This window comes from Rhinatrema bivittatum, chromosome 10 (genome assembly GCF_901001135.1).
Source record: "Rhinatrema bivittatum chromosome 10, aRhiBiv1.1, whole genome shotgun sequence".
In the NCBI taxonomy this organism is placed as follows: domain Eukaryota; kingdom Metazoa; phylum Chordata; class Amphibia; order Gymnophiona; family Rhinatrematidae; genus Rhinatrema; species Rhinatrema bivittatum.
Genome location: NC_042624.1, coordinates 74,745,674 through 74,806,651, shown reverse-complemented (window position 1 = coordinate 74,806,651; position 60,978 = coordinate 74,745,674). Strand labels below are relative to the sequence as shown.

At 46.1% G+C, this 60,978-nt stretch overlaps 2 long non-coding RNA genes across 2 annotated transcripts; both read right to left on the bottom strand.

Moving 5' to 3' along the window:
- Positions 1–2,814: 2,814 nt before the first annotated feature.
- On the bottom strand, positions 2,815–15,298 carry LOC115100477. Its single transcript, XR_003859092.1, has 3 exons — positions 15,169–15,298; positions 5,584–5,692; positions 2,815–2,982 (listed from the first exon to the last, which is right to left on the bottom strand). It is a non-coding gene; the product is annotated as an uncharacterized LOC115100477 (long non-coding RNA).
- A 25,493-nt stretch (positions 15,299–40,791) lies between these two features.
- Positions 40,792–59,898, bottom strand: LOC115099703. Its single transcript, XR_003858861.1, has 3 exons — positions 59,781–59,898; positions 43,465–43,577; positions 40,792–40,881 (listed from the first exon to the last, which is right to left on the bottom strand). It is a non-coding gene; the product is annotated as an uncharacterized LOC115099703 (long non-coding RNA).
- Between the last annotated feature and the right edge of the window lie 1,080 nt (positions 59,899–60,978).

Sequence of the window (60,978 nt, the reverse complement as noted above, 5' to 3'; positions counted from 1 at the left end):
TCCGATTCCCTCCCCCCCCCAGCCGAAATCGATCATTAAGACGATCGATCACATGATTCACATCTCTAGTTAACATGATTAATAGACATTTATGGACTTCTCAAACAGGAGCTTATCCAAACCTTTTTTAAACCCAGCTACACTAACTGCCTTAACCACATCCTTTGGCAATGAATTCCAGAGCTTAAATGTCAATTGAGTGAAAAATAATTTTCTCTGACTTGTTTTAAATGCACTACATGCTAACGTCATGGAATGCCCTTTGGTCCTTGTATTCTCTAAATGAGTAAATAACTGATTCAAATTTACGTGTCCAAATTCTTTCATGATTTTATAGACCTCTTTCATGTCCACCCTCAGCCCTCTCTTCTCCAGGTTAAACAGCACTAACATCTTTAGCCTTTCCTCTTAGAGGAGCTGTTCCATTCCCTTTATCACTTTGGTTGCCTTCTCTGTACTTTCTCCAGTGCATCAGTCTCTTTTTTGAGATGCGGCAACTAAAACTGAATACAGTACTCGAGGTGCAGTCTCACCATGGAGTAATATAGAGGCATTATGATATTTGCTGTTTTATTCACCATTCCCTTCCTAATAATTCCTAATATTATGATTGGGTTTTTATGACTACTGCAGCACGCATTGAGCTGACAATTTTAATGTATTCACCAGTATGATTCCCAGAACATTTTCCTGAGTGGTAACTCCTAATATGGAACCTAACATCATGTAACTACAGCCTGGGCTTTTTTCCCTTTACGTACCATCATGCACTTGTCCACATTTTATATCATCTGCCATATGGACAGTCTTGCAAGATCCTCCTGCAATTTATCAGTATCCACATGTGTTTTAACTATTACAAATAATTTTGTGCCAATATACCTTGAACAATCATTGATTAGTGGAATTTAAGATAATTTAAATGGATAAATAAATTCCCAGAAGAAACTGCTACCAATGGCACAACTGATGCCAGTATTTTCACAGGGAAGGAAGGAAGTGGGATCACCAATTACTGTTTTTGCACAGGTCACCATTTAACCTAGAATCAGAATTTTGTAAACTTTTAATTTTCCAGAAACAGCACTGCTCTATAAAGGGAAAATCTTCTGAGCAATCGCCTTGTTAGCCTCTAAGGTGCCACCCGCCTCCTGTCATTGTTATTCTGTACAGTGAAAATCTCCGGAGGGATCGTCCAGTTCGCCTCTAAGTGCCACCCTCCTTCTGTCATTCTACTTTGAAAATTATTCTATTCTGTACAGGGTCATTTTTACCTGATACAGAACTGCTCACACTATGTTGGGGGAAAGTTAAGTGTGCAGTTCCTTCAGGTGCATCCTCTCGAGTCGAGTTGCACATGGTTTTCATGCATCTTCCCTTGCATCACTGCCCACGCACATTAGCAGCTTTGACTGTGCACAGGGAGCTTTCCAGGGGTAATTATCAAAAGGAAATACCTATTTATTTTTATGTTGAAAGTTGGTGCTAAATTCACAGGTTAAAAGAACCCAAGACCTCTGCATGGTCTTAAAATTGCCTCCATGGTTATCAAGTATGTGGGAGTTTTAGCGAGCAAACTTTATTTATTTTATTTAAGTGTTTTTATATACCGTTGTTTGGAACTGGCCTTCACAACGATTTAGAAGAGAAACAGTACATAGAACAGCTAACAGGTGCACCGAAAGAACATGAATAAGATGCAATTTGAGAACGAACGTAAATAAGATACACTTTGTGATCAAAAACAGTGGCATACAAATTAGGAGCATTGTGGGGTTACAAAATTTAGAAGAAGTAATAGGGAACTATAGAATATTTAGGGAGGTATTAAGAACTGTAAACATATAGCAGGAAATTGAACTATCATTGGTATACTATACATAATGGTGGATTGACTTATTTAACAGGATCGTGATTAAGTGTGTGGAGTGTGGTATCTGCTTGTTTAGCTTATCCGATGCCGTCTTTGTAGGTTTGTTGGAACAACCAGGTTTTGAGGAGTTTTTTGAACACTTTGATGTTACTCTGAAGCCTTAGATTTTCAGGGAGCTTATTCCAGAGGGTTGGCCCAGCTATTGAGAATGCTCTTTCGCATATGGTAGTACGTTTAGCGGTGCAACTGTGGGAATTTCTAATATTGCCTTATTTGCAGATCTTGTGCTACGCCGTGATATTTGTATGTGTATATCATCGTTTATCCATTTGACTTCATTCCCGTGTATGGTTTTATGGAGTATGGATAGTGTTTTGAATTCTATCCATTTATCTATGGGGAGCCAGTGAAGTGATTTTAAGACAGGTGTGATGTGATCTCTTTTCTTTTCACTGGTTAGAACTCTAGCTGCTGCATTCTGTAGGATTTGGAATATGCTAATATTCAAAGGAAGCAATGTGAGTGGTGTTTGGTTGAACATTAGTGTAAGGTAAAGGCGTTTACAGCGTCTGGGCACTTTGTGCAAGCTATGCTGTGCGGGCAGCTGAGAAGGGCAGAAGAGTGTGTGCTATGGAAGGCTGCACTTACATTTATCCACACTGAGGGCAAGTTTCAGAAAGGCCAATTTCCCTGCATGAATCACAAAACCTGTCCCCCACACCTGAGCCCCTTTTGCCTCATCAGACAAGAGACGCACTCTCAAGGTTTCTGTGTCAAAGTGCTCAGCGCTATGGATTGAGTCATGAGACTGTCTCTGTATATTTTATTTTACTGACATATTATGAGTTGTGAGGATCTTCTGCATCATTATACAGTAAATAATACAAACTCACCTGGAATTTCAAAGCTTTTATTTTATTAGTGGAATTGGATAAGTTGTTTACATGATGCCATTAGCCTACATTTATTTTCCCCTGAATAAAGCAATACAAGAGCCAGCAAGGCCAAGAAAATATCCTGGAGGATGGCAGAATTCATGCGTGAGAAGAACTGGAAGATGAGCTCTTGTGTTAAACCGGAAGATAAAGCAAATTCAGCCTCGGTGATTCCTTAAAAAGAAAAAAAATTCAAAATGGTGAATTCATTCATATTCTCAATTTAGAAAACTACAACACAAAGAGGTTGATATTCAATGCTAGATAGCCAAATAAATAGGACTTATCTGGCTATCTAGCAACCGCTGAATATCTAGTTAGCCACATAAGTTGTGGGCGGTCCATAGGAGGATCAGGGTGGCGGTACTTAGTCAGATACGTTATCTGTCTTGGTAGCGCTTTCTACAGGGATATTCAGCAGCGTAGCCAGGCTACTGAATATCCCATCTAAGGCCAGGATTCAACATGTGAAATGATGAACCCTGTGCTAAGGCCATGCGGAATGATGAACCCTGTGCTACAGGGGGGCAAGAGGGCGAAGCAGGGGGCGCTCGGGCGTTAGCCAGCAGCCAGCCATAACACGGCAGTGTGGTTTCGCCTGCTGCGGTGCAGCCATCCTGCAGACTAACTCAGGCATAACACCACCATAAAAGGTGGTTCCATTTCCCACGCTACTTAAATGACAGCCTAGCAGAATATTTTACATTGGTCACATATGAGGAACACAAACAGACCCTTACCAAAAAAAGCCAGAATAAATAGACCATAAAATATAAATAGTAATGTGCAGACAAAAAACAATCTAGAGCAAGCAAGACCTCTGTAAGCAATAACGGAAAAATAGAAACATTACCGTACCTCATAAAACATCAAACAATAAAATCAAGAAATATAAACATCATTTGTAATAGTAAAACCATACTACTAAAAAGAATAATTCAAATCAGCTGACATTTATATCCAATAAGTAAAAATTAATATAATTTTTTTAAATTCCCCTAACACTAGTACATATTTCAAAACAGCAAACCCATCAAATAACACCTAATAATTTAAACCAAGTATAAAATGACCCATTGCTCTCCATATCCAGGAGCTTTTGATTTCCAGTCATTATGAGATTTTCAAGGATTAGTTAGTTAGAGAGCGGTGGGAAGGAGAGGGGGCTGTGGTACAGGACAAACTTTCTTCTCTCCTCACATACACACACATACACATGTTAAGTCTCTCTCCTGTTTGCTATCTCATATACACACAAACACAAGCATATACACACACACACTCACATACTTACTTGTTCACACACATACATGTTTTCTCTTTTTCACACACATACACTCTGTCTTACAAACATATACATGCTTTCCACACATTCACACACATACTCTCTCACTTACATGCACATGCACATATACACACACATGCTTTTTCTAACATCTTCCTTTTCTCTCTCTCTCTATCTCTCTCCCTCTCTCACACACACACATACACACACATGCTTTCTCACATATACACATACTTTCTCACTCTCTCACACACACACATGCACACATACTCTCTTTCACACTCACACACATGCGCACATGTACATATCCCCACTCTCTCACAAACACTTACTTTCACACACACACACAAACACACATACACACTCTCTCTCATACATGCTATCTATCTCTCTTACATACACACAGGCTCTGTCTCTCATACACTCTCTTATACACTCTCACATGCATGTTCTTTTACATAAATTCACACACAGACATGTTTTCTCTCTCTCTCACTCATCCATATGCACTCTCACACACACTTATGCTCTCTCTTGCACACACTTACACACACACAATATTTCCCCACACATACACTTTCACATCTTTACTCTCTTTCATACACTGTCTCACCTGCACAAACACACTCTTTGTGTGTTTGACTATGTGTGAGTAGGTGTGAATGTCTCTCCTACATCTCAGACAGATCTCAGACAGTCACACACACACACACACACACACAGACTCTCTCTCTCTCCTCACCCTCGAAATATGCAGGCAGCAGCAACCTCCTCCTCAGGCCTTCAGGCAATGCAGACAATTCCTTTTTCTCCTTTTTATAGGGCAAACAGTGCCTTTAAGCCTAGAAAATCTGGCTACTGCTCCTGCTCTTCTCTTCACCTCTGGGCCAGAACACTGCTCTTGTTCTTCACTTTGATGGCTGAAAGTGCCCAACCACTACTTCAGCTCCTCCCTTGGAGCAAAGCTGATGTTGTTCTTCAAGGCCTCAAAAGCTTACTATTTTTTTTTCCAGTTCTGTGGGGCCCTGGATTCCTGCTCCTTCTGGTGTGAGCAGGTCTTCTTCTTCTTCTGCCTTCATGGGCCCATGACACGCTTCGTTTTCTGGGCCCCCAAGGGTGGGAAGAAGGAGACCCATGATCCTGCCACCAGGAAGACTCTGCTCCATAATGTTGCTTCCACATCTAAGCAGAGCTAGTGAAAATACCAGGTGGCTGCCTCCTGTAGCACCCTAGTCTGCCTAGTGCTTTCACCAGCCCTGTTTGATGGCAAATGTCGAAGCACATGTATGTGCAGAAGTATCCATTTAGAAAACTTCTAAACACCCTACGTGTGCATAAACTTCTGTGAGCAAAGCCCATGTAACTGAAATGGTATGGTCATATGATAAGGAATGGGATTTAGAAAGAATCAGACATTGTCTACCCATCCCAAGTTTTAAATTATTTTACTCTCAAGAATAACTATACAGACATATCCTACTCTCACTTACATAAAAAAGGGGAATCTTCTATGCCTGCCGGTTCTATCTTCTCCATCAAGCCCCTGCACAATGTCTCCATGCTCATCTGCCTGCATCAGCTCTTCACAGGCAACAGCAGCTGAAAATGAAAGAAGACTCCATTAATTCACCAGACAAACAAATCCAAATAGTTCAAATATTATTTCAGGAGTTATTATTATGACTCAAACATGTTTTGGCTATTTATTATTTTGTCCATTCCATGCTTATGGCCCCAAATTTTTATTCCCTGTACGTACCAGGATCAGTCCAGACGGTGGGTTATGTCCCCCGTCCAGCAGATGGAGTCAGAACAGAGCTCGAGGGCTCCGCCTCCTATACCAGCTCACCCTCTGCTGGAGCTCAGTATCTTTCTGACTCCAGCAGATGTGAGTTGGAGAACCAGTGCTTTCCCAGTCTGACAGGTTTTTGAGTCTCTTTCTACTTTTCTTTGAGTCCTACCTGTTTTTTCTTTGCTAGCTAACAATTTGGATCAAGTTATTTAAAAAAAAAAAAAGTTTTTATTCTTGTCAGTGGTTTTGAGGAGGCGTGCTTCTCTGTTCTGCCTCCTCCTGCAGTGTCACTTTCCTACGTTTCGGGGTAAGTGTATTTTTTTCTGTGTGGTTTTCTTTCTTGCAGCGTTTCTCTTTACTTGTCGGCGCTTGCCGGTGCACTCGGCTCTCTCACGCGGTCCTTGACGGTCCTGCGGCCCGGCGAACGCTATCTCGGGCCTGGGCGCGCCGGTAGCGGTTCTTCCCGCCGGCGCCTAAGGATCTGTCAAGCGGGTTGTGTCGGCCTTTCGGCCCCCCCGCGGTGCGCTCCATTTTTGGCCCCCCCCCCCCCCCCCGAGGCGTTTTTCTCATAGCGGCTTCTTCATGCCGCGCTTTTCCCGCTGCGAGACCTGCGGTGAGGCAGGGTCTCGTTTTTCGAAGGAGGGAGTTTGCCCGCGCTGCCTTCCTGAAGGGGAAGGTGGTTCGCGTGGCTCGAGTTCGCGCCCAGCGCCCTCCTCACCTCAGCCAGGGATGTGTGGGCCAGCCACGTCCTCGCCAATGGCGGGAACGGCGGCCATGTTGGAGCGGGATTTTCCTTCAGAACACGCTCCGGAGGAAACAGACGCAGTTCGGGGCGCCCCCCGCCTGCACCGAAGCCCCGAGGAAGCTCTACCGGCCCGACCACCGCAAGGGGCCCCTCCGGCTGCGACTTCAGCCAGCCTGCCGTTCTTTTCCCCGGACTTCATTTTAAAAATGCATACGGCTTACCTGCAGGGCCTGACAGAGCCGGGGGGAGCCCCCTCGGGGCCTCCTGCGCCCAAAGTGCCCAAGCTCTCGTTTCCTGCCTCCGGGCCCCTGACCTCGGCTGGGTCAGCCACAAGCTCCTCGGCTTTGCCATCCCAGCCTCGAGTGGTGGGAGCGGCTCCCCCTTTGGGTCCTGACCCTTCGGACCCTCCGGATCCGGCGCAATTGGAGGGACAAACGGAGGGCGACGACCCGCGAGCCTTACGATTCTTCCATAAGGAGGAACTAGAAGACCTGCTTCACCAGACCCTGCAAGAGCTAGATCTGGATCCTCCAACGGAACCCCCGGCGCCTGTGGCTCCGGCGGTCGCAACGTGCTCCAAGAAAGGGGACCCGGTCCTGGCCGCCCTTAGGCCTAGGGCTAAAGCTTTCCCGGTCCATGAGTCTTTTCTCCAGCTCCTCACTGGGGAATGGGACGTCCCTGAAGTGGCATTGAGGGTCACCCGGGCCATGGAGAAATTGTATCCGTTGCCAGAGGATTTCTTAGATCTCATCCGGTTCCCTAAGGTGGACTCGGCGGTCTCAGCGGTGACGAAGCGAACTACGATCCCGGTGACGGGCGGGACGGCCCTACGGGACACACAAGACCGCAAATTGGAGACATTCCTCAAGAGGGTGTTTGAGGTTTCGGCCCTAGGGATGCGAGCTGTCATGTGCAGTTCTTTGACCCAGAGGGCTAGTCTTCTCTGGGTCCAGCAACTCCTGACGTCGCAGCAGTTGCCTCCGGAAGAAGCAGCTCAGGCTGACAGCCTGGAATCTGCCATCGCTTACGGGGCGGATGCTCTGTATGACCTTTTTCGCGTTCTGGCCCACTCCATGGTGTCAGTAGTAGCGGCTCGTCGCCTCCTGTGGCTCCGGAATTGGTCTGCGGACGCCTCCTCCAAATCGAGCCTGGGATCCCTTCCCTTTCGGGGGAAATTTCTTTTTGGGAACGACCTGGATCAGATCATGAAGTCTCTGGGGGAAAACGCAGTGCATCGTTTACCCGAAGATCGCCAGAGGCCTTATAGGCCGTTTGCCTCCACCAGAACCAGGGCTCACGCACAGCGACGCTACAGATCCTACCGGCAGTCCAATCCTCGCACTGCTCCCAGTAGATCCCAACCGTGGTCGCGGTCCTTTCGTGGGCGGAGGCCCGCGAGAGAGGGCTCGGGCCAAGGGAACCCCCCCTGGCAAATCTACCCAATGATGCCAGACCGACCCACTCCTCCTGTCCGCCCATCGGGGGCCGACTCACGGATTTCGTCGAGGAGTGGGTGAAGATTACTTCAGATCAGTGGGTCCTGGACACCATCCAATACGGTTACGCCTTGGAATTTGTCCGTCTTCCTTGGGACAGATTTCTCTTCTCTCCGTGCGGCTCCGACCTCAAGCGGATGGCGGTTCAACAGACACTAGACCGTCTGCAAGTCATAGAGGCTATTGTTCCCGTTCCCTTCGCCGAGGTGGGCTCGGGCCATTATTCCATCTACTTCGTGGTTCCCAAAAAGGACGGCTCGTTCCGGCCCATACTGGATCTGAAGGAAGTGAACCGCTCGCTGCGGGTCAACCGGTTCCGCATGGAGACGCTGCGTTCCGTGATTGCTGCGGTACACCAGGGGGAGTTTCTGGCTTCCCTGGATCTGACGGAGGCGTATCTGCACATTCCGATACGTCCGGAACACAGACGCTACCTACGCTTCAAGATCCTCGGTCAGCACTTTCAGTTTCAGGCCCTACCCTTCGGGCTCGCAACGGCTCCGCGGACCTTCACCAAGATCATGGTGGTGGTGGCGGCGGCCCTCCGGCGGGAGGGGATCTTAGTGCACCCCTACCTGGACGACTGGCTGGTGCGGGCGAAGTCCTTCTCGCATGGGCAGGCCTCGGTGGCCAGAGTCTTGGAGATGCTTCGCTCCCTGGGCTGGGTGGTGAATCTCCCCAAGAGTTCCCTCGTCCCATCCCAACGCTTGGATTTTCTGGGGGCGACCTTCAACACTCAGCAAGGCATGGTCTTCCTGCGTGCGGACAAGGCCCTATCCCTGAGGGAGCACGTCCGTCAGTTCGCGACTTTGTCGGAACCCACCGCTTGGAATTATCTACAGCTTCTGGGAGTGATGGCGTCCACCATCGACATGGTGCCCTGGGCGTTTGCTCACCTATGTCCACTGCAGGCGTCCCTGCTGTCGCGATGGAAACCGGTGTCACAGGAGTACCAGGTGGTTTTACCCCTCCCCCAGTCAGCTCGAGACAGTCTGGAGTGGTGGCTGGTCCTGGCTCACCTGGCCCGAGGCGTCTCCCTCGACGTTCCCTCTTGGGTGATCGTGACCACCGACGCCAGCCTCATGGGGTGGGGCGCTGTCTGCGAATGAAGCGCCACACAGGGGACGTGGTCCTCGGAGGAGGCGAGGTGGTCGATCAATCGTCTGGAGACCAGAGCAGTACGCCTCGCACTTCGACGTTTCCTCCCCCTGCTTCGGAACCGAGAGGTACGGGTCCTTTCGGACAACGCGACCACGGTGGCGTACATCAATCGTCAAGGCGGAACGAGGAGCGAACAGGTCTCCGCCGAAAGCACGCTCCCGATGGAATGGGTGGAACTCCATCTGGTTCGGCTCGCGGCCTCCCACATCGCCGGCGTGGACAACGTGCAAGCAGATTACCTGAGTCGTCAGTGGCTGGACCCCGGCGAATGGTCCCTTTCCGACGAGGCGATGACACTCCTGGTTCGCCGTTGGGGAACGCCGCGACTGGACTTGATGGCGACCGCCCTCAACGCTAAGGCCCCGCGCTTCTTCAGTCGCAGAAGGGAGCGCAGCGCGGAGGGGGTGGATGCTCTAGCGCTACCGTGGCCGGCAGATCAGCTTCTCTATGTTTTTCCTCCCTGGCCCTTAGTGGGCAAGATACTCCGCAGGATAGAAACTCACAGCGGACCCGTGATTCTAGTAGCTCCGGAGTGGCCGCGTCGTCCTTGGTTTGCAGACCTGCTTCACATGACAGTGGACGGACCGGTACGCCTGAGTCATCTTCCTCGGCTCCTACAGCAGGGACCGGTATTTTTCGAGCAGGCGGCACTCTTTTGTCTTGCGGCTTGGCTTTTGAACGGCACCGCCTCCGCCGCCGAGGCTACCCGGAGGCGGTAATCTCTACGATGCTCCGGGCCCGCAAACCGTCTACCTCTGTTGCCTATGTGCGAGTGTGGAAGGTCTTCGAGGCCTGGTGTGCCAATCATGGGGCCCGACCCACGGAGGCGTCGGTGCCTCTGATCCTTCAATTTTTGCAGGACGGGCTGGATAAGGGCCTTGCATACAATTCCCTACGTGTGCAGGTAGCGGCCCTGAATGTTCTGGTACAGACAGCGGTCGCCCTGCCTCTCCAGGCGGATATCGCCCGATTCCTGAAGGGGGCCAAACATCTACGGCCGCCGGTCAGGGACCCTTGTCCGTCGTGGAGTCTTAACCTAGTTCTCCGGGCCCTAGCGGGCGCTCCTTTCGAACCTCTACAGGAGTCTTCGCTTAAAGACCTCACTATGAAGACGGTCTTTCTGGTGGCCATATGCTCTGCCCGTCGCATCTCGGAGCTGCAGGCTCTTTCCTGCAGGGAACCCTACCTTCGCATTTCGGAGGCGGGGATCTCGCTGCGTACAGTACCATCCTTCCTCCCGAAGGTGGTCTCTCCGTTTCACATGAATCAGACGGTGGAACTCCCGGCGTTCTCTCCAGAGGAGTCGAGGTCTCTTCGTCACTTGGACGTCAAGCGAGTCTTACTCCACTACCTAGAAGTTACCAATGACTTTCGGGTTTCCGATCATTTGTTTGTGCTCTGGTCGGGACCTAAGAAGGGCTCCTCAGCATCAAAGACGACCATCGCCCGCTGGATCAAGGATGCCATCTCGTCGTCTTATATCGGGGCTGGACGGGATCCGCCCAGGGGCGTCCGGGCTCATTCTACACGCTCTCAAGCAGCGTCTTGGGCGGAGTCTCGTGCCGTCTCCCCACAGGAAATTTGCCGGGCGGCGACGTGGAAGTCGCTGCATACCTTCGCTAAGCATTATCGCCTACACCTGGCGCCCTCGGCTCCTGGACACTTTGGCGATCAGGTTCTCCGAGCAGGGCTCTCAGGGGCCCACCCATAGTAGGGAAGCTTTGGTACATCCCACCGTCTGGACTGATCCTGGTACGTACAGGGAAAAGAAAATTATTCCTTACCTGCTAATTTTCGTTCCTGTAGTACCATGGATCAGTCCAGACGCCCACCACGCTGGGATCTTGCGACCTGCTCGGATTCATTGTTATCTACTGTCTCTTCTTTCTTAACTCTGGTTCTCTATCAGAGTTGTACAGCTCCTCACAAGTTGACGTTGGCGGCCTCTTTTTGTTAGGTCATGCCTGTTCTATTGTTCTTGATGTTGTCTTTCATCAGGGTTTTGATCCAAATTGTTTTGTTATTGCTCTTTTGGGCTTTGTTATTCACGATACTGAGCTCCAGCAGAGGGTGAGCTGGTATAGGAGGCGGAGCCCTCGAGCTCTGTTCTGACTCCATCTGCTGGACGGGGGACATAACCCACCGTCTGGACTGATCCATGGTACTACAGGAACGAAAATTAGCAGGTAAGGAATAATTTTCTTTTTATTTACATTTTTTAATATAGATTATCCTATATGCTAAGAAGTTTATATTAAGATTCATAAAGTAAATCTAACTACTATACAACAAGGATATGCAGAACGAAAAATTCATTCCAGTTTAAGTTATTTCAGTAGCACCTCAATTAGTTTCATTAATTTTAAAAAAAGTGTTAATTTGTTTCATTCATTTTTTTGTTTTATAATTAAGTCAAAAGGAAAAGGCACCATGGACTTCACTATCAAAGAAAAATGGGCCTAGGACGCAGACCAATGCTGGTTCCTAGCCCAAGGATGGGTCCCGTCCATTCTGGGGAAAGGCACCATAGTAGCATCATTGCAGCACATCCTCTGGGCAGATGATATCATTATCATTCACTGGACCAAGAAAGAAGATGCCAGATGGCCTGTTCCTGGACCTCTGGTCCTGGGCCTAGCTTAGGCCTGGGCCCTGGCATCAGGATCTGGCTTCAGCTGGGTCTCATCGTCAGACCTGGCAATAGTCCTTGGCTCTAGGCCTAGATCTGGTCCTGGCGATGGGACCCAGCTTCAGCTCAGGACTAAGCCTTGGAGTCTGGCCTTAGCCTCAGCGATCAGGACCCAGACTCATGCTGGGACCCAGCATCGGGTCTAGACCTAGGACCGGGCCTCGGCATTGGTTCCCAACATTGACTGGGCCCCAGAATTAGATCTGAGCTAAGCTGCAGGCCTAGGCCTGGGTCTTGTCTACCAAGATACGGCCTCAGGCCAGGGCCCGGTAGAAAAATATTTCCACAGTTTTTACATGTCTCAGAATTTAATGGAAACAAATATGAGTGAAAATGAAAATAGTCATTAAACTTTGAAGGCACTGGATATTACTATTTATTAACTATGAACTGAAACAAATCTAACCTGATTCAGTGTTTTTGCTTATTTGTTTTAAACAAATGTGCATCCCTAATAAGCACTTAACCTCCTTCTCAGTACTTCAACTGTCTTGAAAGGCATAAAACTTACCTATAAGTAACAGCTTCTCTCTCAGTATATAATAATTGCAAGTGGTTAGTTATTTTTCTATTTTTAGTTGTTGCATAGATTGTTTGGTTTTGTACAAATTTAGTTCTCACTCCTCTAGACTATTACAATGCCATGTACAGAGGGCACCCCAATCTCCAATCACCAAACTCCACTGCCAGAGCAATCACTAACTGCAGAAAATGAGAATGGGCCTCCCCCTCCTAATCTCACTGCACTGGCATCCAATCCCACTGTGATTTAAATTTTATATCTTACCCATTACTTTCAATGCCTGGAAGGACCCTGGTCCCACCTACTTGAAAGGAATAACATTTGTCCCAAAACCCACAGTTAAGTGAAAATCAATGCCTGGCCATGCCCTCCCTCTGGCTGATCCAGAACCTTCAATGGAGTAGCTCCTGCCCTTTTGAGCTCTTGCCTTGGCCTTTTGTTGCCAATTGAAGATGTGGATTTTCAGCCAGCAAAGCACAGTAGTAACAGCCTTGACCCCAAACAAAGCCTCAAACCAACACACCTGTGCCCTACAACTCCCTAAGGGCCACGCAAGCCAAACAAACAACTGTGGCAGACTCTCCCATGAAAAAATCCCTAAGAACAGATTTCTAACCCTAACATCAAAGACTATGTTTGCTATCCCCCAACCCGTAATTGTTTTGTAATACCTCCTATCTATTTAAATACCCAACACTCATAATCTCACTGTACTAAGAATCACTATTTAGTGACAAACCTCCAAAGGGTCATTTTTTAAGCCATTCTGTTCATAAAACAGAGGTTTATGCAGGGAAATGGCTTGCTATAAAATTGTCCAGAAGTAAAAGTATGCGTATAAGGTGACTTCACATGTATTTTTTCCCACTCTGTAAAGAGGTACTCCCAAGCAGAATCAAGGTGTTGTTTTGTCTTAGACACGTACTTTATATTTTAAAATTTATGCACATAAGGGTATATTTTCAAAAGCCATTTAGATGGATAACTGGAATGTTCTCCATCTAAATGGATTAGCTGCATATTTAAAAGGCTTATCCGGCTAAATTCTAGCGGTTAATGAATTATAAGGCTAGAATTTATCCAGGTAAATTGGGGGCAATCCTGGGGCAGGAGGTAGGCGTTCCAGGGAGGAGCGGTATTAGCTGGTTAAGTTAATCTACTAACTCTAGACGTGCCATAGGGAAGGTCTGAAGTTAGCAGATACCACATATCCGGCTCACTCTAAATTATCTGGGTATACTCAGTAGCACGGCTGCACTGCTGAATATCCCGGTTAAGTTAACCTACTAACTCTAGACGTGCCATAGGGAAGGTCTGAAGTTAGCAGATACCACATATCCGGCTCACTCTAAATTATCTGGGTATACTCAGTAGCACGGCTGCACTGCTGAATATCCCGGTTAAGTTAACCTACTAACTCTAGACGTGCCATAGGGAAGGTCTGAAGTTAGCCAGATACCACATATCCGGCTCACTCTAAATTATCGGGGTATATTCAATGGCACTGCTGCACTGCTGAATATCCCGGTTAAGTTAACCTGCTAACTCTAGACGTGTCATAGGGAAGGTCTGAAGTTAGCCAGATACCACATATCCAGCTCATTCTAAATTATCCAGGTATATTCAGCAGCACAGCTGCACTGCTGAATATCCTGGTTAAGTTAACCTACTAACTCTAGACGTGCCATAGGGAAGGTCTGAAGTTAGGCAGATACCACATATCCTGCTCACTCTAAATTATCTGGGTATACTCAGTAGCACGGCTGCACTGCTGAATATCCCGGTTAAGTTAACCTACTAACTCTAGACGTGCCATAGGGAAGGTCTGAAGTTAGCCAGATACCACATATCCGGCTCACTCTAAATTATCGGGGTATATTCAATGGCACTGCTGCACTGCTGAATATCCCGGTTAAGTTAACCTGCTAACTCTAGACGTGTCATAGGGAAGGTCTGAAGTTAGCCAGATACCACATATCCAGCTCATTCTAAATTATCCAGGTATATTCAGCAGCACAGCTGCACTGCTGAATAACCTGGTTAAGTTAACCTACTAACTCTAGACGTGCCATAGGGAAGGTCTGAAGTTAGGCAGATACCACATATCCTGCTCACTCTAAATTATCTGGGTATATTCAGCGGCACGGCTGCACTGCTGAATATCCCGGTTAAGTTAGCCGAATATTTACCCCATAAATTTTTCCAAAATTCTTGGGCACTCAAAATAGCAAGTATAACTTTATGCAGGATATTTTGTGGGATAATTTTCAAAGGATTAGTGAGCTGACACATAAGTTAGGCAGCTTCTTACAAAATTGTCCTCCAAATATATTGTAATCCGTTTTGAAGTGTCTGACCAGCCTCAAAGAAAGGAATAGAAATCTTAAATGAAAAGTATTCCATGATTCTCTTTTTCTTTGTGAAGTGGCAGCACAAATATTGAAAGACATAAGTTAATATTTTACAAAGCTATAAAAGGGTAAACTCTGATATTGTACTACATGCACATGCTGTGTAAGGACTTACATCTTTAATACTCCTTTTACTGTCAAACTACAGTCTTATGAAAATCAAACCTCAAGCACTAGTCTATTGTCAGTAATATCTACTTTGGAAAAGCTTACATTTCTCCTTCAGTTTATTAGTTCTGCAGTAAAAACATTACTCACCAAAGTAGTAGCACAGTGCCAGTGTGATCAGCAAGAAGGTAACAGTGAGTCTCATGGTGGTTGATGATTCTTCTCTAGGAAGTCTAGTTTTGAAGTACAGCAGATCTCACTGTGCAACTGCAGAGAGAGAGCTCAGATATATATACTGAACTGTAGGTATGTACACACACATGCAGGGCTCTTTCTAACAGCTAACGCAGCAAAAAAAAGTTCTAGAATCCAGGTGACCAAAAATATACAAAGATGAATATTTACTCATTCTCATATGGGTTTGTGGTAAGAATACATATTTGAAAGTCATTTGTCTTCTTTCTTCCAGAAGGAACAATTATTTACACAACTTATAATACTTGCAGCCATCCCAAGTCTCCTCTAGGCCAGTGGTTCTCAACGTTTTTTCTGTCGGGATACACCTGGCAGATAGCTCTCACCTGTGTAATACACTGAACACAAGACCATCATAGGGCTAAATGTAAACATACACTCTGCATCAACAGTAACCCTCCTCCCCAGCCCCCCTCCAACAATGGATACAGAGCAGAACTAGGACATTTGCTGTACAACTCATCATACCAGAAAGATATTTCTGGTGTCATCTCAGTAACAGCAAAACAAGCTCTTCCATACCACCAAGCGCAATAGCCCTACTTATGAAAAGACAGCAATTTACCACCAATGCATTTTCTATTGACATAATCCAATAAATAAGACTATTACACATGCCTACCTATTAGTAAAATACCTCATCTCGGTCATACACACAGACCCAACCTTTACCAAGTACAAATTAACCACAAATACAAATATGGAGACAGAAACTGGAATGGAAACCAAAAAAAGCCATTCTGCATGCAGTGCAAAACCAGAGAAATGGAAACAGAAGTATAGCACCTAACATACTCCCAGGATTTGCAATAATGCACACAAACCAGTCCACACAAAGTTACACCTGCATTATGGAACGTACTCCAACAGTAACAACCCTTTTTTAAGGGGGTTAATAAGCATTTAAATATAGATGAACAGGTAGATGTAGTGTATTTGGATTTTCAAAAAGCATTTGACAAAGTCCCCCTCATGAGAGGCTTCTAAGAAAACTAAAAAGTCATGGGATAGGAGTGATATTCTTTCATGGATTACAAACTGGTTAAAAGACCGGAAACAGGTCAATTTTCGCAGTGGAATAGGATAAATAGTGGATTGACTCAGGGATCTGTATTTGGATTGGTGCTTTTCAATATATTTATAAATGATCTGGAAAGGAATATGACGAGTGAGGTAATCAAATTTGCAGATGATACAAAATTATTCAGACGAGTTAAATCACAAGCGGATTGTGATCAATTGCAGGAGGACCTTGCGAGACTGGAAGACTGGGCATCCAAATGGCAGATGAAATTTAATGTGGACAAATGCAAGGTGATGCTTATAGGGAAAAATAACCCTTGCTGTAGTTACACAATGTTAGATTCCATATTAGGAGCTACTACCCAAGAAAAAGATCTAGGCATCATAGTGATAACACATTGAAATCATCGGTTCAGTGTACTGTGGCAGTCCAAAAAGCAAACAGAATGGTAGGAATTATTAGGAAGGGAATGGTGAGTAAACCTGAAAATGACATAATGCCTCTGTATTGCTCCCTGGTGAGAGTGCACCTTCAGTACTGTATACAATTCTGGTTACCACATCTCAAAAGAGATATAGTTGCACAGGAAAAGGTACAGAAAAGGGTGACCAAAATGATAAACGGAATGGAACAGCTCCCCTATGAGGAAAAGCTAAAGAGGTTAAGGCTGTTCAGCTTGGAGAAGAGACGACTGAGGGAGGATATGATTGAGGTCCTTAAAATCATGAGAGGTCTAGAACTGGTAAATGTGAATTGGTTATTTACGCTTTGAGATAATAGAAGGACTAGGGAGCCCTCCATGAAGTTAGCAAGAAGCACATTTAAAACGAATCAAAGAAAATTCTTTTTCACTCAATGTACAATTAAGCTCCGGAATTTGGTACATGTAAGGAAGCAGTTGAGTGTGACAAACCCCAGTCTTGTGGATGGGGACAAGTAAAGAGGAAGAAGCTGAGACATATCCCAGTTGTCTTGATAGGGATACGTCAGAAGGCAGCAGAATGTGAAGGCCCCAGTCTTTTGGATGGGGACAAGTAAGGAGGAAGTAAGCCGAGATGGATCCCACTTGTCTTGATGGGGACAAGTCAGCAGGCTGCAGAATGTGACAGACCCCAGATGTCTTGATGGGGACAAATCAGAAGGCAGCAGAATGTGAAGGCCCCAGCCTTTTGGATGGGGACAAGTAAGGAGGAAGTAAGCCGAGATGGATCCCACTTGTCTTGATGGGGACAAGTCAGCAGGCTGCAGAATGTGACAGACCCCAGATGTCTTGATGGGGACAAATCAGGAAGCAGTAGAGTGTGACAGACCATATCTTTGTGGATGGGATCAAGTCAGGAGGCAGCAGAATGTGACATTTTCTAGTAGATGGAGTCAAGTCAGGAGGCAACAGAGGGTGAAGGCCCCAGTCTTGTGGATGGAGACAAGTCAGAAGGCAGCAGAGGGTGACAATCACTGCAGTTTCATGTTTATTGAAATTTCCTTATTTCAGTAATGCAGATTGGGTTTCTTTATTTCTCCTCTTAATGTTTTCTCCCTCCCATATTTGTGGACGCTTTATATTTTTTGAAGTTACTCTTATCTTTCTTTCTGGTTTTCTGAGATGTAGCTGTTTGTTTTTCTGTGCAAAGTTTATTCTTTGTAATAATGTAAAATTGATTGAATAATAATAATAAAAAAATGTCAAGAGAGGCAGGCAACAGCACCTCAAGCCTTAAAAAACCGAAATTTGGTGAACATATGTCAGTACCACCAGCATCTCTCCCAGACCCTGTTGGGTCTGAGGGGAGGGAAAGGGCAGGCATTAGCACTGGCAGCAGGGCACCAGCCACACCACCAGTGCCATTGGAGGTAGAACTGCAAGTCCTGAAAGCACCAGCACTGCAATCCTTTAGTGTTGTAGAGGCAGCAAAAGCAGTCTTGTGAGAAGCTGCTTCTGACTCTGAATCGGAATCTCCATTTACAGGATTTCCAGAAGTGGAGATGGGAGAGCTGTTAGTTTAAGACCCTCTACCTTATTGCCAACATCATCCACCCCCAAGGATGCAGAGAAGGGATTATGAAAGAAATCTGTGATCTAGAGGCACTTCAAAATCAGAGAGGACATGCGCTTTGCTCGGTGTAATTATTGTGTCATGTCATCAGCTGAGGCAAGTAAATGGGCCATTTGGCCAATTTTGGCATGGAGCGTCACCTGAAGAAACTACATCCTCTTCAATATTCTCTGAGAGTAGCCTAGTCAGGGGACCCATTCTTCAATGCAGAGGACACTGTTGCAAAAGGGAACAAGTGTTCCTCAAGCTGCTTCCAGGCCCTCAGCTCCTTCCACCAGTCAGGTGCCAGGCCAGCAGAAGCAGTCCCCCACCATACATCATAAGCAGCAGCCCATGACAGAGGAAATGGGGTGGAGTTCTGTTGCATTAGCATGGGGAAAGAGGCAGGCAGCATCCAAAGTGGTGACCAGGAGCATTGGCAAAATGATCGGTTTAAATAATCAGTCCCTGCAGGTACTGGAGAACATGGGTTTAAGGCGTTTGCTCCAGGTGTTAGTGCCAAACTATGAAGTGCCCTCCAGAACCACTTTCAACAGAAAAATCATCCCCACTTTGTATAATTATTGCCAAAGTCACATCCAAGCAATGCTGCAAAGGCAGGAAGCAGTGTTACATTTCACAAGTGACATCTGGACATCCTCAAACGCCTCACACTCCTTCCTCTGTCTGACAGCACATTGGTGGGATCTGGCTGAGGTAGGGACAGGAAGCAGCTCCACATGGGAAAGAGTAAAAGGACATAGTTAGGCTTTGCTGCACACTCACCTGATGGACATGGCCCAAACCTCAGCCAATATTCTTTGCTTCCATGTTTAGTAAAGAGGATGTTGAGGAAATACCAATTCCGGAGTTGGTTTTCAAGGGTGATGAGTCAGACGAACTGAACCAAATCACTGTGAACCTGGAAGATGTAGTAGGCCAGATTGACAAACTAAAGAGTAGCAAATCACCTTGACCGGATGGTATGCATCCTAGGGTACTGAAGGAACTAAAAAATGAAATTTCTGATATATTAGTTAAAAAATGTAACCTATCATTAAAATCATCCATTGTACCTGAAGACTGGAAGGTGGCCAATGTAACCCCAATTTTTAAACCTGGCTCCAGGGGCGATCCAGGTAACTATAGACCATAGAGCCTGACTTTAGTGCCAGAAAAAATAGTGGAGACTATTGCTCTGTCTATTGGTCGCAGACAGCTGTGACTGCGAGTACTCATTTCCTGCAATGTTCTCCTGCCCTCCCCGGGGCTGCTCGCTGCGCGGGCCTGCCTACATCGATGCGTTCCGCAGGACATCTGTCAGCGGCATGGACATCGCTACTTCCTACTCTGATGCCAGGCCTTCCTAGGCACGCGCGTGCGTCACAGGCCCCGCCTTTGAAGTCTCTTCAACAGGAACCTCGGGGGCGTCCTGTTTGATGACATCATCGGTTCTTTGTTTTTAAGCTCCACCTTCACCTCCAGCAAACCGACCTGGCAACAAGTTCCATCCACAGTCTGAACTCCTGCCTTGTGTTCCTGAGACGTCGCCTCCTGCCTTCTCTTGGACCCTGTCTGGCACCTGCTCCTCGGGGTCAGTGTGCACTCCTAAGGGGACTCACTCCCCTGGCCTACCCAGCTCCTCGGGCTGGCTCTGCGCCTCTTGCGTCCTGCTCTACATTGGCTCCAGCTACTCTGATCTCCATTGGAACACCGTGGAAACCTGTGAGCTCCTCATCTGGCCTTCCCCACTCCTCGGAGTGCACCTGTATCCTCACTAAATCTGGCTGCGCTCGCCTGCTCCTCGGACCGCGCTTCTATTCAAGAGAATGCCAAGTACCGCCCGCTCCAAGGGGCTGGACTCCAGCTTGTCCCTGACTGTCCGCTGTCCTGCTCCTCGGGTAGTCCCTCTATTACATGGCTGGCAGTTCCTCTGCTCTCCGGGTTCCTGCCTACACCAGCAGCAGGGTTCAGGACTGGACTATCCTACCCCATGTGTGATCTATGTCTCCTATCTACGCCCACCACACTGCAGGTCCGCCCCCTCGGGACTGACCTCCTGGAGAACCTCCTACTCGACTATCCCTCTGCCTACCACTCCACGGTTCGCCTAGTGCCTGTCTCTTCAGGGACGAACTCCAAGAACCACTTGTAGCTTACCACCCTTCGGGGGTATCACCTGGTCCCTGGGGCCTCTTCATCACTGTGCCTAGAGCTCCCCGCTGTGCCAATACCTCGCCTCCTGACGCGCGGGCCTGTGGGGCTCCTCCCCACGGGCTATAACAACTCGTACCTCAGGCCAAGGGTCCACATACCCACATACCATGTGTACCATGTGCCTGTGACCTCCACTGTATACAAATCAGTCTTTTCCAAGACTGCCTGTAGATGTGGGATTTTAACTTCCATACTATAAGCATTAGTGGGCACAGCTTTTCACATATTGCTCTTTTTTTTGCCATTACTCAATAAATGTTAAATATTTTATTTATTTGGGTACTTACCTTAGGGCTTTGTCAACCCATCCCTGATAATCCTAGCTTAAAGCCTTCCATAGTAGATTTGCATTCTCTTTTGGAAGACGCTGCACCCCTTATTTATTTTAAAAGATTTATAACCTGCATACATTCAAAATGAGGTACAATATTCATGAAAAATCACATGAACACAAGATGTGAAGCAAACTGAATGATTCCTCAACAAGCCGTCTAACATTTTTAATTCCTGCAACAGAGCATGCTGCCAAACTGACAGCTAATGGGGACAAAACCAAGAATGAAAAGCCTGCATAGCAATCATTCTAGCCAGGCACATCAAATACTTTTCTAATTAAAAAGGTTTTTGCAAATTTATGCTTTCCTAATTAAGCGGTTCCTAACAGCTTTGTGCAAGTAGTGAGATGTAGGGAGGGAATTCTATAATATAGAACTTGCAATTGAAAAAGTTCTTTGCTGGATTTTTCACCGTGAGCCAGGTGTGGAGAAAGAAAATCCAATAAGGCACAGTGGACAGAGCCAAATACCCATGAAGGATTATAGATAAAAAGGTGTAGATTTTAAAATCTATGCACGCACATACTTTTGTTCGCGCACCAGGCACAGACAAAAGTACGTGGGATTTTATAAGATACGCGCGTAGCCACGCGTATCTTATAAAATACAGGGGTCGGCGCGCACAAGGGGGTGCACATTTGTGCACCTTGCACGCGCTGAGCCCTGCGCGCGCTGCCAGTTTCCTCTGAGGCCGCTCCGAAATTGGAGCGGCCTCGGAGGGAACTTTCCTTTCACCCCCCCCCCCCCCCGCACCTTCCCCTCCCTTCCTCTACCTAACCCCACCTCCCTATCTAAACCCACTCCTTACCTTTATCTTAAAAGTTGCGCCTGCCAGAGGCAGGCCTAATTCACACGTGCCAACGGGCTGCTGGCGCACGATTCCCTGGCCCTGGAGCCGTTTCGGAGGCCTCAGCCACGCCCCTGGCCGGAACCACGCCCCCGGACACACCCCGAAAATGCCACATCACTCCCAACATGCCCCCTGGCATGCCCCCGAAACACCCCCCCATGCAAGCCCCGGGACTTACACGCATCCCGGGGCTTGCGCGTGCTACCGAGCCTATCCAAAATAGGCTCAGCGCGCGCAGGGGCGTTTTGGGGTAGGTATTCGGTGGGGTACGCGCGTATCTTCCGCGCATACCCCTTTGAAAATCTACCCCAAAATGTAGCACACAATGGAAAGTGGTTTTACCCAAGCTTATATATTAACATGGCCAGTTTGTACGTCATCCTCAACTGCATCAGAAGCCAATGGAGAGTACTGAGAACCCTTGTAATATGGTCTTTCATGCTAGACCTAGAGAAGATATGAGCTGCAGAGTTTTAGATGGCAATCTTATATATACTGAGTTGCAATAATGATAAGGACTAATAAATAAATGTAACTTTCTGGAAATCATGTGTGCTCAGCAGGGGCTTCAAAGTGAGTATCATTTGAAGTTTAAAGAATGTTTTAATCACTGTCTTGACTTGGTTCCTCTTTGACAGGTAGACCCCATCTCTGCTCTGCAGTCCATGAAATATCATCCTTAGATCCAGGAAGCTGATACTCTCATTATTATTATTTATTTGACTTGATTGACTGCAATTCAGTTTATAAACTAAAATAGCAGCATATGATAAAAGAATACATAAACAAGAATAAGTAAATATAAAAAAATAAAAAAATTAACATAGCATAACATTTAGAAACAAAGGGGTAGATTTTAAAAGCCCTGCGCGCGTTAATCCTGCCAGATTTTCGCGCGCAGGGTACTTGTGCGCCGGCGCGCCTATTTTGCATAGGCTGCCGACGCGCTTAAGTCCCTGGGCTTTACTTAGGGGTATGTCGGGGGCATGTCGTGACGGCGCGTCATCCAGGGGCGGGGCCGCGGGCATGCTTCCAGCCTGGGGGCATTTCGGGGGCATGGCCGAGGCCTCCGAAACTGCTCCTGGGCCAGGGATTCGCGTGCCGGCAGCCGGCCCGATGCGCGCAAGTTACGCCTGACTCGGGCAACCATAACATTTGCAACAAAGGTAGGAGGGTTAGATAGGGCTGGGGGGGGTGGGTTAGGTAGGGGAAGGGACGGGAAGGTGCGGGTGTGTGGATGGAAAGTTCCCTCCGAGGCCGCTCTAATTTTGGAGCAGCCTCTGAGGGATCGGAGGCAGGCTGCGCAGCTCGGCACGTGCAGGCTGCCGATTTTGCACAGCCTTGTGGGCACCGACCCCGGATTTTTGTTTGCGCCAGTTGCGCGAACAAATGTACGCATACACGTACTTTTTAAAAATCTGCTCCAAAGAATAATATTTCTAAATCAATAAGTAAATACAATAAGAAAAATAAAAATGAAATAAAAAAAACATTGCCCAAACATTTATTTACTTCCAGAATGCAACATTCCCTGTCTGGTCTTTATACTTCCAAAAACACCACACCGCTCATGAGGATTAATTCATAGATCAATCTAAAAATATTTTTTTCGAGGGATTCAGTATCCAAGACTGTCGTGCTATTTCAATCTCCAGGCTCTTGCACGCAATGGGCTACAACCAGTATCATCAAAAAGCATTTGATTTCACATCATATACTGCTTCCCATATTCTATTTTAATTTTTCTTCCCAAAAGTTTTATTATTTTAATTTAATTTTAATTTATTCTAATGCTAATATTTTCTTTTATACTTATATATTTATACTTATGTATTTATACTTATATTATTTTAATTTAATTTTAATTTATTCTAAAGCTAATGTTTTCTTTTATACTTATACATTTATACTTATGTATTTATACTTACATTATTTTAATTTAATTTTAATTTATTCTAAAGCTAATGTTTTCTTTTATACTTATATATTTATATATATGTATTTATACCTATATAAATACATAAGTATAAAAGAAAATATTAGCTTTAGAATAAATTAAAATTAAATTAAACTAATAAAACATTTTGGGAAGAAAAATTAAATTAGAATGTGGGAAGCAGTATATGACATGAAATCAAGTGCTTTTTGATGATACTGGTTGTAACTCATTGCGGGCAAGAGCCTGGAGATTGAAATAGCACGAAGTCTCTGATACTGAATCCCTGAAAAACATATTTTTAGATTGGTATATGAATTAATCCTCATGAGTGGTGTAGTGTTTTTGATATTAAATACGTGAGGTGATTTGAGCCACGTAGTGACTAAGAATATCCGTTTGGTCTTTATACTAGACAGGAAGGTTTGAGGAGAATATCACTTGGGCATCTATTTACTTTAACCTTTCTATCAGAGCCATGAAGTCACTTTCAACATGCTTTATATGGTACCTAGCAGTACCATGTGCTAACATGGATTATGCAATATAATGCCAAATTGGATGAGCGGCTTTGGATAGTAAACATTAGGCTTGATCAGCCATGGTACCCTTGTGTTTTTTTCTTTTACCACAGTATTCCAGTTTTCTTGCAACAAGCTTTTTATCTGTTGGAAGAGAATTGTTTCAGGTGATCATAACTTCTTCATTCTCCACAGTTCTCAGGGTCATGATCCCAGTACCTTTCTGGCACAAAGATGTTAGTGTTTACACAATTTCTAGTGGATGAGCCATGACATCTTATCTATCAAGCTTTTTGGTATGCAGACCTTCTGATATCAACACTTGACATCCAGTCATGAGATGTTTAACTGTTTCTTGTTCTATATTATTGTTCTGGTTGTGAGCCATCTTGTCTGTAGTCCACTATCCTGGGCTGCAATTATCACCCTCTGAGATTTAAACTCACCTCTCCATAGCCATTTCTGAATCAGGTTTTGATCCATGTGGGGTTTTTGAAGCATCTCTATATTTCTCTCTATACTTTTGCTTTTGCCAGTGGGTTTTCTTTGTTTGCTAATCAGATTCTTTAAAGAGTGTTTTCTCACATTTTGCAAATTCCCTCATGTGTTGCTACTCATTCTTTCCACTTGCAGAAACAATCCTCCAAGCTTAAGAACGGAGAACGATTTTGGCTGTTTACTTTTGTATTTTAGCACTTTTTGAGTAGTGGGATCTGTTGATGTTGTTAGATATGCTCGCAGGCCTATAATAAAAACACTATGGGGTAGATTTTAAAAGCCCTGCGTACGTAAATCCTGCTAGATTTATGCGCACAGGGCACTTGTGCGCCGGCACGCCTATTTTCCATAGGCCGCCGGCGCGCACAAAGCCCCAGGACGCGCATAAGTCCCGGAGCTTCGTAAAAGGGGCCGGAGTGGCGTGTCCGGGGGGGCGTGTCGTCAGTTCGGGGGTGTGTCCGTGGGCATTTCCGGGGTCAGGGGGCGGTCTGAGGCGCGTCTGGGGGCATGGCGACGGTTCGGGGCGGGCCGGGAGCGCAGTCCTGAGTCCCCCGGCACTGTAGCCTGTGCCTGGGGATGGTGAGGTGGCGCGCGCAAGTTACGCCTGCTTCGAGCAAGCATAACTTGCACAACAAAGGTAGGGGGGGATTTAGTTAGGGCTGGGGGTGGGTTAGATAGGGGAAGGGAGGGAACGGAGGCAGGCCGCGCGGCTCAGGGTGCTCAGGCTGCCGATTTTGCGCAGCTTTGCGCGCACCGACCCTGGATTTTATAAGATATGCGTAGCTACGCGTGTATCTTATAAAATCCAGCGTACTTTTGTTTGCGCCGGTTATGCGAACAAAAATACGCACGCACGTTCTTTTTCAAAATCTACCCCTACATGTATAATCTATTTCTATAAGGCCCAGATCACCTTCAGCTCTTGGAATGTGCACTTTCACCAGCACAAAGCACCTAAAGATGCAACAAAGCAGTAGCAGCGGTGGCATGAGCACCCCAAGGCACAGTGAGAGGGGCGAAGCAGCAGCAGCAGCAGCAGCGGCACTGCCTATGGAACGTGCTTGTCCTTTACAAGTAGTGTTAGTGTGTGTACTCCTTGTGCTCTCTCACACGTTCACACAGACACATGCAGGCAGAGAACGCAGAGGACACAAGCAAACATGGTCTTGACTTGTGCTTTGCTGGACTGCCAGTGCCTGCCCTGGTAGTTGTACTGTTTTTTTTCCATAGATGATAACACAGTTTATTGAGAAACAGCATGCCAGAATAGTGGCATGAACACCACTAGGCAGTAGGCACCACTAGAGGAGCAAAGGGCTGCCAAGAGTAGTGGCACTAAGATGAATTATTAAATATATTATTGCAGGAATATTCTATGAGAGAAACATGAGAGAAATGACCAAAGAAATTAAGATTGCTGAGATGATGTAATCTTCCACAACCCAAAGCAAAACCTATCAATTGAAGCGTCTCTGGGAAGGGCATTACAATACCAACAGAAAATCCCAGCAAGACAAAAGCCCATAAACAAAGACCCATCAGAGGTATACAGTAAGGCAAAGATCAGTTATTTACCTAAAACCATTGGGCCTGGGTATTTACCAGGATAGACCAGTTTCCCTACTATGCCACACATCTTTCCTGACAATAGCCTGCAACTAAGGGTCAGCAGGTTTTGATAACCTATGGTGTAATTATTTGATGTTTCTAGAAAAGATACAGCCAGAAAATGACCACTTCACCTGAAAAAAAAACCAAAAAAACCCAGGATCAGAACTGGTCCAAACAAATTCCACTTCTCTTCCATCTCAAGAACTTGAGAAAATTAGGATACCATTTTCTGCTCTGAGATTGGGTGATTTGTATCCATCAGTTCTTGCACAGTTCTATGAAAACAGCATAAAGACAGAGAGATGGAGCAGCAGATCCAGCGGGATGCACAAGAAAGAAGCCAGAAATAAGAACTTCAGACTACAGCAAGTTCCAGAGACCAGAACCAACAGCACCAAAGAATTTCTGCTTGTTGAAGCCACCAGCACAGAAGAACCAGAGAACTGTCAATTCCCACACGTAAAGATCACCACAGAGAAATCACAAAGAAATTCTTCAGTCAGTAAGTTCAGACTAATAATTCGTTTATTTTTATAAAGAAAACAGGGTATGGTGAAAAGCAAAGTGGCATCAAAAGCCCAAGACATCATGAGGAGGACACAGGGCACCAAGAACAGTGGTATGATCAGCCCCAAGGCACCAAAAGAGCAACAAAGATGGAACCAACATTGGAATGAATACCCCAAGGTACCATAAAAGGGCAAAATAGCACCAGCAGTGACCGAGTAGCAACAGTGGCAGAAATAATACAGCAAGGCATGGAATTATTTATTTATTTATTTATTTATTTATTTAATGAGTTTGATATCCATCATTCGGAAACGTTAAAATAACGTCATCATAATAGTTTACAAAATATGGTTACAGGGATAAGGGGGGTTAAACAAGGGATGCAAAGTGCAAACTGTTATTAAGCATAGGGGATAACGTGTAAGGATTTAGTTCAGTTTTTGTTTCATTTCTTATTTATGAAAACCTAGATGCGATGAATTTCATTTATTTATTCATGAGGTTGGATTGGAGGGCGATGATGTTGTGTTGTTCATTGGGTGAGTTGGTATGCTTTGCTGATCTTGGACCGGTGCTTTTCAATATATATATAAATGATCTGGAAAGGAATACGACGAGTGAGGTTATCAAATTTGCAGATGATACTAAATTATTCAGAGTAGTTAAATCACAAGCAGACTGTGATACATTGCAGGAAGACCTTGTGAGATTGGAAAATTGGGCATCCAAATGGCAGATGAAATTTAATGTGGATAAGTGCAAGGTGATGCATATAGGGAAAAATAACCCTTGCTGTAGTTACACGATCTTAGGTTCCATATTAGGAGCTACCACCCAGGAAAAAGATCTAGGCATCATAGTGGATAATACTTTAAAATCGTCAGCTCAGTGCGCTGCAACAGTCAAAAAAGCAAATAGAATGTTAGGAATTATTAGGAAGGGAATGGTTAATAGAACGGAAATGTCATAATGCCTCTGTATCGCTCCATGGTGAGACCACACCTTGAATACTGTGTACAATTCTGGTCGCCGCATCTCAAAAAAGATATAGTTGCGATGGAGAAGGTACAGAGAAGGGCAACCAAAATGATAAAGGGGATGGAACAGCTTCCCTATGAGGAAAGGCTGAAGAGATTAGGGCTGTTCAGCTTGGAGAAGAGACGGCTGAGGGGGGATATGATAGAGGTCTTTAAGATCATGAGAGGTCTTGAACGAGTAGATGTGACTAGGTTATTTTCACTTTCGAATAATAGAAGGACTAGGGGGCATTCCATGAAGTTAGCAAGTAGCACATTTAAGACTAATCGGAGAAAATTCGTTTTCACTCAACGCACAATAAAGCTCTGGAATTTGTTGCCAGAGGATGTGGTTAGTGCAGTTAGGTTAGCTGGGTTCAAAAAAGGTTTGGATAAGTTCTTGGAGGAGAAGTCCATTAATGGCTGTTAATCAATTTTACTTAGGGAATAGCCACTGCTATTAATTGCATCAGTAGCATGGGATCTTCTTAGTGTTTGGGTAATTGCCAGTTTCTTGTGGCCTGGTTTTGGCCTCTGTTGGAAACAGGATTCTGGGCTTGATGGACCCTTGGTCTGACCCAGCATGGCAATTTCTTATGTTCTTATGTTGAACAACAACTTTTTAAATTCCTTTTTGAAGGTTTTTAGGTTTTCTTGAGTTCTGAGCTTAGTCGGTAGGAAATTCCAAAGTTTTGGACTACCAAGGGAGATTGCTCTTTTTTGAGGTGAGTTGATTTGAGTGTGTTGGTGGTGTTTTTAGGCGTCCCTTATTTGCTGAACTAAGGTTTCTGCTTGGGGTATGTAGTTGTATGTAGGGGCTTAGCCAAATTTCTTGTTCTCCATATATAATTTTATGTAGGATGGATAGGACTTTGTATTCAATTCTGTATCTTATTGGTAGCCAATGAGGTGAAATAAGTGTTGGGGTGATGTTACGAAAAACACTGGGTGAGAGAAAAATAATGGTCAAAACCCCCCAGCACAACTGAGCGAGGTAGGATGGGAAAACTAGACTGGGACCTGAGAGTGACATAGGGAAACAGCAAGGTGCAGAATCAGGTTGGCAGGCAGGCCAGTACAGCAGCAGCAACATGAGAGGCACCTGGCGACAATACAGCAAAGTGCTGAGGACCAGTACTATGGGCATTGGTTCTCTTTAACTGTGCTCTCAGTCCTTTTGCCACTAGCATGGAAATTCCAGGAAACCGAACTGAGGGAGGTTATTATTTTAAGAAACACCAACTTTTCCACAGTCTCCTGTGCCAGCGCTGAATGATGTGGACCCACAATATCCCCTGCCATACACATTCATTAGGAACTAGTTTTTGAAATAATTACTTGAGAGGGAGGAAGATTGGGTAGAAGGCCCATGCTGGTAAATGTGATTTTTTAAAATTTAGTGAAATTCAGTCAGGGCGGGGGGGGGGGGGGGGGCGAGTCCTGGTCTGCTGTAGATTTTAATATTAGTGATGGTGGGGTGGGAACCGGGACTGGATGCCCATAGTGCAGACTTTTGTTTTTGTTATTTTGACAAGATCACCATTTACCCGAATATCGAAACAGAGGTTATGATCTAATATATCAAAGAAAATCCGGACAAGGGGTTAATTCGCTCTTCTGCATTGCCTGCTGGAGCTGGCTTCTTTTTTGTATGGAAAAAAGCAGCTAACTATGGCCTTTCATCGACTACTGAGAGCTCAATGCAATTACCAAAAAGAACCAGTATCTTCTCCCATTGATCACGGAACTCTTTGACTGCCTCAGAGGGGCAAAGATATTTACTAAGCTTGACCTGCAGGAGACATACAAAGTAATTAGGATCCATGAGGGAGACAAATGGAAGTGTGCTTTTAACACCAGAGATGGGTACTATGAATATCTGGTGATACCCTTTGGGTTATGCAATGCCCCCACAGTCTTTCAGTTTATGGTTAATGAGATGTTTCGGGACCTGCTCTACTTTCATGTGGTAGTGTATTTGGATGATATCCTAATATTTTTAAAATCCTTGCAAGAATATCAAGGTCATGTAACGCAAGCTCTCCAGTGGTTCCCTGAGCACCACATGTAAGCAAAATTGAAAAAATTTACTTTTGGACAGGAGGAACTTTCATTTCTTGGCTACATCATGTCTTGGCAAGCCCTACATAAGGATCTGGAAAAGCTGAAAGCCATCCTGGATTGGTTCCAGCCGCATAACCACCTTTACTGACCATAAAAATTTAACATATCTTCACCAAGCTCAACGTCTGAACCCTCGTCAGGCCCGTTGGGCCCTCTTTTTCACTCGCTTTGACTTCGAATTACGGTACCGTTCTGCCAACAAGAACATTAAGGCTGACGCCTTATCTCGATCATCCTCCACAGAAGACACTGAGGATCCTGTACAACATATCATTGATCCGGCTCGTATCATTCTGTCTGTTACTTTCATGGTACCACCAGGGAAGACGGTGGTGCCTAAACGGCTTCGTAATAAAGTTTTGGCGTGGGGCCATGATTCCAGGTTGGCGGGACATCCCGGACGAATGCAAACGCAGCCTCTCTTACAACAGTACTATTGGTGGCCTGAGATGCACAAAGATATACGAGCCTATGTAGATTCATGTCCAGTCTGCACACAACATAGTCCTCACTGGGAAAACTTGGGGTCTGCTACAACCATTACCCATTCCCACTAGACCATGGACACATATCTCCACAGACTTTATAGTGGAACTTCCTCCATCTGATGGCAACACTGTAATATGGGTAGTGGTAGATCGTTTTTGAAAAATGGCTTATTTCATTCCACTCCCCTCCCTCTTGTCTGCTTCACGACTGGCTCAATTGTTCATGCTTCACATTTTTCGCCTTCATGGACTGCCTCAGCACATCACCTCTGACCGGGGTCCTCAGTTCACGGCTCGATACTGGCTCAACCTCTGCAAGAAATTCCGGATTTCGCTGGACTTTACTACGGCATTCCGTCTTCAGGCTAATGGCCAGGTGAAACGTACAAATCGTACGCTGAAACAGTTTCTACTTCTTTATGTCAACTCTCGAAAAGATGACTGGGCATCACTTCTTTCCTGGGCTGAGTTTTCACATAATTCGCATGCTGGGACCTCTATGGGAGCATCCCCTTTTCAGATAGTCTTTGGTCATCAGCCCAGACCTCCCTTGCCTGTACCCCTGCCTGTTCCATCACCAGCAGCTCAGTTAACAGCTACACAGCTGAAACAGCTTTGGATCCATACTCAATAGATGCTATAGAAAGCAGCTCTCTCCGCTAAGAAATTTGCTGATCTACATCGACGACAGGCTCTTCCGTTTCATCCCGGGGAGAAGGTGTGGCTCAGCACCCGGCATATCCATCTGAGAGTCCCTTCCATGAGACTGGCTTCTCGTTATATTGGATCTTTCCAGGTACTGCGACAGTTAGGTCCAGTGACCTACCAACTTCGGTTACCTGCTACATTGCGAATTCACAACTCATTCCATGTGTCTCTTCTGAAGCCATTGGTCCTCAAGTGGCCTAGCTGGAAACCGCCCGAGGCTGCGCACCATCAAGCAGTGGACGAAACTATTTATCAAGTTCGTGACGTTCTGGATGTCCAGAGACGGGGCACCACTTGGGAGTACCTCCTAGCTTGGGAGGGATTTGGACCTGAGGAGAATTCTTGGGAGCCGGTGAAGAATATATTGGACAAATCTCTACTCAAGGACTTTCATTCAAAACACCCTGGTAAATCCAAACCTTCTAGGGGGAGGCCTAAAGGAGGGGGTACTGTTAGCACCGCCAGCCGCGGCGGACCGTGACTGAGGCCAGGCCGGCGGGTGCTGAAGAAATAGTTACCCGGGACGTCTGATGGCATTCGGGGATCCTGCAGGGCAGGCTGCTCTCCTGCTTCTTCCTGCGGCCGCCGCCGCGTTGCCGGACTGGTTGGCTCCTCGGGGTTCAGCTCCGCCCCCATTGCTTCCCCTAGGGCCACGCGCGTGGCTGAAGATTGTTCTTAAAGGAGCCATGACAGGAAGTTGTCATAGCTCCTCCTGAGTCTCCTCCCCTGGCTTCTGGTACTTAAGGCAAGGTCTGAACATTCAGACCTTGCCTTGGTATTGAGGTTCCTGCCTGAGTTTGCTTCTGTGTTCTCTGGTCTTGGTTCTTCATCCTGCTTTGCTCCCCTGCTCCGTGGATTGATTCTTGGCTTCTGACTTCTGGACTGGTGGACGTGTCTTCTCCTGGCTTGACCCTGGTACGGCTTTGGACCCTTCTCCTGCTTAGACCCTGGACTGGATTCGGACCTTATCTGTGTAGCGAACCTCGGACCGGCTTTGGGATTCTTCTTCGACTCCGTCCTCAGACTGCTATGACCTGCTGGAGGCGCCAGCCGTCTGGAACCCATGACCTGCAGGAGGCGCCTGCATCCAGACTTTTCTACAGTCTTCAGAGGAGTCGCCTAAGTCCCAGCGGCCGGACACCTACAGGCTCTTCCTGGGGGGGTTGCGTGCTTCCAGGGTAAAGCCTTCAGTCAAGTCTCTCCTGTCCAAATGGCCTCGCCCTTCGACGGTAGCTGTCTACCTCAAAACAGGGGTCCACTTTCATAACATCTTTTATATTCTCTTTGCAGTAAAAACACTCTAGTTGGAACCAAGAGAAAAGCAGGGCAGCAGTAGAGGCTTGGTAGCAGCAGCAGCACCAACGGTGGCAACAAAACAGCAAGGTTCAGTGAGAGTCCAACTAGGGCGGCCAGAACGTAACAATATAACTGGGTGAATGGTCTGAGTGGATTTTACAGTTGGAACTGCAAGCACTCCATTAGCACCAATGGTGCCATTTCCTGCTTCTAACGGAAGCCTTTTTAACTTCTCTTCCAAGAAATTGGCAATGGGAATGACCTTATCTGGGTGGCCTTTGCCAAACTCAGGGTTTCTGTAGTATCCTTGAAGGACTTTAGGATGTGTAACTGATCTTGATACCCAAGAGGGCAATCAAAACCTATGTCAGCCTCCACACACATCTCATAAAGGGGTATCTACTGCTTCACTGACCTCTGTGCCAGGAGATATATGCAATTCCACCTGGTGCCCACATCCTGAATAAAGTAGTTTGGAGTCATCCCAACTGATTCCTGCACCTGCCTGGTTATTTTACTGCATCTTTCTACCATATACGACAGAGAAAAGCTGCTATCTTCCTTGTCTCCTACCTTAAAGGCACAAGGGGTGTGCTATGCACCCAAAATGTTTGCATTTCATTTCATTTCCAGCACTTTTTTTTTTTTGTTGATGTTTGCTTTGTAGAGATGTAGAGGGTTAGATTAAGGTTACGCAGGATTTTTTTTTTTTTAGGGCACATTTCTCTTGCTGTTTTGGTTATTTTAGATTTTAGATTTTTTTTTTTTTTTTGCTTGTCCCTTCAGTCTTCCATTGGAGTTTAAGGAAGAACTCTATCTCTATTCTCTACTGTTTTGTTTTAGTTATTTCATTTTACCCTTCCTCCATAAATGACTTGTTTAGTTTAGTTTAGTTTAGTTGAAGAATTTAAGAAGGCAATGTCTTACCTTTTATTTCCTGGGTGCCTGTACAGACACTCAGCTTGGTTACAAGCTCTAAAGCCTGGCTGAGCTAATCAGCCCTTCTCTGTACAGCCAAAGAGTCCAAGTAGTTTTAGTGAGTTTCATTTTTACTTGGTTTATTACCCACTCCCTGTGCACTTATTTCAGAGCACAGGTTATTTTTTATTAATAGTTTTCAAATGCACTTAATTCAGGGTAACATTTATTTAAATCAGAAACAAAATGAAATAAAAAATTCACACTTGAAGGGAACCCTCACTTCTGCTTTGATTTTATTAAAAGCTGCTTCAACCCCAATTAGGATAACCTATATTTCAAGAGAGAGAATAGCCTGGTCAGTGGAGAAGAAGCAGCAGTCTCAAGTAGGTGCCAGCAGAGCCTGGAGAAAAAAAGAAAAGCACCAGCTGGAAGACTATGAACATCTCCCAATTTCTGGCTGTTGACGCAAAAGCTGCAGCAATGACCTCAGCTTCAGCCAAACTCCTGGCACCTCAAACTGCTGCTGTACTGATTTCACAGCAGCAGAAATAGCGCATATCATCATCATCATCACTCCTGCTGCCACTGGGCACACTACAACACCTGCCCCAGCACTGCCAAATCCTTTTCCAGGGAATATTCAGTGGCTGGAATCACTTTTCCAGACCCCATGCCCATCTCCCCTGCCTTGGCCCTATCCACAGGGGAGGCAGCCACTCTGGCCGGCACAACTCCTCCTTCTAGCTCAGAGGTGGCTGCATCACCAGCCAGTGAGACAATCTCTGTCCCTGCTGCTACTACTAATGACCATACAGCTCACGAGGCAGATCTGCTGCAGTCAAGGGGCCACCTGATAGTTGCTACATGATGGTTGTATCAAGTGCAGCAGTGGGAAGGGAGAAGGGCAACTCAGAAGCCAGGTTCCTCCCCGCCCCCCCCCCCCCCCCCAGATAAGGTATGTCACCTACCCCTTTCACGGATGAATGCGGAAGCAAGGGGCCAGGTATTCAGCCATGGGAGGGGAAACTGGCCAGGGAGACTCCAGTACTCAGCTCCCTGTAAAGGGAGGGGCATGCTTTGAGGTTTTTTCCTCTACCACTCGTGCAGAGGAAGCCAACTGGATACTGGTGTGGTGTGGCAATGTCTTCTTTAACCACCTCACTGCTACAACATTTGCAGAATCCTTTCAGCCTGAGATGCTCTATGTGAATGCTGCCATGCCAGGAAAACTGCAGCACTGAGAGTGGCATCGTGACATTCCTAAGTGCTATGAGCATGTCATCAAAATTTAAAAAGTGAAGCTGCCTGCCCTGGGCCTTCCCCTAGCCCTCCCTCACCCACCTCCAGAATGATCATACCCCATCCAGGGGGATCTCAATGTTGAAATAGGGCAGGAACAATCCCCAGTCTCTCCTGCCCCATCTGATATATATTTAAAAAGTGCCCCAGTGTTGCACAGAGGAATGGATCTTTCTCCATGCAATAAAATGTCACTATCCTCAGGGCCCACTGGTGCCACTTTTAAATACTGACCTGGTGGGGCAGGAGAGACCAGGGATCACTTCTGCCCTTTTGGGATGTTTAGTCTCCACAGATGAGGTAAGATGGATCCCTGGGTTTGGACAGGAAAGGCCTAGTAGAGCTTTAGTTTTTATATTTGATGGTATGAGCGGTGGTTTATTTTGCAGCAGGGGAGGGGCCTAGGGCCACTGCTGGTAGCTGGTGCTTGCTGCTTATTGAAAATGAAATGAAATGAAAGTGAACAAAGTTGTGTTTATTTGTTTTGTTAAGCATATAGAACATAAGAAGTTGCCTTACTGGGTCAGACTGAGGGTCCATCAAGCCCAGTATCCTGTTTCCAACTGTGACCAATCCAGGCTACAAGTACAAAATAAAATATAACTGGAAATGTTATTCCTGCAGGAAAATGGAAATTTTGTTTTGTTATATTCAGTTAAAGGGGGAACCTCCTAGCTTTCGTCCCATTGTTTGGGGAGTTTATGTAGATGCAAAGTATGTTTAATAAACTTGAGGTGCAGGACTTATTTTGAGGTTCTCTTCTGTTCTGGATAGAACTCAGATTTCCTTGTTGTAGTCTGTGTGTGGGGGGAGGGGGAGAAGGGGGGTCCCATGAAGGCGGGTGTTAGGGTACCAATAGGGCTTATAGGATAGCAAAAATCTAAATTTGTCAGTGGGAGGAGGAGGATGGAAGGAGTGTCAGGGAGTGGAGGTAGGAGTCTGGTTGTATTATTTAATGTATATGCTAGTGTGCTGAAGTGCTTTAAGTTTATTTATGCTTTTCATTATAATAAGGACATAAGAAGTTGCCTTACTGTGTCAGACCGAGGGTCCATCAAACCTAGCATCCTGTTTCCAACAGTGGTCAATCCAGGTTACAAGTACCCGGCAGGTACTCAAATATTAATTAGATCCCTTGCTATTGATGCCAGTAATAAGCAGTGGTTATTTACTAAGTTAACATGATTAATAGACATTTATGGACTTCTCAAACAGGAGCTTATCCAAACCTTTTTTAAACCCATCTACACTAACTGCCTTAACCACATCCTTTGGCAATGAATTCCAGAATTTAAATGTGCATTGAGTGAAAAATAATTTTCTCTGACTTGTTTTAAATGCACTACATGCTAACTTCATGGAATGCCCTTTGGTCTTTGTATTATCTAAAAGAGTAAATAACTGCTTCACATTTACGCGTCCAAATTCTTTCATGATTTTATAGACCTCTTTCATGTCCACCCTCAGCCCTTTTCTTCTCCAGGTTAAACAGCACTAACATCTTTAGCCTTTCCTCTTAGAGGAGCTGTTCCATTCCCTTTATAACTTTGGTTGCCCTTCTCTGTACTTTCTCCAGTGCATCAGTATCTTTTTTGAGATGCGGCAACTAAAACTGAATACAGTACTCGAGGTGCAGTCTCACCATGGAGTAATATAGAGGCATTATGATATTTGCTGTTTTATTCACCATTCCCTTCCTAATAATTCCTAATATTATGATTGGGTTTTTATGACTACTGCAGCATACAATGAGCTGACAATTTTAATGTATTCACCAGTATGATTCCAAGATATTTTCCCTGGGTGGTAACTCCTAATATGGAACCTAACATCGTGTAACTACAGCCTGGGCTTTTTTCCCTTTATGTACCATCATGCACTTGTCCACATTTTATATCATCTGTCATATGGACACCCAATCTTCCAGTCTTGCAAGATCCTCCTGCAATTTATCAGTATCCACATGTGTTTTAACTATTACAAATAATTTTGGGCCAATATACCTTGAACAGTCATTGATTAGTGGAATTTAAGATATTGTAAATGGATAAATAAATTCCCAGAAGAAACTGCTACCAATGGCACAACTGATGCCAGTATTTTCACAGGGAAGGAAGGAAGTGGGATCACCAATTACTGCTTTTGCACAGGTCACCATTTAACCTAGAATCAGAATTTTGTAAACTTTTAATTTTCCAGAAACAGCACTGCTCTATAAAGGGAAAATCTTCTGAGCAATCGCCTTGTTAGCCTCTAAGGTGCCACCCGCCTCCTGTCATTGTTATTCTGTACAGTGAAAATCTCCAGAGGGATCGTCCAGTTCGCCTCTAAGTGCCACCCTCCTTCTGTCATTCTACTTTGAAAATTATTCTATTCTGTACAGGGTCATTTTTACCTGATACAGAACTGCTCACACTATGTTCCTTCAGGTGCATCCTCTCGAGTCGAGCTGGGGTGAGGTTTGCACATATGCACATGGTTTTCATGCATCTTCCCTTGCATCACTGCCCACGCACATTAGCAGCTTTGACTGTGCACAGGGAGCTTTCCAGGGGTAATTATCAAAAGGAAATACCTATTTATTTTTATGTTGAAAGTTGGTGCTAAATTCACAGGTCAAAAGAACCCAAGGCCTCTGCATGGTCTTAAAATTGCCCCCATAGTTATCAAGTATGTGGGAGTTTTAGCGAGGAAACTTTATTTATTTTATTTTATTTTATTTAAGTGTTTTTATATACCGTTGTTTGGAACTGGCCTTCACAACGATTTAGAAGAGAAACAGTACATAGAACAGCTAACAGGTGCACCGAAAGAACATGAATAAGATGCAATTTGAGAACGAACGTAAATAAGATACACTTTGTGATCAAAAACAGTGGCATACAAATTAGGAGCATTGTGGGGTTACAAAATTTGGAAGAAGTAATAGGGAACTATAGAATATTTAGGGAGGTATTAAGAACTGTAAACATACAGCAGGAAATTGAACTATCATTGGTATACTATACATAATGGTGGATTGACTTATTTAACAGGATCGTGATTATTTTATTTATTTTATTTATTTATTTAACACTTTTCTATACCGACCTTCATGGACAAGAACCATATCGGATCGGTTTACATCGAACAGGGTCAACAACTGTAGTGCGAACTAACTTAAATCAGCAAAGGTGTGGAAGAGGCAAAGTTACATTCAACAGGGAGTATGTACATTCAACAGATTAAGTGTATGTAGTGTGGTATCTGCTTGTTTAGCTTATCCGATGCCGTCTTTGTAGGTTTGTTGGAACAACCAGGTTTTGAGAAGTTTTTTGAACACTTTGATGTTACTCTGAAGCCTTAGATTTTCAGGGAGCTTATTCCAGAGCTCTTTCGCATATGGTAGTAAGTTTAGCGGTGCAACTGTGGGAATTTCTAATATTGCCTTATTTGCAGATCTTGTGCTACGCCGTGATATTTGTATGTGTATATCATCGTTTATCCATTTGACTTCATTCCCGTGTATGGTTTTATGGAGTATGGGTAGTGTTTTGAATTCTATCCATATATCTATAGGGAGCCAGTGAAGTGATTTTTTTTTTCCTTTATTTATGAATTTTCAAACACAAATTAAAATTCACTTGTTCTGTTTCCAATTATACATTGAAATTTTAAGGAAAATGAGGAACATAAACATTGTATACATTATTAAAAGAAAAACATAAATAATAATTTCCTAATTTTCCAATTACCAAACAATATGGGAGCCCAAAGAGCAGACCTAAACATATTCTTTTTAAGAAGAAAACAAAATTCTTAATAGGTAAAGAGAGAAGAAACACAGATTTCCTTAATTCCAACTACTTTAACTGGGGGAATCCGCTGCCTGACCCTGAGTTCTACGTTCTTCCAGGAACCTTTCCAATTCTGAAGGATCATAATACACATATTTTGTGCCATCAACCCTCATAATGCATTTACATGGGAATCTTATTATGATATGAATTCCAAAAGTTCTAGCTAAGTTAGCTAGCGTGATAAACTTTTTTCTCCGTAATTAGGGTGTCCTTTGCTACATCCGGGTAAACCCATAACTTCTGGCCCAGGTATGAGATGGATCTATTCTGCTTAAAAAGTTTAGGAATTTTATCCCTTTCCATAGAGAGGGCAAATTTTACTATTAATGTTCCCCTTTTCTCAACCTGGTCACTAAGAGAAGTTTCTATTAACTCGGTAATATTCAAGGTATTTTCCTGTGGGGGAATAGTTAAGTTAACATTTTGATTTCCTTCACCTAGAAAATACGCATTAATTATAGATGGAAAATTATCAGATGGAAGGGACAAAACGTCAGTAAAGTAGTTCCTAAGCTGTTCTATTGGTGAAATCATCTTGCATTTAGGGAAATTTACAAACCTTAAATTAGGATATCGGACCACATTTTCTAGGTTCTCGAGTTTCCTAGCTATAATACTTTCCCCTTTTATTATAGATGTTTGCACTTCCTTTATTTTACTTATTTCTACTTCAACTTTCTTAAGAGTAGTCCCATTACTTATTACCATCGGGCTTAATCCGAGCAATGTAGTCTGTACATCCTTTATATTAACATTTAAATTTTCAACATATTTCTGTAAAGACATTACCGCTGTCCATAACATTTCCAATGAAACTTTTTGTGCATCCCCAAGATCAACATTAGGGGCAGGTGGCATGTGCAATAGTTGAACCAGTTCCTGTTCTGAGGTATTACCAGGGGAAGGAACAGGCGCACTAGCTCCAGTTGTCATAGTTCTCCCACTTATTTCACCAGATCTTTGATCCAATCGCTGGAGTAATGGGGATTCCCACTTCTCCTTTACCATCACTGCTGGATTATTATGAACTTCCTCTAACGGGCTAACCGGCACATACGCAGTCCGTAGTACTGGAGAGCCTTGGTCACAAATACCAGCAGTGGTCATTGGTTGAATTGGTGTCGTTGGGACCCCGGGACTAAGGCTCACTTCTCCCGACAAGGGAGATATCTGCTCAAAATCTCCACTTGTAATGGGACACTCCGGGGTTACATTTTCTGTGTGAGAGTAAAAACCAGTCAAGGTAGTTTGTAAGGGGCCTGGTCTGGCAGGGGTAGAGGCATCCTGCCTGACCTTGCCCTTTCTCTTAGTATGAGGCATATTTATAATCAATACTGTAATATAACTCCTTGTGGGATTTACTCACTCTTCCGTCGCCAAAAAATAGAGGTAGAAGGATGAGGCTTAGCAGTTCGTCAGCCAAGTTGATATCAGCCTCCCAGCCTGTAATGAAGCGCGCGGCCTAGCCACTGCCTAAGCGGCACGCGCCGGACGGCGGCGAGCGCCGATTGCTCCTCAATTTAAAGGAGCGGACGCTCCACTGACGTCACTTCCGCCTCGTTTGGGGTCCCAGGAACCGGGTCTCCTCTGCTGTACCGGGGCTTACCCTGGTTGTTATCGGGTCTCAAAACAAGTGACGGCAGGACTGGTCGCCCCTCTTTCCTCCAACTCGGGCCCCCCAGTGAAGTGATTTTAAGACAGGTGTGATGTGATCTCTTTTCTTTTCACTGGTTAGAACTCTAGCTGCTGCATTCTGTAGGATTTGGAATATGCTAATATTCAAAGGAAGCAACGTGAGTGGTGTTTGGTTGAACATTAGTGTAAGGTAAAGGCGTTTTCAGCGTCTGGGCACTTTGTGCAAGCTATGCTGTGCGGGCAGCTGAGAAGGGCAGAAGAGTGTGTGCTATGGAAGGCTGCACTTACATTTATCCCCACTGAGGGCAAGTTTCAGAAAGGCCAATTTCCCTGCATGAATCACAAAACCTGTCCCCCACACCTGAGCCCCTTTTGCCTCACAAGACAGGAGATGCACTCTCAAGGTTTCTGTGTCAAAGTGCTCAGCGCTGTGGACTGAGTCATGAGACTGTCTCTGTATATTTTATTTTACTGACATATTATGAGTTGTGAGGATCTTCTGCATCATAATACAGTAAATAACACAGACGCACCTGGAATTTCAAAGCTTTTATTTTATTAGTGGAATTGGATAAGTTGTTTACATAGTGCCATTAGCCTACATTTATTTTCCTGAATAAAGCAATACAAGAGCCAGCAAAGACATGAAAATATCCTGGAGGATGGCAGAGTTCATGCATGAGAAGAACTGGAAGATGAGCCCTTGTGTTAAACCGGAAGATAAAGCAAATTCAGCCTCGGTGAGCCCTTAAAAAGAAGAAAAAAATCAAAATGGTGAATTCATTCATATTCTCAATTTAGAAAACTACAACACAAAGAGGTTGATATTCAATGCTAGATAGCCAAATAAATAGGACTTATCTGGCTATCTAGCAACCGCTGAATATCTAGTTAGCCACATAAGTTGTGGGCGGTCCATAGGAGGATCAGGGTGGCGGTACTTAGATAAGTTATCTGTCTTGGTAGCGCTTTCTACAGGGATATTCAGCAGCATAGCCAGGCTACTGAATATCCCGTCTAAGGCCAGGATTCAACATGCGAAATGATGAACTCTGTGCTAAGGACATGCGGAATGATGAACCCTGTGCTACAGGGGGGCGAGAGGGTGAAGCAGGGGGCACTCGGGCGTTAGCCAGCAGCCAGCCATAACACGGCAGTGCGGTTTTGCTTGCTGCGGTGCAGCCATCCTGCAGACTAACTCAGGCATAACACCACCATAAAAGGTGGTTCCATTTCCCACGCTACTTAAATGACACCCTAGCAGAATATTTTACATTGGTCACATATGAGGAACACAAACAGACCCTTACCAAAAAAAGCCAGAATAAATAGACCATAAAATATAAATAGTAATGTGCAGACAAAAAACAATCTAGAGCAAGCAAGACCTCTGTAAGCAATAACGGAAAAATAGAAACATTACCATACCTCATAAAACATCAAACAATAAAATCAAGAAATATAAACATCATTTGTAATAGTAAAACCATACTACTAAAAAGAATAATTCAAATCAGCTGACATTTATATCCAATAAGTAAAAATTAATATAATTTTTTAAAATTCCCCTAACACTAGTACATATTTCAAAACAGCAAACCCATCAAATAACACCTAATAATTTAAACCAAGTATAAAATGACCCATTGCTCTCCATATCCAGGAGCTTTTGATTTCCAGTCATTATGAGATTTTCAAGGATTAGTTAGAGAGCTGTGGGAAGGAGAGGGGACTGTGGAGCAGCACAAACTTTCTTCTCTCCTCACATACTCACACATACACATGCTAAGTCTCTCTCCTATTGCTATCTCATATACACACAAACACAAGCATACACACACACACTCACACACTTACTTGTTTACACACATACATGTTTTCTCTTTTTCACACACATACACTCTGTCTTACAAACATACACATGCTTTCCACACATTCACACACATACTCTCTCACTTACATGCACATGCACATATACACACACATGCTTTTTCTTACATCTTCCTTTTCTCTCTCTCTCTCTCTCCCTCTCTCACACACACACATACACACACATGCTTTCTCACATATACACATACTTTCTCACTCTCTCACACACACACATGCACACATACTCTCTCTCACACTCACACACATGCGCACTTGTACATATCCCCACTCTCTCACAAACACTTACTTTCACACACACACACAAACACACATACACACTCTCTCTCATACATGCTATCTATCTCTCTTACATACACACAGGCTCTGTCTCTCACACACTCTCTTATACACTCTCACATGCATGTTCTTTTACATATATTCACACACAGACATGTTTTCTCTCTCTCTCACTCATCCATATGCACTCTCACACACACCTATGCTCTCTCTTGCACACACTTACACACACACAATATTTCCCACACATACACTTACACATCTTAACTCTCTTTCATACACTGTCTCACCTGCACAAACACACTCTTTGTGTGTTTGACTATGTGTGAGTGGGTGTGAATGTCTCTCCTACATCTCAGACAGATCTCAGACAGTCACACACACACACACACACACACAGACTCTCTCTCTCTCCTCACCCTCGAAATATGCAGGCAGCAGCAGCCTCCTCCTCAGACCTTCAGGCAATGCAGACAATTCCTTTTTCTCCCTTTTTATAGGGCAAACAGTGCCTTTAAGCCTAGAAAATCTGGCTACTGCTCCTGCTCTTCTCTTCACCTCTGGGCCAGAACACTGCTCTTGTTCTTCACTTTGATGGCTGAAAGTATCCAACCACTACTTCAGCTCCTCCCTTGGAGCAGAGCTGATGTTGTTCTTCAAGGCCTCAAAAGCTTATTATTTTTTTTCCAGTTTTGTGGGGCCCTGGCTTCCTGCTCCTTCTGGTGTGAGCAGGTCTTCTTCTTCTTCTGCCTTCATGGGCCCATGAGACGCTTCATTTTCTGGGCCCCCAAGGGTGGGAAGAAGGAGACCCATGATCCTGCCACCAGGAGGACCCTGCTCCAGAATGTCGCTTCGACATCTAAGCAGAGCTAGTGAAAATACCAGGTGGCTGCCTCCTGTAGCACCCTAGTCTGCCTAGTGCTTTCACCAGCCCTGTTTGATGGCAAATTTCAAAGCACATGTATGTGCAGAAGTATCCGTTTAGAAAACTGCCCACCCTACGTGTGCATAAAATTCTGTGAGCAAAGCCCATGTAACTGAAATGGTATGGTCATATGATAAGGAATGGGATTTAGAAAGAATCAGACATTGTCTACCCATCCCATGTTTTAAATTATTTTACTCTCAAGAATAACTATACAGACATATCCTACTCTCACTTACATAAAAAAGGGAAATCTTCTATTGCCGCCAGGTGACAGCATCTTCTCCATCAAGCCCCTGCACAATGTCTCCATGCTCATCTGCCTGCATCAGCTCTTCACAGGCAACAGCAGCTGAAAATGAAAGAAGAATCCATTAATTCACCAGACAAACAAATCCAAATAGTTCAAATATTATTTCAGGAGTTATTATTATGACTCAAACATGTTTGGCTATTTATTATTTTGTTCATTCCATGCTTATGGCCCCAAATTTTTATTTATTTACATTTTTTAATATAGATTATCCTATATGCTAAGAAGTTTATAATAAGATTCATAAAGTAAATCTAACTACTATACAACAAGGATATGCAGAACGAAAAATTCATTCCAGTTTAAGTTATTTCAGTAGCACCTCAATTAGTTTCATTAATTTAAAAAAAAGTGTTAATTTGTTTCATTCATTTTTTTTGTTTTATAATTAAGTCAAAAGGAAAAGGCACCATGGACTTCACTATCAAAGAAAAATGGGCCTAGGACCCAGACCAATGCTGGTTCCTAGCCCAAGGATGGGTCCCGTCCATTCTGGAGAAAGGCACCATAGTAGCATCATTTCAGCTCATCCTCTGGGCAGATGATATCATTATCATTCACTGGACCAAGAAAGAAGATGCCAGATGGCCTCTTCCTGGACCTCTGGTCCTGGGCCTAGCTTAGGCCTGGGCCCTGGCACCAGGATCTGGCTTCAGCTGGGTCTCATCGTCAGACCTGGCAATAGTCCTTGGCTCTAGGCCTAGATCTGGTCCTGGCGATGGGACCCAGCTTCAGCTCAGGACTAAGCCTTGGAGAGTGACCTTAGCCTCAGAGATCAGGACCCAGACTCATGCTGGGACCCAGCTTCGGGTCTAGACCTAGGACCGGGCCCCGGCATTGGTTCCCAACATTGACTGGGCCCCAGAATTAGATCTGAGCTAAGCTGCAGGCCTAGGCCTGGGTCTTGTCTACCAAGATACGGCCTGAGGCCAGGGCCCGGTAGAAAAATATTTCCACAGTTTTTACATGTCTCAGAATTTAATGGAAACAAATATGAGTGAAAATGAAAATAGTCATTAAACTTTGAAGGCACTGGATATTACTATTTATTAACTATGAACTGAAACAAATCTACCCGATTCAGTGTTTTTGCTTATTTGTTTTAAACAAATGTGCATCCCTAATAAGCACTTAACCTCCTCTCAGTACTTCAACTGTCTTGAAAGGCATAAAACTTACCTATAAGTAACAGCTTCTCTCTCAGTATATAATAATTGCAAGTGGTTAGTTATTTTTCTATTTTTAGTTGTTGCACAGATTGTTTGGTTTTATACAAATTTAGTTCTCACTCCTCTAGACTATTACAATGCCATGTACAGAGGGCACCCCAATCTCCAATCACCAAACTCCACTGCCAGAGCAATCACTAACTGCAGAAAATGAGAATGGGCCTCCCCCTCCTAATCTCACTGCACTGGCTTCAAATCTCACTGTGATTTAAATTTTATATCTTACCCATTACATTCAATACCTGGAAGGTCCTTGGTCCCACCTACTTGAAAGGAATAACATTTGTCCCAAAACCCACAGTTAAGTGAAAATCAATGCCTGGCCATCCCCTCCCGCAAAACCCTCTGGCTGACAAAAAAAAACCAGATCCAGAACCTTCAATGGAGTAGCTCCTGCCCTTTTGAGCTCTTGCCTTGGCCTTTTGTTGCCAATTGAAGATGTGGATTTTCAGCCAGCAAAGCACAGTAGTAACAGCCTTGACCCCAAACAAAGCCTCAAACCAACACACCTGTGCCCTACAACTCCCTAAGAGCCACGCAAGCCAAACAAACAACTGTGGCAGACTCTCCCATGAAAAAATCCCTAAGAACAGATTTCTAACCCTAACATCAAAGACTATGGGGGTCATTTTCCAAGGAGTTACCGCGCGCGATACGGCCTTAGCGCGTGCGATAAATTTGCAAACCGCGATAAAAGCAGTTATCGCGGCTCGCAAATGCAAATTTTCAATTAAGTATTCAGGGGGCGGAGTTGGGGCGGGGTAAATGTAAAGTAGGGAGTAGCTATCTCGTACCGCGAAAGGGCAGCGGTGTTAGCGCGGCTCCTAACGCGGCCAATAACTACACCTCTTTCAAATGTGATACACTGTTTCGCGGCACATAGCACGCACAGCGATAGTATCGCAGTGAACGGAAAATGTGGAAAACCAATCCCCACAGACCTACAAAGGTACAGCTGGCCAATAAAAAGGCCTGTTCTTAGTAGGTCTATCTTCACCATACCATCTACACATTCACAGTGTATGGGGCAGGTGCACTCCATGGCTGAGCAGGCCAGACGCAGACGCCGGGATGTCGGTCGACCTCGCCATGGGTACAGGCAGCGGATCTATCTTCCACGAACTTCATTGCTGGGTATGCCAGAGGATGTTGTGATCACCAGTTATCGCCTCAGCACTTGTGCCATCCTGGAAATATATGAAGACATACGAGGTGCCCTTGAGTCTCGAACCCGAAAGAGCTGTGCCTTCCCCGGCCTGACCAAACTCTTGGCCGCCCTGCACTTCACAGCAAGTGGCTCCTTCCAATCCATGGTAGCTGTTGTGGGTGGGATGTCACAGAGCACCGTTTCCCGGTGTCTGCACCAGGTCATTGAAGCTGTTATGGACCGCATACCTTGCTACATAGCAGTCCCACGCAACAGACAGGACCTGATGGACCTCAAGCGTGGGTTTTATGACATTGCCCGCTTTCCGAATGTAATCGGAGCTATTGACTGCACTCATGTGGCTATCGTTCCACCCCATGAGACGGAGGCAGCCTACCGCAACAGGAAGCAGTTCCACTCCCTCAACGTGCAAGTGGTGTGTGATGCTGGAATGCGGATCCTCTTGGTGATGTCCAGCTTTCCGGGATCAGCACACGATTCCTTCATACTCAGGCAATCAGCTCTGTTCCGCAAATTTGAAGGTAGCCTGTATGGCGATGGTTGGCTTGTAGGTAAGATAGACATTAACATACATCTAACATATTGGGAATGTGCATCTCTGTAATGCCACACAAATGTGATGTAGATGCCTGTCGGGATGGAGCCATATGTCCCCATCACAACAGACCTGAGTGACTCATTGTGTGACCTTAAGTGGTGGAATGGCTCATGCACCCAACCACTTGCTATTGGCTGCCAAGCAGGAGGTACACAGCAGCCCCTGTATGGTCTGTATGTGCCTTGGCTTGTTCACCTCACTGCACTAGTGGACAGCCTACACATATTTGGCCTAGCCATGGCTACTGGCAGTGTCCCAGGTGAGTTTAGACCTGTCATGTAAGGGCAGCTCACATCCACAGGTGTTTGTGAGGTCCTTACGTTCCTGAGACTGCGCATGCTCACTTCCTGACATTTGTGCCACAGTGAGGGGCAGCCTGTGTACACCATGTATGTTATTGGGTATGCATACCTACATAAAAGGTGCAGATGAGCAGATATGTCTGTACAGAATGACTGCAGTGCATGGTGCATATGATCCAAACACAGGGATGTGATCTGTAAGGACAGTGTTGTAACGCAGCGACCGCATACACACTGCTGATATATACCTCACTGTCTAGGGGCCCTTCTCGTGCTATACCGCCTAATAGACACACACCAGCTGTGTGGCCAAGCAATCCGGCAGCCACACACATAGGGTGTGGGCCAACTGAAATGGGCTGCCTCGTGCCATCTGGTTCTACTGCATGTATTGAGCACATACACCCATGTGACACAAACATCATAATTTGTAATGGTTTGCCTATCTCATTGCTACAGGAGAAGCAGCCTATGGATGCAGGCCCTGGCTTATGACCCCAATCCTCCAGCCTGCCACGGCGCGACAGCTGGCCTATAATGCGGCTTTAAGTGCTACACGCTCAGTCATTGAACGTACCTTCGGCCTTTTGAAGAGCCGCTTCCGATGTTTGGACAAGAGTGGGGGAGCGTTACTGTATGCCCCATGCAAGGTTGCTAGGATAATCCTGCTTTGCTGTGTGTTCCATAATGTGGCTCTTCGGCATGGAATTCCAGTGGCTATAGATCCCGACCTCAGACCTGATCCCCCATGTGCACGTGCCCGACGGCATGAAAACACAGTCAGTGGCAGCCAGGTTCGCCAACGCCTTATACAGACACACTTTTAAGGTTGGCATGGGACAGAACCATGGCCCAATAGGGCAGTTTGCCCACTGATGGCGTAGGATATAGTGTCATGTGCAGATCCCCTTTTCAGTCTGCTATGTGCCTCACCTGCTACGTCTGTCCACCCAACAACTGTTTGGGGGTGGTGCCGTACCTCAGAGTGTATAGCCCATAATAGGGTGGCTAAGGGCTGGCTCCCGGCTCTGCGGAGGTGCTGTATGTGTGTTACGTATTTGGTGCCATTGGACTAAGCACTTGCTACATAATGACATCCCAGCAAGGATGACAGTACTGTACACACTTGTCCCCATGAGACACAACACACTCACACTCCTCCCCTGAATTGCTAACACCATTCAATAATTGTACCTGTAATTGCCCACACCTCTGTTAGTGCATAATGCCATCACGGTAACATGCGTATCGGTGCGTCATTGATGGCCATTAGGAGTAATGAACCCTACCTACGTCACTCTAACCCTCTTTCCCAGTCCTCAATATTCTAGTCATATGCATCTTGTGGCAACTCTAACGACCCTTCAGTAGACAAGTGGTATCAGTGAGGGCCTAGGCAGCAGAGCCTCAATACACAGCAGGGAACACATAGGATCCCTACAACCCCCTGACGCCTCATGAATGGGTGTGTGAGACGACAGCACATCTGGCGTTGACCACACTGATCTGAAGGTCCCATATCACTGTAGCATACCACATCAACACACCTCTGGGGTCATTGCAGCTGTCTGAAAGGACAGGCAGCTATCTGGTTGCAGGCACATGGTTGTGGGGGATGTATGCTGCTACAAGGTATCGCAGTGACGGAAAGGAGACGCATGTACAGTTCGCCCCCCACACAGCTATGGCAGTATGTAGGCCACTGTGCTGTCATGGGCCCACCAATACTGTGTATCTGCCTCCATAAAGGCATGTCGTACAGACATGAAGGATCTGTCACAGTGGCAGCTCCCATGGGTCGGTGGTTCAGTTTTACACACACCCTCCACTGGGCTCCCTGTCACTGACTATGCATGTACATGTGTTCTGGCCTACATATCCATGCAGTACCACTTGAAACCTATGGCTGCTCACATCACGTCTCTGGCTGTGAAACCAGTGATGGGGGCTCAATGGGCAGCCGCGCATTGCTGCCACAACAGGGCAGGGCAGCAAAGGGTGCAGCCACCGTGTGTCTTGTGTAAGGAATGTCAATCCTGAGATGCTCATGTGCACATTGTGTAATGTACATGTATATGGTCTGTGAATACTAGTACAGTATGGAACGCCCTGGCCATCATGTCCCCATCAACATTATGAACTGCTTAGTCACAGTATAACTACTGATGGAATAGCAGCAGAGCTCAGGGTTGGTGTCCACAGCACACCTGCTGTCCAAGGGGTACCACACACCTGTGTCATGCTTGATATGGCACACATAATGTGATGCAGTTAGTGATGAGCACAGTGTGCCTGACAAGCACGGTAAAAGCCACCTGGCCATGCATGCTCCTGGCACGAGCACACACACAGGCTGTCAGACTCTCCTTGATATAGCTGTCCCCTGTTGGGACCCACAGCCACCATTTCATGCAGCCCGTACATACCCCTGTCATAACATGTCAGTTGTAAACATTGTTATCAGTGCTGTCTGCACTGAGCTGCTACATGGGGGTACCCACCCACATGTCACATTTGTTGCAAAAATGGTGACTGTTGGCAGCCACCTCTTAGACAGGACAGCAGCAGCAGCAGCACAGCTGATCGGCCAGGCTGGCAGAAGGAGGATGCATGCATGTGAATACTGCTCCATTGTGTGATCGATGGCCATTACTGAGGGTTCAGTCCTCACAAGAGGACTGACAGGTGGATGTGACAAGGACGCAGTCCCCCTCAATCTGCTGTCAAGTGCCCTTCCAATGTGTATAGGGTGCCGAAAGTAGCAGGCCGCAATGTTTGCAAACATGGAGAAGTGTGCAAAATGCCAAAGAGGCTCCCAGGACAGTAACAGAGTGCCTCTTCGGACATGGCCGCAACAGATGGGCAGCGCAAGCACCCACAAAAGGGTCACAGCGGCACAAGGCTAGGATCTGGGTGTGGCTGTTACCACGTAAGCCACCAGCAGTTGGTTCTATAGCTCAGGAGCCATTTTGTGGACTGTGGACGCACCGCCGACCAGCCATGTGTACCCCTACAGCATGCTCCTGGTGAGCAGACAAACAGTCAATGATGCTCGTGCAAACACAACCCATCATAACCGTGTTGGCTCTACCAACGCCCTCATCATAGCAGCCTTACTGCTGAGTAGGATGAGTAACTAATGTCACTATTGACAGATGACCACACAGCAGTCCAGCACAGGTCTGGATGTGCACATAAAGGAAGTAAATATCCCACATGCAAACAGCCCATAGAGGGCAACCCTTTCACTGAACCCGCATTACCCATGTGTCGCCCATATGGAGGTGGCAGACTACTAAAGGAGGCTGCACCGGGTGAAATGTATGCATGAAGGGGGCCAGATATACGGCTAGGCAGGTGATGATGGTGATAGATGTACAGGTCATTCCCGTTTCCTAACATGAGTACTACCCCTGTGTGGGAAGTCACCTGGTTGTGGCATGGGAAGGATCGGTGATCAATGAGCGGGACCAATGAATGTGTGCTAGGTGTCCGAAACAGGGGAATAGACTTTCAGCACACAACCTATGCACACCATATTCCAGAGCTGTTTGGAACACCAGCACATGCATGGGTGTGAAGGATAATCCACTAGCTGACACACATTAGTGTCCTGCAACAGCCTTCTCCTTGCTTGCTACTTGCAGTGATGAGGATGACAGGGGTTCAGACAGGGTGAGGAACTAATGTCGGCCTCTATCATATGAGTGCACACATATTTGGATCCTAATGTATGTAGGATTCACTGCACTGTCACCCTCATACGGTACAGTACAATGGTACGCTGGGCAGGAAGGTGAACAGGTGGGATGATGTCCGGTCTGCACTCTGACCACAGCCCTATCTCCACCCAGTCTGCCCACAATACATGCATGCACATGCCACGCAACTAGTGTAAATGCCACGTGTCGGTGTGTGGGTGGCTACTGCACCAGCCCATAGCAGGATGGCATCTCGGTGTACAGGTGGTACCCAGCCTCTGCGTAACACACCCTCCCTCTGCACCAAACGCTCTCACGTTTGCCCCTCAACCATGATACCATGCAGAATTACACATAGAGCCACCATGTACAGTACCTTATAAGGGTGCCCCCTTCTGGCAGCACGCCACCACGATGCACCCGGAGATGTCCTCCTCACGGATATATAGGGAGGGCCAACGTTGCCATGAGCTGATGCCATGCCCTGCTACAGTGTTGTGAAACCTCACACTTGGCCAAGCACATGTGCATCCTAACAATTGTGCTCCAAGCTGCGCCACAGTTCTGTGGTCCAGGAGTTCCACTAACTGAATGGACAGATGTTAAACAGGCTGAACGCTACATGCTGTATCCTCACACATGGCTACCTGTCACTCATGAGGTGGAAAGTGGCCGGGAAGCACTATGTGCCTAAGGGTGCTGACAAATAGCATGGCAGTGTTCAGTGTTGCACCTGGCCTGTCAACCACTACATACACAGGCCACACCCTGGTGTGGACATGTAGGCAACACCTTATACCCTGTATGGCAATAGGTCGACGGCTCAGAGCTTCCACATGTCCACCTGCAGGGGCAGCCCATCAGTCAGGGATTCACACCTCCATGGCTGCACAAACCGAGTCATACTTAATTACTGAATTTGGTGTGACACCCAGTGATACATATATTCTATATATGTTACTGACCCTTACCAGAACCATTATCATTTAGATGCTGCAGAACCCCAATGGAGTCACCTACCTACAGGTGTACTGTTCAGAGGTTTACAGGTAACCACTGTTGCTCACACATCATTGTCAGCAGAATATTAGTGTTGGCACATACTGTATGACCTGTGGCAATGCCTGACAGGCCATAGGTGAAGAGGACCCCTTTATCTCGCTGCCCAAGCATGTAGTCCGCAAGTGCTGGCGGACAGTGGTTCTCCCTGTTACAGGGAGCAGAGCAGTGTGCAGGAATAGAGGGAATATGGGCCACACATGGGCCTACATGGCCCTCCGAGTGACATAGATGCACCCATATCGCTACGTTGGGAGGGTATATGTCCCATCCACATAATGTCCCTGAATAAAGGCTTACAGGTACAGGAGGTGCAAGACAGAGTATGTAGACATACAGGGATGAGGTGGGTATATTATGTGATGGTGACACGTCACACAGTATGTGGAGAAGGACATACTCTGCTGATAATGATGTGAGAGCTACATTGCTTACCTGTAACATTAGCAACTGCACACCTGTCAGGAGGAAAGTCCACAGGGTGTCTGTAGATTGTTACTGATAGTGGTTCTGTGAAGAGTTAGTAACGTATACCAAGTATCCATCAACACTGACAGATACCGGTCACTGGACTGTACTGGTATCCAAAGAACATGCGCCATCAACAATGACAGTTAACCGTGTACAGTGGCTTGTATGTGTGTGTGGCGAGGTAAACTATTTTAAGACAGTGTAGGACTGTGACCCACACAGTGTTGGCTGTGAGACAGTGTTCACATGGTGGACGAGCCCCACATTCTAAAGGGTCCATGCACACCCCACAGCTGGGCGATGGCACCGGAGACATGTGGATCACTACGGATGGTGACGCCTTCTTGCAAACCTTGCGCTCCTCAGACCCCCTATTTCCCATACGGGTGATTAACAGTGACTGCACACCAGCAGTCACCACATCTGTGTGCACATGGACACCCGCTAAACACACTTAAGGCCTGTTGAGCATGGCCTACACCGCTTGCACCCTGTAAACAGGTATGACAGATTTGCAATAATATTGTGCCCTCTCCGTACGACTAACAGCCCACTTAGCTGGCTGCTGACAGTCTGTGCAACTCTTTTGATACACGGCATGCAGATAGCAACATTAACCTTCCCATGGCTCACGTTTCAGTGGCCCACAACCTTAATGCTAAGAGAGTAACTATTGGACGCCGTCCCTGGCACACAGCCATGCTGCCATGGTGGGGAGGTACACTGTTATCTGAGTTTCACAGGGTACATGCTTAGCATGTACAGCTGGAAAGGGCTACACAGTATTGTATGCCAATGGTGCCTGGAAAGTAAGAGTGTGCATGCGCCACCACTATCATGGATGTCGGGCATGGCACGAGAGGTTGGCAACCTCTCGGTCAGTCACCCAGCAATGGTGGAAGGCATTTTCCGTTTACCTGCACAGGTGAGAGACCAATCTAGGAAGCAAAGTCTGTTAGTACCTTAGCATCAGTTAGCCTCACATATGTGGTGTTTGTCATGCAGAGATGTCTACGCTACTGAACCCAGGTAGGAAATACGTGTCTGGACTCCTCACTGCCAACAGTGCATGACATCAGCACTGCTGTAGCAAAAGACAGCTGCCCACCCCTTCCCCTTTCCACATAGATCAGGAGAGCTGCCAATATATCAGCACGCTCCCTTACTGTGCATTCCCTGTACTGAGGAACAATACCTCTTCTACTGTCAGGGGCATGTCAGGTACTCCCCTATGTTTTACACTGTAAGGTATGTGAAAGACAGGTGGAGATGTTGCTATACAGAACCTCAGGCAGGGGCCAGTTTGATAACTCAGCATTGGTGCAATGTGGGATATAGCATGCATGGAGTGTGTGTGTGGGTGGGGGGGGGGGGTACACTAAGGGCACCTTAGGAACATAACGAGGACACAAAAGGTGGCAGGTTAAACAGGATTTTTATTCCTGGCAACATTCTGCAGGGTATGGGCAATCATTAGGTCAGCAGTTACAGCGTACATTTCATGTTCCTAGGTATTCATTATCTGCAAGTACTAGATAGCTAATAGATCCAAAGTGGACCAATTCTGTACTACATCACTCCACCATCAGCAGTATATACACATATGCAGGCAGTGGGTGTTATCAGTACTGGCAAAGCATGATTACCTAGGAACGGAGAAACAGGAAGTGGCACCCCAATAGCTTGGATACTGCAATACATAGATTACCGCTGGTCAGTATGCAATGTGTAGACAGGCATAGGCCCCAGGCGGTCCATGCTGAAAGAGTGCACTGAAAGGGGACAGCCTGAGAGGCCAGCCAGCAGAGTGAAAGGCCAGGCCCCAGGCGGTCCATGTTGAAAGAGTGCACTGAAAGGGGACAGCCTGAGAGGCCAGCCAGCAGAGTGAAAGGCCAGCCAGCAGACAAGGTATCCAGCGGTTCAGCATGTAGGCAGCAGGCAAAAACATGAAGGGTCTGGCCACAGCAGTGAAGGCCCAGGAAGACACAGCAGCGGCATGGCAGCAGGAGGAGGCCCAGGAAGACACAGCAGTGGCATGGCAGCAGGAGGAGGCCCAGGAAGACACAGCAGCGGCATGGCAGGAGGAGGAGGCCCAGGAAGACACAGCAGCGGCATGGCAGCAGGAGGAGGCCCAGGAAGACACAGCAGTGGCATGGCAGCAGGAGGAGGCCAAGGAAGACACAGCAGCGGCATGGCAGCAGGAGGAGGCCCAGGAAGACACAGCAGCGGCATGGCAGCAGGAAGAGGCCCAGGAACACACAGGCCAAGTGCCATTTGGAGACATGTTGCACAGAACGCACCCCACAACCAGCATTGACATCCCTTCAGCAGACCGGTCATCCTACAGCAGACTGCCAGTTTTGCATCCCTTGAGAACAGAAGGCGGCACACAGCACAGTGGCGCAGCGGATGGCGGTGAGCCAGGTGACCAGGTGGGTGGGAGGTGGCACCTCAGCAGCTTTGTATGGTGCTTCCATCTCGACGGCACTGCCCCTCTGTGGGGAGCAGCCAGCGGGACATCCTCTTCCATCTCGACGGCACTGCCCCTCTGTGGGATGGCCATCCCAGTAATGGGTGGGAGTAACAGCGCCACCCGGTTTGTGGGAACTGTTGGCCCCCTCAGGGTCCCTTGCCACGTTTTGATGGTCCGGTGGGAGGTGGGGGGTTCTTCGGGGAACGGCCCCTGCGGCCTCGGGACCCTGAGGGACTTGGCTTGGGTGTGGATATAGTGGATGAGGAGGCCACCTGCTGGTCCTGCATCCGCTGGAGGATTTGCAGCAATATATTTAGTATTGTGGGTCCCAATTGCTGCAGCTATGGTATTCCCTGCCTGTGTGGTGGCTGCAGTCTGGAGCTGGAGGTCACGGCTGAGCTGTCTGACCGCTCTCCTGAGAGCACGGTATTCCTTTCTTAGCTGTTCCTCGTGTCTGCTTGGCAGGGGTTCCCGGTATGGTTGTGGGGGTGGTGCTGCTGGAGGTGCTTGTGGTGCTGGGGGATGTGGGATTGCCATTGCTGCCACATCCAATGGTGCAGGGCTGCTTGGTGACATTACCGGTGTGGACATACTGGGCGGTGTTTCCTCAAACGTCAGGAGGTGCAGATGGGTGGGGGAGGGCCCCCACCCAAAATCCTCCAGGGTCTCGGTCAGGGTTAGGGGGCTGCCTGTGGCTGCTCCGGTGGGCCGCACCTCTTCGTCCTCCTCCGAATCCGACCACTGTGTCGTCGCATCCATTTGAAAGGGCCTGGTCAGCATTGGTGGGCGGCGTGTCCCCGGTGGGTCTCTGCTGGTGCTTGGGCCCTCCCAGCTGGCAGCTGATGTCTGCTGCCTGGGACCAGAGTGCTCTGTAGAAGAAGGGGGACAAGGAGAGAGACATCATCAGTACCACAGCGTTGGCTTGATTTGGAGTTACATTAAACATGGACACATAGGCTTTGACCAACATGACTTACATTATATGTAAGCACATAAGGAATAGCCCTACTGGGTCAGACCAAGGGTCCTTCAAGGCCAGCATCCTGCTTCCAACAGTGGCCAATTCAGGCCACAGGAACCTGGCATGTACCCAAAAACTAAGTATATCCCATGTTACCATTGCTAATGGCAGTGGCTATTCTGTGGGTGACCTTAGTAGCAGGTAAGGGACGTCTCCTCCAATCCTTATTTACGCACAGCTATACTGACTGCACTAACCACATCCTCTGCCAACAAATCCCAGGGTTTAATTGTGCGTTGCTTAACATATGTCTTTCTCTGATTAGTTTTAACTGTACCCCCTGCTGACGGCCCATCCCCCCATCCCCCCTGGGCCCATCCCCCCTGGGCCTTCCCCCCTGGGCCTTCCCCCATGCTAACGGCATGGGGGAAGGCCCAGGGGGGATGGGCCCAGCAGGCACAGGTATGCACTGCATATGTGGAACATTACAATGTGAACACTTCTCAGCATTGCTTGCACAGCTCAGACTGCCAGGTTCTGATTGGGGGGGGGGGGGGGGAGAGGGGAAGCCGGACTTATCTGGAGAGCACATGGGGAAGTGAAACAGAAACCAGGACTAAACTCTGTTTTGCACAGGGCAGGGGGGTACAGGCCCACTTACCATCTTCGAGGTGGGAGGTATCAAGGCGGGAATCCAAGCCCTCGAAGACGTCTGGTCCCAGCCGCTGCATGAGTCGCCGCTCCATCTCGCTGAACCTGATGGGGCATGGTGACCTTCCTCCTGTGTCCCTCAGGTACTGATTCCTCTCAGCGATTTTCTGCTTCAGATGCGCCTTAATATCCCGGTACCGGTGGGCCACCTGATCCGCAGTCCTCGGTATCTCGCTGTGCCGTGTGATGATCCCGAGCTATAGTGGCCCATATCTCTCCCTTGGCTGCCTTAGTGGTCTTCACTGACAGGTTTCCAAACAAATGGGCATAATGCCGGAGAACGCCCTCTATGAGATGGTCATTGTCCTCCTGGCTGAACCTGATGGCACGCTGCCTGACCCTGGCCTGGCTGCCTGGTTGGGGTGCCACTTCCGGAGGGGTTTCCTCCCTACCCTGTCTCTCGGACCCACCTGATTCCCCACTCCCTTCCTCCCCCCCCCCCCCCACCTGCCCCTGCACTTCCGGCTCCCTTCCCCTCTGCCCTGCCTGTCTAGCCCTACCTCTTCCCTCCATTCTCTCCTGCCTCACCCTTTTCCCCTCCCCCACCCTCCTATCACTTCCCTCCTGCCTATCTCCACCACTACCCCTGTCCCTGCTCCTACTCCTCATACCCCTACCACTAGGTCCCGCCTCCTCCTCCCTCCCCCTCTCCATCCGCCTCCTCCTCCCTCCCCCTCCCCCTACTCTCAACTCCCCTCTTCTGTCCTCTCCTACCACGCTCCATCCTCCACCACACTCCTCCTCCTCACCACCACCACCACCACACTCCTCCTCCTCCTCCTCCTCCACACCACAACCACCACCACACTCTTCCTCCTCCTCCTCCTCCTCCGCCTCCTCCTCCTCCACACAGATAGGGACAGACAAGTTACTAACACACTTTCACTCCAACAAATATTACAAAGGACACAGGTAAAGGGAAACAGATGACAACAGGTAAACAAGACACCGCACTCAGTATTCGAATTATATAGCAACTAACTCCAACTAACTCCAACACCTACCTCTCTCCACAACTCCTTCCAAACCCTCAAAGGAGGAGGGGCAGGAAGTGGCCTCTTAAACCTGACACATTATCGCGGGACGCGGTACTTGGTTTCACTTTGTTTCGCGTACCGCGAAAACATCGCGTACCGCAATAATATTTTGGACTTTTGTTCGCGAATCGCGAAACTTGTTTCGCAAATTGCAAAACTTGCTTTGCGACTCGCGAAACCGTTTCGCAGTTAGCGAAAACTTCGCGAGCGGCGAAGTTTTCCCGATGCACGATAAAACAGTGATTTGCATGGGAACGCCCCCGTTTTTTACCGCAGGCGGTAACAATGCGTTACACTGCGATATTGGAAAATGAGGCCCTATGTTTGCTATCCCCCAACCCGTAATTGTTTTGTAATACCTCCTATCTATTTAAATACCCAACACTCATAATCTCACTGTACTAAGAATCACTATTTAGTGACAAACCTCCAAAGGATCATTTTTTAAGCCATTCTGTTAATAAAACAAAGGTTTATGCAGGGAAATGGCTTGCTATAAAATTGTCCAGAAGTAAAAGTATGCGTATAAGGTGACTTCACATATATTTTTTCCCACTCTGTAAAGAGGTACTCCCAAGCAGAATAAAGGTGTTGTTTTGTCTTAGACACGTACTTTATATTTTAGTTTGAAACAATTTTTATTGCTTTCCCAGTAAAACATAACATAGTACAAACAACAGGGAGAATACAGTGTTCCTTCTGCACTCCACCCCACTGAACAAAACCTATAGTAACCAGAAGCTGTCTGTTGACCACCCCGTACTTTATATTTTAAAATCTATGCACATAAGGGTATATTTTCAAAAGCCATTTAGATGGATAACTGGAATGTTCTCCATCTAAATGGATTAGCTGCATATTTAAAAGGCTTATCCGGCTAAATTCTAGCGGTTAATGAATTATACGGCTAGAATTTATCCAGGTAAATTGGGGGCAATCCTGGGGCAGGAGGTAGGCGTTCCAGGGAGGAGCGGTATTAGCTGGTTAAGTTAATCTACTAACTCTAGACGTGCCATAGGGAAGGTCTGAAGTTAGCCAGATACCACATATCCGGCTCACTCTAAATTATCTGGGTATACTCAGTAGCACGGCTGCATCGCTCAATATCCCGGTTAAGTTAACCTACTAACGCTAGACGTGCCATAGGGAAGGTCTGAAGTTAGCAGATACCACATATCCGGCTCACTCTAAATTATCTGGGTATATTCAATGGCACTGCTGCACTGCTGAATATCCCGGTTAAGTTAACCTACTAACGCTAGACGTGCCATAGGGAAGGTCTGAAGTTAGCAGATACCACATATTCAGCTCTCTCTAAATTATCAGGGTATATTCAATGGCACTGCTGCACTGCTGAATATCCCGGTTAAGTTAACCTACTAACTCTAGACGTGCCATAGGGAAGGTCTGAAGTTAGCCAGATACCACATATCCGGCTCACTCTAAATTATCGGGGTATATTCAATGGCACTGCTGCACTGCTGAATATCCCGGTTAAGTTAACCTGCTAACTCTAGACGTGCCATAGGGAAGGTCTGAAGTTAGCCAGATACCACATATCCAGCTCATTCTAAATTATCCAGGTATATTATTCAGCAGCACAGCTGCACTGCTGAATATCCTGGTAAAGTTAACCTACTAACTCTAGACGTGCCATAGGGAAGGTCTGAAGTTAGGCAGATACCACATATCCTGCTCACTCTAAATTATCTGGGTATATTCAGTGGCACTGCTACACTGCTAAATATCTCGGTTAAGTTAACCTACTAACTCTAGACGTGCCATAGGGAAGGTCTGAAGTTAGCCAGATACCACATATCCTGCTCACTCTAAATTATCCAGGTATATTCAGCAGCATGGCTGCACTGCTGAATATCCCAGTTAAGTTAACCTACTAACTCTAGACGTGCCATAGGGAAGTTCTGAAGTTAGCCAGATACCACATATCGGGCTCACTCTAAATTATCTGGGTATATTCAGCAGCACGGCTGCACTGCTGAATATCCCGGTTAAGTTAGCCGAATATTTACCCCATAAATTTTTCCAAAATTCTGCTGCACTCAAAATAGCAAGTATAACTTTATGCAGGATATTTTGTGGGATAATTTTCAAAGGATTAGTGAGCTGACACATAAGTTAGGCAGCTTCTTACAAAATTGTCCTCCAAATATATTGTAATCCGCTTTGAAGTGTCTGTCCAGCCTCAAAGAGAGGAATAGAAATCTTAAATTAAATGTATTCCATGATTCTCTTTTTCTTTGTCCTATTCTAATTTCTCACTACATATCACAGTGTGAAGTGGCAGCACAAATATTGAAAGACAAAGCTACAAAAGGGTAAACTGAAACTCTGATATTGTACTATATGCACATGCTGTGCAAGGACTTACATCTTTAATACTCCTCTTACTATCAACCTACAGTCTTATGAAAATCAAACCCCAAGCACTAGTCTATTGTCAGTAATATCTACTTTGGAAAAGCTTACATTTCTCCTTCATTTTATTAATTCTGCTGTAAAAACATTACTCACCAAAGTAGTAGCACAGTGCCAGTGTGACCAGCAAGAAGGTAACAGTGAATCTCATGGTGGTTGATGATTCTTCTCTAGGAAGTCTAGTTTTGAAGTACAGCAGATCTCACTGTGCAACTGCAGAGAGAGAGCTCAGATATATATACTGAACTGTAGGTATGTACACACACATGCAGGTCCCTAACAGCTTACTCGACAAAAAAAGTTCTACAATCCAGGTGACCAAAAATATACAAAGATGAATATTTACTCATTCTCATATGGGTTTGTGGTGAGAATACAGATTTGAAAGTCATTTGTCTTCTTTCTTCCAGAAGGAACAATTATTTACACAACTTATAACCCTTGCAGACATCCCAAGTCTCCTCTAGGCCAGAGTTCTCAACGTTTTTTCTGTCGGGATACACCTGGCAGATGGCTCTCACCTGTGTAATACACTGAACACAAGACCATCATAGGGCTAAATGTAAACATACACTCTGCATCAACAGTAAGACCCCACCCCAGCCTCTCTCCCCCTCCAACAGTGGATACAGAGCACAACTAGGACATTTGCTGTACAACTCATCATACCAGAAAGATATTTCTGGTGTCATCTCAGTAACAGCAAAACAAGCTCTTCATACTACCAGGTGCAATATCCCTACTTATAAAAAGACAGCAATTTACCACCAATGCATGTTCTCTTTACAAAATCCAATAAATAAGACTATTACACATGTCTACCTACTAGTAAAATACCTCATCTCGGTCATACACACAGACCCAACCTTTACCAAGTACAAATTAATCACAAATACAAATATGGAGACAGAAACTGGAATGGAAACCAAAAAAAGCCATTCTGCATGCAGTGCAAAACCAGAGAAATGGAAACAGAAGTATAGCACCTAACATACTCCCAGGATTTGCAATAATGCACACAAACCAAACCAGTCCACACAAAGTTACACCTGTATTATGGAACGTACTCCAACAGTAACAACCCTTTTGTAAAGGGGTAAATAAACATTTAGATATAGGTGAACCGGTAGATGTAGTGTATTTGGATTTTCAAAAAGAATTTGACAAAGTCCCTCATGAGAGGCTTCTAAGAAAACTAAAAAGTCATGGGATAGGAGTGATATTCTTTCTTGGATTACAAACTGGTTAAAAGACCGGAAACAGGTCAATTTTCGCAGTGGAATAGGATAAATAG